Source organism: Poromitra crassiceps, assembly GCF_964638095.1.
Source record: "Poromitra crassiceps genome assembly, chromosome: 1".
NCBI lineage: Eukaryota > Metazoa > Chordata > Actinopteri > Beryciformes > Melamphaidae > Poromitra > Poromitra crassiceps.
In genome coordinates, this window is record NC_139623.1 from 40379345 (window position 1) to 40451433 (window position 72089).

At 44.3% G+C, this 72089-nt stretch overlaps 2 pseudogenes across 2 annotated transcripts; one reads left to right on the forward strand and one right to left on the reverse strand.

The window, feature by feature from the left end:
- Positions 1-36468: 36468 nt before the first annotated feature.
- Positions 36469-37473, reverse strand: LOC310783010 (L-lactate dehydrogenase B chain pseudogene; annotated as a pseudogene). Its single transcript has one exon. The product of its transcript is annotated as an L-lactate dehydrogenase B chain pseudogene (transcript).
- A 9129-nt stretch (positions 37474-46602) lies between these two features.
- On the forward strand, positions 46603-47607 carry LOC310787153 (L-lactate dehydrogenase B chain pseudogene; annotated as a pseudogene). Its single transcript has one exon. The product of its transcript is annotated as an L-lactate dehydrogenase B chain pseudogene (transcript).
- Positions 47608-72089: the final 24482 nt, after the last annotated feature.

The following is a 72089-nucleotide window of genomic DNA, read 5'->3' on the forward strand; positions in this document are numbered from 1 at the left end:
CGGTCGTAACCGGCCAGCGTAGCCTCACAGCTAACACAGCACCTAGCTGTTCCCCCCTCTCTCTGCTAACAGGAATAACGGGGTTACCGTGTAAGCAATAGCCTGCGACGGTAAGAAGCTGGAGTGCTACAACACTAGATACTGGCTGCACGGGTAGCAAGCTAGCTATCTAGCTAACTGAAGAGCATGGCTTCTAGCTACTACTCTCGCTTACCGCGCGCCCTACACAGAGGTAGTCGTTACCCTGTCTGGGGAGCCAAATAGCTGGAGTGCTACAAGCTAGTCCAAGCTAGCTGCACTGAGCAACTCGCTAACTATCTATTTAACGTTACTCCTGGAGTAACGTGCGCGCTCTGACAATATAGCCGGCGCCTAAAACAAGCAAACGGACGCTAACGACACGGGTGCACGCTAGCTTATCCGCAAAAACCAGGCTGGCTAGCCTATTGCTCTAGTGCTACACTGTAAGCTAACAGCACGTATGCAACCTAGCTTAACAGTTTTGAGCGCGGACCTAAATCGGCCCTCAAACGAAAACGCTGCCCCAGCCAGGGGAGCGAAGCAAAGCTACACAGCGGCAGCAATAACCACTACACGGCGGTAGCAGCAGAACTACACGGCGGTAGCAATAAACAGTTAACTAAGGAAGATACTCTTAGCTTTTTAGATGACTTGTTCCGACGCCGCAGGGTGAAGGGTACAGGGTCGGGTCCCCGAAGCCTGCTTTATCCCGTCCACGCAAACCTCTTGAGGTGGGCAAATCAGCCGGAACGAGCCTAGTATCTAAAGCTATGTAAGAGAGCTAACTCAAAGTTAACCGCGGAGCTTTTAGAAAACACGTCTTCTCAGCGGCTGGAAGAAAGCGTAAGTGATTATCCCTGGGCTGACAGGATGTGACGTAGTCACGTGGATCCGTGTCAGCCCCAGGGGGTACCACGCCACCTACGGGTGGCTGGTCGGTTTTAATGAAAAGTAATTTTGGTGCAAAATGACAGTCTTCCATAGGGCTGCGTCGCAGCGTTGTAGGCACTAGTGAGAGCTTGAGTTCGAAACGAAGTAAAACTGATTGGTGGGGAGAACTCAGGTAATGGGGCAGACTAATGAGACACATAGGCAACAGGTGGGAGGAAAGGCAGACTAACAAGCGAACATGGGCAACAGGTGGGAGGAAAACGGAGAACACAAGGAACAAAGAATAAACATAACACAGGCCTTTCTTTATAATATGACTAATAGTCCACTGACAACATAGCAGGCCACACCATGGCCTGGGCGTTACATTTCCTTAATAAGTTTACAGTTACAAACTGACTTTAAACTAAACATCAAATCTGATTACTACAGCTATTAGCCACAGTCTGCTATGTATCTAAAGTAGACAGAACGCACACTTTAAAGCAGGTGTAATTACAGGTGTAATTGTCCTTTTTAATTTGCCGATGCAACAGGGTCGATGCGTTGTCATGGCTGCACCAATGCATCCTGTAATGACACCAGTGTGGCTGTAAACAAGCATTTTATTTAACTTGTTGAAAAGTACCTATACTAAGCAAAATTAATTTGCCCATTTACATTTAATATGTAACCTTTGACCCATATTTACACCTTAAAGTGGAGAAACAACGCAAATTGACAACTACACAGATTGCAGGAATCGCGCATACTTTCAGGAATTCCATATATATATATACTATATATATAATAATACATTCATTTTATATAGCGCTTTTCAAGAACTCAAAGTCGCTTTACAGAATACATGGGTCAAACATAAAACATAACAGAGACAGACATAAAACACAGACAAACAACAAAAGGAAAGGAAGGGGGGGGGGGGGGGGTTGGCCATAGCAACCAGAGAGCAGCGGCAGCCAAACGCGCCAGCGTTCACTCAACCGGAGCAGGGCCAACCTCTGAACATAAAACATAACAGAGACAGACATAAAACACGGACAAACAACAAAAAGTAAGGAAGGGGGGGGAGGGTTGCGGGGGGGCGGTTGGCCACAGCATATATATATATATTAGGGGTGGGGGAAAAAATCGATTCAAGTATCGCGATTTTTAATGTCACGATTTTTTGAATCGATCTTTTATTCCAGAATCGATAATCGCATTTTTACCCTGCTGCCATGTCACGCTACATGTTTTCACCCTGCTGCCATGTCACACTACATGTTTTTACCCTGCCGCCATGTCACGCTACATGTTTTTACCCTGCCGTAATAATCGGCCTTGTGAGCAGAGGCAGTGGCCGATGCCAATTAATAAAAAATGCCAATAATCGGCGCCGATTGGCCGATTAATCAGCCGGCTGATTAATCGGTCTACCTGTAGTGTTTACCAACACCGTCGCAGAGTAAACTGTTTCAAAGCCTTCCGTAATGTAGATGTCCCAGGGAAGGGAATAGGCGATGAAATATCCACTTTTCATCATCCTAAGAAATTGGAAAACGTTCCTCGGTGGCTGTCTCTTTATAAGTAACATGCCGTTTTTACATGACGTGCATGTCCCCGGCCGGTGTCAACAAAGCAATCAATGGCTAACACCACCTCCTGTTATAACTTTCAAAAGAAAACACATTTGACGTGTCCTTGAATTATAAAGAAGTATCAACATGAAAATAAATGAAAAATAATAATTTTATGGTGAAAGGCTAAGCGGATGGGCTAGACCTAACAAAACGGCTTCCCAAAACACAAACGAATGAGATTGTAGCATAGATTTAGGTGTATCAGATCAGACATTGGTGACGCCACCAGCTAGCTAGCCACAAAATGGCAGTGGTGTAATGTAACTAAGTATAAATACTTAAGTACTGTACTTAAGTATTTTTTCTGAGTATCTGTACTTTACTTGAGTATTTATATTTCTGTCAACTTTCACTTTTACTCCACTACATTTCCCAAATAAAATGGATACTTTTACTCCACTACATTTCCCCCAAGCATCTTAGTTACAAAGTAAAATCAGAAGAAATTGCGTAGCCTGCAAGCAATCAGGTTTGCCGAATCAGTGCTCCTAGTTTGCAAGTTAATCACGATCCACACGCCATTCCATTTGGTGGCTGTAATGCAACATAACGTTGTTTGCCAGCAGCTATAAAAGTCAAGAAGAAGAAATAGACTTCCACTCAAGCCCAGGCATGTCTTTTGCTTGATTTTTTTTGCAGCATTTACTTGTACTTTTTACTTTCAATACTTAAGTACATTTAATATCAGAAAATTACTTTTGATACTTAAGTACAGAAAATATCAAGTACTTTAAGACTTTTACTCAAGTAATATTCTATTGAGTGACTTTGACTTTTACCAAAGTCTTTTTCTGCGAAGATATCTTTACTTTTACTTAAGTATGGTTTTCGAGTACTTTATACACCATGGCAGCGCCCTAGGGGTGAAGCAGTGGAATTTCATTATTGAACGCATTGCTCTGTCTTGTCTATGGTAAAATGCAAATGAACTAGACATGATCAACTGTTTAATTTTCACTTTAAGTCCCCAAAACTAGCTGCTGGGTCTGCTTCACCATTATGATACATGATACATCTTATACACCTCCTTAAAGTGCTAGAACATAATCATATATTATACAGTATATTCGTTGTTCAGGTTTGTTCAAATTACCTTATACTTTTTAATCTATAGTTGAATTATATTCTATCTGTATTAACATTATAATGAATATTCAACACCATAAAACTGTGTAATCATCTAGATTTTTAGTCCCTGCAGACTGAATAAAGCTGTTAAACTGCCTCTCTCTCCTCTTGAGTTTTCGTCCACATTCTTAAAAAAATATTATACAAACTGTTACACAGTTGACATAGTTGATTACCGAACGGTATTCAAACTCTTGTCTTTAGTTGGATTTCTTCTTGTCTTTAGTTCTTCTTCTTCTTCAAACTCTTGTCTTTAGTTGGATTTCTTCTTCTTCTTCTTCTTCTTCTTCTTCTTCTTCTTCTTCTTCTTCTTCTTCTTCTTCTTCTTCTTCTTCTTCTTCTTCTTCTTCACCTCTGTCCACCACAACCAGCTGTGGCTGGCATATTGAGCTCAGGCCAAAATAATCCAACAGGAGCGGGGACTCTGTAAAAGACAGCCTGGTGCCGCAAGGTTACGCTAGTTTAGCAAAAGTGATGAATTATGAGCCTGCTGGGACGTTGTTATAAAATTGTCTAACTTTTTCCCTTAGTGTTTGGGCGTCACATAACTCGCTTCAGTACATTCGTGTCAGTTTCAGCTGAGAATAAAGTCATATAGCCATTTGATGTTTATATAAGGGAATTAATATTTTGGGGATAGTTTTATCAGTCTTCTTTGGCTTTTTTTTTTTACATAATGCACAAAGGGCAAAGATTGGATTGATCAGACCAGATAGTTAACTAAACCCTAAAATCACCCCCGCCCCCAGCTGAAAACCAATGTGCATATGGGTGTTGGGTACAGTTTTGTTGATGGATTCAGGTACAAATCTTAATATTTTAGTGCAAGATATTTTAACTGTACATGTTTAATTATTTTTATGCATACTGCACTCTACTTGTTGAAACCTGCTTTTTAATCCAATCCTCTTGGTAAACAAGATATATTTAATCATATTGGTAAATCAGTGTGCGTGCGTGTGCATGTGTGTGTGTTTGTGAATAGCACTCCTGAAAAAGAGAGCATTGCTCTCAGTGAGACTCCCCTGTACATAAAAGGTTAAGAAAAGACTTAACTGAAGTGTGGTCTATTGTGAACTTTGGCTGAGAAGATAAGTGCTCAAACAACCAATGGCCCTTCACCGCTTCTCTGGCCATAATCAGAGAGGTTAGGAGATATACACACATCCAGTATATGCGGCGGGAGCCGGGTCGAGTGCGAATCAGAAAATATCTAATCCAGCAGACTATTAGATTACCTTTCCCGTGTTTATTGTGACAAACACACAAACAGCCTTTCGTTCCGAGCTGGATCGATGTCAGATCGGGCCTGGTGAAGATCGAGCTGGAATCGAAATTTCTTGTTTCTTCTTTGTCTTCTTTTTTAAGGGGGGTTCTGCAATGAATCATGGACAAGACAGCAAATAATGCTGAAATAATGCTAAAGTGGGCAGTGTGCGGAAACTGCTTGGTGCTATACAGTGTTGGCCCCTGAAAATTATAATGACAATCTTCAATGAGTTAAAATTGATTATTGGCTTTTTTATGTAAATCCCGCTTCCTTAAATTAATCTAATTGAAAGTGAGATGGGTGTGTAGACTAAAGTGTCACTGCTCAAAGCAAAAGGCAAACATTCAGCTTGGAGAAAGGTAGGCCCTCCATCACTGATTAGGCCAATCAAGGTAATGCACTTAACTTCATACTGTAGGCACAGGGAAAGCTTCATACTTGCAGTTAGTTATTGACTGTCAGGGCTGGTAAATATGTAGTGCTGCATCTGCTGCCCTCTCAATTTAGAATAATAATAATAATAATTAATTTATTTTATATAGCGCTTTTCAATGACTCAAAGCTGCTTACACTAAGAGTCGACAGAAAACAAGAAAAATAGAAACAAGCAACAGGCAACAGATACGAGCAGCAGGAAAACAGATACAAAATAACAATTAAGATGACTAGTCAGGGATAAATGGAAAACAGAGGGGAGAGAGGGAGCGTGAGGGAGGGACAGGGGAGAGAGGGAAGGAGAGATGGAGGTGGCGAGGATGGAGGAGGTGGGTATGGGTAGGGCAGGTTGTAAGCTTGGGAGAACAGGTAGTTTTTTAGTCGGGATTTGAAAGTGGAGAGTGAGGGTGAGTCTCTGACAGTCTGGGGGAGGGAGTTCCAAAGTCAGGGTGCTGCTCTGGAGAATGCTTTTCACCAAAGCTTTTGAGTTTGGATGGTGGGATGGTGAGGGTAGCAGTGGAAGAGGAGTGGAGTGTTTAGGAGGGGCGATAGGGGAGGAGGAGGTCAGTCAGATAAGGGGGGACCAGGCTGTGGAGGGCTTTAAAGGTGAGGAGGAGTAATTTGAAGTTGATGCGTTATTTGACGGGGAGCCAGTGGAGAGAGTGGAGGACAGGAGTGATTTGGTCGCGCGACTGGGTATGGGTGAGCAGGCGGGCGGCTGAGTTCTGAACCATCTGGACTCTATGGAGGGAGCGGGAGGTGATGCCGGTGAGGAGGGAGTTGTAGTAGTCAAGGCGAGAGGAGATGAAGGCATGGATGAGGGATTCAGCAGCAGGGGGGAGAGGCAGTGTCTGATTTTAGGAATATTGCGGAGGTGGAAGTATGAGGTCTTGATGATAGAGCTGAAATGGGGATCGAATGAGAAGGTGAGGTTCAGGATGAAACCAAGGTTGCAAGCCAGGGGAAGGGGGTGATGGTTGAGTCATCGATGGTGAGAGTGACGGGTCCGGTTTTCTGATTGTAGATTTGGTGCCAATGAGAAGAAGTTCGGTTTTGTCACTGTTGAGTTTGAGGAAGTTGTGGCTCAGCCAGGTTTCTATTGCAGATATGCAGGTTTCGATGTGGGCGAGGGGTGGGTTCTGAAGGGATTTGGTGCTGATATAGATCTGGGTATCGTCGGCGTAACAGTGGAAATCCACGTCGAATTTGCGGATGATGTGACCAAGAAGTATGTAGCAGATGAAGAGCAGGGGGCCAAGGACTGAGCCCTGGGGGACCCCCTGTGACAGAAGAGAGGGTGGAGGTGTGACCGGAGAAGGAGATGAACTGTTGTCTGTCGGTGAGGTAAGAGGAGTCAGTCCAGTGCGGTGCCCTCAACACCCAGTTGGCGCAGCCTTTGAAGGAGGATGGAATGGTTCACTATGTCAAAGGCTGCGCTGAGGTCTAGTAGTATCAGCATGTTGAGGGCACCTGAGTCTGCACAGGTGAGAAGATGATTGATGACTTTTACGAGGGCGGTTTCGGTGCTGTGAGATGGGCGGAAGCCAGACTGAAGGCGTTCATAGAGGTTGTTGGGTTGAAGATGGGAGTGAAGTTGGGTGGCGACGATGCGTTCAAGGGTTTTGTAAAGGAAAGGTAGGTTGGAGATGGGACAGTAGCTGGAGATGTTGGCTGGGTCGAGAGTGGGCTTTTTAAGGATGGGGGTGACAGCGGCAAGTTTGTAAACATGATGGTGATAGTGGCTGATTTGAAGATGGCGGTGAGGTGGGGGATGAGGGCGGGGAGGCAGGCCTTGGTTAGAGTGCTGTGGAGGAGGTCGAAGGAGCAGGTGGTTGTCTTGGAGGTGGCGATGATGTCAGTGATGAGGGAGGAGTCAACAGAGGAGAAGGCAGTCAGAGAGGGGGGAGGGGTGTGGTCAGGCGTGCGGGAGAGGAAAGTGGGCGGTGCAGGGGTGGAGGAGTTAGTGATGGAAGCAGTCAGTGAGCTGTTGATTTGGAAGATTTTGTTATTGAAAGAGTCGAGAAAGGAGTTGCAGAGATCAGGGCAGGAAAGTGTGTTATTGTCCGGCGGTTGGAGTAGTTTCTTGACGGTGGAGAACAGGGTGCAGGGGTTTCTGTTGGTGGTGTTGATGAGGGTGGAGAAGTGGGCAGATTTTGCGGCTTGGAGACTTATAACCTTAACTATGGAGATAGACACTCTGGGAACAGAGAGGACCTGTGACTACCATGCTACCCCATATAAAATGACAAAACCCTGATTTCTTATCTCACGTCGTCACTGAATTCACCATTAACTATTCACCTGAACAGTTTATAATTTTTTATGGTATCATTGCAATCCTTGATCATGAAAACATGAATTCCCATATAGTCGAGGACCTGTCTTAGAGTCATACATAGTGCACTTAATTTAGGAGAGAATAACTCAACTGTTAGGCTTATATGACCCCAGCAAACAACTTGGGATAAGTGTCAAAATCTCTATCCGGGGTGAAAAACCCGAAAAATACATGAATAATTCTGATAGCAAAAATACGACCGTATATAGTAATTTATAATATTATTGTATGTTGTAGTATATAGTATAGTACTACATACTGCATGGTGTCCACTAAGATACCATCACCTCGGAATGAGATGTTTGGAGCGGGGGAGTCTGGTGCAGCGCACAGGTCGTAGACCTGGTGAGACGAGGGAGGAACCCGGCCGGGTGGCAACCCACAGAGCCCGGTCCCTCTACGCACCAGAGCCTCTCCCTCCCCCGGTCCCGGCAGAGTAGTTCCGGAGCAGCGGATTGAGTGGCCCTGACCGCGTGACCACCTTCGACCCTCCCTATAGGGCTGACCGTGGGTAGCTACTGGGACGTAAGTTGGGGCTTGGCCAGCCCCGGCTGGGTCACCTGGGCGAGGGTGTATGATGTTGCGAGACCCGAAACATCCTATGACCCCAGGGTACATCACTGAGGATACATCCCAGTTATGCATCCATGCAATGTTTTTTTTCTTTATTAGTTAGCCTGGCCTAGCCAGTGACTCATAGGAATAGACTACGTGACAACCAGGAAAGACTAGTGACTACTGGAGAGTCAGTTGACAGCCGGAACAGGGACGGCACCCGGGTAGCAGTATGGGTTAGCTCCCCAGCCTGCGTCTTCCGTGAGGAAGACGCCCAACAACCCACGAGAGGCCTTTTAGGAGGGCCATTCAAGCCGCAAGTGGAGACTGCAGTGCCACCAAGTACTGGTACTGCATGGTGTCCACTAAGATACCATCACCTTGGAATGAGATGTTTGGAGCGGGGGAGTCTGGTGCAGCGCACAGGTCGTAGACCTGGTGAGACGAGGGAGGAACCCGGCCGGGTGGCAACCCACAGAGCCCGGTCCCTCTACGCACCAGAGCCTCTCCCTCCCCCGGTCCCGGCAGAGTAGTTCCGGAGCAGCGGATTGAGTGGCCCTGACCGCGTGACCACCTTCGACCCTCCCTATAGGGCTGACCGTGGGTAGCTACTGGGACGTAAGTTGGGGCTTGGCCAGCCCCGGCTGGGTCACCTGGGTGAGGGTGTATGATGTTGCGAGACCCGAAACATCCTATGACCCCAGGGTACATCACTGAGGATACGTCCCAGTTATGCATCCATGCAATGTTTTTTTTCTTTACTCTACACTATAGTCATGACTCTTACTTGATACATAATTAGTAAAAGTGTTTTTGATTTGATTTGATTTATTATGGATATACAAGACATTCAATCCAAGGGATAAAAACATGCTAAAGTGCGAACACTTATTTCCAGCACGGTCCCTGGTTTTATAAAAAGGAGACATATGAAAACATACAACATTAAGGGAGCAATACAAATCAAACAATGGTAAGTATTAGATAGAAAATAGACAGATAAAAGTCAATTAGAAAGCAATACAAATCAATCAATAGTAAGAATTAGAAAAAATAGCAATAAAAGTCAATTATATATAAAAACATATATAAAACAGTGTGGAGGCTCTGGCTCAGGATGTACTGTAGAGCAGGTCGTCCACTAATCAGAAGGTCGGTGGTTCGATCCCTGCAGCTCCTCCAGTCTGCATGTCGAAGTGTCCTTGGGCAAGACACTGAACCCCAAATTGCTCCCGATGGCTGTGCCAGCACCCTGCATAGCAGCTTGCCGTCTGTGTGAATGGGTGAATGTACGTACGCACATTATAAAGCGCTTTGGGTAAAAGCGCTATATAAATGCAGTTTATTTACCATATTAATTACTTGGCAAATTTACTTCAGTAAAAGTGCAACATACAGCATTTTAACATCAACAACTCATTGCTATTATTTTTTGCAAAGATTGGAAACAGAAGCCGAGGGCAGCCATGGCTGCACGTTTTTATTTTACTCCCATTATGTCAAGATCATAACTTTAATGTCTCGTTTGTTATCTGGAGCTATCAGACTTTGTTTTCTCGTGGTCGTAATTTTGTCATCATGAATTCCTGTTTGATGTCAAATCTGATGCATTGATCAATCAGGATGTCTCCTTCTCACATTGTTAATTCAATTGTAGTCTGTCTACAACCTCTCCAGAGATATTCAATCAGGTTAAAGTCTGGGCTGTGGCTGGGCCACTCAAGAACATTCACAGACGAGTCCTGAAGCCACTCCTTTGTTATCAATGCTGTGTGCTTAGGGTCGTTGTCCTGTTGGAAGATGAACCTTCACCCCAGTTTGAGGTCCAGAGCATTCTGGAGCAGCTTTTCATCAAGGATCTCTCTGTACATTGCTGCATTCATCTTTCCCTCGATTCTGACTCGTCTCCCAGTTCCTGCCGCTGAAAAACATCCCCACAGCAGGATGCTGCCACCACCATGCTTCACTGTAGGGATGGTATTGGCCAGGTGATGAGCGGTGCCTGGTTTCCTCCAGACATAACGCTTGGCATTCAGGCCAAAGAGTTCAATCTTGGTTTCATCAGACCAGAGAATTTTGTTTCTCTTGGTCTGAGAGTCCTTTAGGTGCCTTTTGGCAAACTCCAAGCGGGCTGTCATGTGCCTTTTACTGAGGAGTGGCTTCCGTCTGGCCAGTCTACCATAAAGGCCTGATTGGTGGAGTGCTGCAGAGACGGTTGTCCTCCTGGAAGGTTCTCCCATCTCCACAGAGGAATGCTGGAGCTCTGTCAGAGTGACCATCGGGTTCTTGGTCACCTCCCTGACCAAGGCCCTTCTCCCCCGATTGCTCAGTTTGGCCGGGCGGCCAGCTCTAGGAAGAGTCCTGGTGGTTCCAAACTTCTTCCATTTACGAAAGATGGAGACCACTGTGCTCATCGGGACCTTCAATGCTGCAGAAATGTTTCTGTACCCAGATCTGAGCCTTGATACAATCCTGTCTCAGAGGTCTACAGACAATGGGCTCTATCGTCCCACTGGCCTTAAATTAGCGCTTAGCGCCAGGCGCAGCGCATATTAGTGGGCGTGGACCGGCACACTGCCTATTCTCGTGTCCACGCTACACGCGGCCTTAAGCATTATAACCACGCCTTTTAAGCGTAGAATTATTCACACCGTGCTCATTGGATAAGTGCAGTAAACGAATCACAATGTCCCTTTCATGTTCCATTCCACGGAGTGATCCAATCCGGTGAGAAAAGCCCGACCAAAGCGCTCTGATCTCACCCCCTCTTTCATCCCTGTCTGTCTCCATATATATTATTCCACATTATTATGCTTCTCAAACCAATCTCACTGCAGTTTAAATACAGCAAGCATGTAAATATGCTGCACTATAGCAAGATCAAAGTGAAAAGGATGTTCTAAACGCATCGACTAGAAAAATATAGCCTATCCCTGGCTGGATGTCATGATGAGATTAGATTGGTGAAAGTTTGGGCAGAATGATATCGTTTTCTCTCCCTACCTTTTCTTATCCCCCACTGCACAGGTAGGATGATGCAACAGCCTCTGAATGACAGGGGCTCAAAACTACGGTATAACAACTTTTTTTCATCGGTCATTGTGCCTGTTTGATGCACGAGTGAGAGGGAGTGAGAGAGAGAGATAGGGGGAGAGAGAGTGAGATGGCAGAGGAGAGGTGCGCGCAATTACGCACAGTAATATCTTCGGCGCACTGAATAAGGCCTGGTTTTGAAAAGCGCTAAATCCTAAATTAACGCCAGGGGGGAAGATAGCGTTAGGCCGGTATTTAAGGCCGAAACGCCCATTCTGGCACTGCGCCACGCCTCTTCGGCGTAAAGCGCATTTCAGGGCCTAAAACCCTGATGCTATCTTCCCGAGGCAGGCGCAAGGCGTGTTTTTTTGCGTTTAATGCCAGTTTTAGCGCCTAAGGCCAGTGGGAAGATAGGGGCCAATTCCTTTGACTTCATGGCTTGGTTTGTGCTTTGACATGCACTGTCAAATGTGGGACCTTATATACAGGTGTGTGCCTTTCCAAATCATGTCCAATCAATTGAATTTACCACAGGTGGACACCAATCAAGTTGTAGAAACATCTCAAGGATGTGATGGATCTCACTGGAAACAGGATGCAGCTGAGCTCAATTTTGAGTGTCATACATGTAGCAAAGGCTGTGAATACTTATGTACATGTGATTATTTTCGTTGTTGTTTTTTATAAATTTGCAAAAATTTCAAGAAAAACTTTTTTCACTTTGTCATTATGGGGTATTGTGTGTAGAATTTTGAGATAAAATAAATAAATAATCCATTTTGGAATGAGGCTGTAACATAACAAAATGTGGAAAAAGTGAAGCGCTATGAATACTTTCCGGATGCACTGGAGCCGAAATGCCATCTGAACCTAAAACATCTACAATTGATCAACTGCAACTGCATTCTCTGTCAATTGGCCTGTAAACACAACCCATTCTCACCCTGACGGTGTAAAACACTGTCGCTTTGTCACGCACCTTGTGCATGGGATGTTAACACGCACGGTACCTTTGATGATATGCTCACTAGAAGGTAACACGGTACAGGGTTTTTACGCCTGTCCCATCCCACTCCCACAAAAATACTCCCATCCCACGCACACACGATCAGGTGTCTGCCTGCAACCAACCAGCCACCAGAGCAACCAGGGAAAAAAAAAAGATACTTGTGTTTCTTCATATTAGAACTGTTTATATATAAAAACTGGTCTATTGTTGTTATCATTCCCGCTCCCGTTGACTTTTTTTTCCTGATCCGTCCCAATCACGTGATGAATCACATGAATGACTCCCTGAATCCAGGGACTCCTGAGAAAAATGTCAGCCTTTAATGCACACGGACGCACCGTTAAACAAGAACTGCACTGCCTGGTTGGAGGCTGGTTGGTCTCCAGGGGGGGTCACAACAACTGGTGTGGGGCATTAAGGGTCCTGGCCATTGGCAAAAAATCTTTTCTCTTATGTCGGACTCTTTCCCCCCCAATGAGATGAAAAAGAGTACTTGGCAGGGCTGATAATGAAAGTTTAATAATCTCACCTCTATAGGAGACACAGCAGTGAACATTAAATGCCATATCCGACGCTGGCCAATGAGTTCAGCACTTTAAACACTCTGTATCAAATATAAATAATAGTATGCTGTCATTAAGCCACATAATATTATTTAGATGGATAGGCCTATTAAACGGTAGCTTAATGAAGTGTCTTTTTGTTCTCCGAAGGTTTAGCAATAAAATTGAATGAAGAACCATTTAATTTCATATATTACATTTGTTACATTACATGATTCACTCCATTTCTCATCTCTTCTTCCTGGAGAATCAAATGAGCTATCGGTGGATCGTTAAGACAATGATGAGACTGTGTTGAGTGTGGGCCACATCACATCCAGAGACGGGAGAGTGTTCGTTGGGTTAGTTATTTTGACTGTTGTTGGCTTGTTTCTACCAGGCTTGGCAACAATGATGACTCTTAGGATTGTTTCTGCTGTTTCTAGCTCTGTCAAACCCGCTTCTGCCACCAATTTATCATCTGAGGATGTTTTCATATTTACACTACCGTTCAAAAAGTTTTAGAACGGCCCCATTTTCCAGTGTTTATTGAAATGTAAGCAGCAATATTGTCCAAATCAGGCGCAGCTCCAGACTCAAATTACAGAGGGGCATTTAATTAGCTTGGGGGGGCCAAGCTACCCAAACCCAAAGAATGGGGTTTTTGCAAACCCCCCCCCCCCCCATTACATTTTTAAATGTTTCATTCATAAGAACAAAAACAAGCTCAGACACAGGAAGAAGAAGAAAAAACATTCATATATTATCAACATTCCAACACCAAAATGTGGTGCTGCTGAACCAGCCACATAAGGTGTTTATGTTATGTGCCAAGGTGTTGCGCATGGTATACCACGCAAGCGGTCCATGAGAGAACAGCTGGGCAAGTTACTTGTCGCTTTTAACCTTGTCAAAGTAAGCCAGGAACGGGTTCCATGATAGTTGAAAACGTATTCGGTTAGTTGGTCCTCAGGAACCTAGCTGAGTCTCTCTCCATACATCTAACTGAGACCATCAGCCAGAGCTGAAAGGAAGGTGGAGATGGGAATATCTCATTTTAAATTACTAGCTCACTCACTCAGCATTGTAATCTGGGTTTGCTAAACCCTGAAGTCATCTGCTATTAATTTATGTGTTTACTTTTGCTACTAGGACATCCAAGCAAGTTCTGAGAGGGAGCAATGCCATTGGAGCATTGGACAAACACATTTGCATATTTGCATATTATATAAGTGGTGGATGGAAATAATCATTAGCTTATTCTTAGTTAAACATGCAGCTTTGGAACATTCAATAAAGACAAATAAAAAAGAGACTATGACTTGACACCCTAAGTCAGGGATGTCAGAGATATGGCCCGCGGGCCGAATCCGGCCCGCGGGCAGGTTTCATCCGGCCCGCGAGATGTTTTGGAATATTAAAAATATATATATATATTTTTTTTTAATTATTATTATTATTAAATTTGCACCCCATTATCATGAACTACGTGTGGCTAATAAGCAAGCTAAGAGTTCATTCATAAGTTAATTAACCTGCACTACAAGGAAGTATGTCAGTAGGTCATCAGGTGTAAACCATCGGTGTAAACAAAGCCGCCATGATGCCACGCTGGAATTGAATCGCGCATTCGGCTACCTACCAAAAAACAAAGGAATCAACAAGATGCTGTCGAAAAAGAGAAAGGTTGACACTGAATGCAGGCAGTTTCAAGAGAAATGGAAAGAGCAGTATTTATTTTGTGAAGTAAATGGGTAAATGAGTCGAATTGATTTTAGTAAAAAAAAAAATCCGGCCCTCATGAGGTCTCAGTTGAACAAATCCGGCCCTCGACCTAATATGAGTCTGACACCCCTGCCCTAAGTGATACACACATGTTATGAGAGTGGAATATATACCACATCATATATCACATCAATATCCATTTCAGTGTAAATGGTTAGTTCCTTGCTTGAGTACCGTAAATTCCGGACTATAAGGCGCACCGGTATATAAGCCGCAGCAGCAAAATTTACTGTTTTTTACATATATAAGCCGCACCGGACTATAAGCCGCGGGTGTTTTGATGTTTAATTACCATATGTAAGGGTTCGTGCACAGAGGGGATTGTCGGGAAAGAGATGGCTGTTTGGGGAAGCTCCCATTTATTAACATTTCAACAAAACAAAACAAAACAAAAGTCAGGTCACTAATCCCCAGACAAAATCACACAACAATAGGCTATATCACACAGGATAAGGTGCAGTCATGGCTGTAAACAAAATAACTGTAAAACAATAATAAAACAATCAGTCAACAGTAGTGAGCCTACCAGAAAAGTCATTAATCCTTGTCTTCATCTTTTAGGTGAAGGTGCAGCAAACGGCTGTAACCAGAGAAGTCAAGTCACTAATCCTCGTCTTCCTCTTCTTCCTGCGTACTGAAACCACCAAAGTCCTCATCTTCAGTGTCGGAAACGAACAGGTTCAGGGTGGCTTCGTCAACCACTCTCCTCTCTCCTTAATTGTCACTCTCAAAACCAACGAACTCCTCTTCGTCACTGTCGGTGTCGGCATCGAACAGCCTCTGAAGCCTCTGACGGCCCTCAGCGCCAGCTGTGGCGGCGTCATCCTCTTCATCCCGCAGCAGTCCAGCCTTTCGGAACCCGTTGGTGATTGTGGATGTTTTCACACTCCTATAATATTCCGTGATCTTCCTTTGTGTGAATTCGCCGAAGTTTGTGATTTTCTCCTGGTAGTCGGGAGGGAGTTGCTGGCACACTGCAGTAGTCCTCGCCCTCACGGACAGTCCCTTTCGTCTCATGAATCGGAAGCACCAAGATGAGCCACCTCTGAAATGTTCAATTTTCATTTCGGTGGCGACTGTTTTGGCCTTCAGTCGGATCTGCACCGTGGAAACGCCTCGGCCGTCTGCTCTCTGCGTCAACACCCAATCTTCAAGGGAATCTTCAAGTTCGGGCCATCTGCTTTTATGACCTCTGAAGGACTTTTTGGTCTTCCAACGCCTCACCATTGACTCATTGATGCCCAGGGTACGCGCTGCTGCTCTATTTCCCTCTTTTAATGCGAGATAGACAGCTTTCAACTTGAAAGCTGCGTCGTGTGAATTTCTGCGTACCTTCCCCATGGTAAGTGAGAGAGAGTTGCTTCTACTGCTCGTCTTGTTGTGATTCCGGGCTGCTGATGAACTTTGAACCGGTAGGAGTAACCGGTTGATTTCCGCCAATGATGTCAAGTCTTTCATACACAAAGGCAATTCAAGGTGCTTTACAAAAAAATAATCGAAAAAACAAGCAGCAAAGCAATGCACATAAAATGTGCTGATGAAGCTGTGTAACCTGTAAAATCCATCGATTTTGGAGGTCACCGAGTGGCTGTTTGCTTACCGTAATTACCATATGTAAGGGTTCACGCACAGAGGGGATTGTCGGGAAAGAGATGGCTGTTTGAGGAAGCTCCCATTTACCGTATTACCGTAACATTTCAACAAAACAACATAACACAACACCACCTTTGTTTATTTTTACAGTGCACACAGTGTCCGCGGTGTGGTGAAAAGAGGGCAAGAGAGGAAATTAAAACAGAAGTGGATTTATAGTTAGAAAGAGTGCTAAAAAAGAGAGATTTTATTTGTATTTTTTTTTTTTTTTTCTGAAAAAATCCATAGATAAGCCGCACCGTTATATAAGCCGCAGGGCCAAAAAACGGGGAAAAAGCCGCGGCTTATAGTCCGGAATTTACGGTAAATTAAATCTTGTTTGGGACCCCCCAACGCCAGGCCTGCTCCAAATATTGCTTCAGAAGGTGTAATGACAGTCTGTTCTAATACTGCTTTAATACAGACATACAGCAGGGTTTGCAAGTAATCATTGATTAACACAATTTGGGACCCTTGCTTGCACCAACTGTCAAAGCACCATGTCAGGTTATTGGGGGGGTGCTCTAAAACGTCTGAACTGTATAACATCTTCATTTGTGCTTTTCTTTTGGTCTGACTGATCTAAAACTATGGTGGGGCAGTGGTAACCCTGTCTCTAGGGTTTTGTTTACCGAAATCGGTACTTTAAGGGTACCGACTGAATTACATCGGTACTACTGAGTACCGATTCAAGTCTATTGGTACCAAATTCTGGTACCTGCTGAGAGTGCATCTGTGTGTAAAATGTTCTAAATAAATAACAATGTTGAAATTGACAAGTTTGGACTTTTTACAACTGAACTGGCATGTTTGTTTGTTGTTGTTTTACTGTATCGAGAGAGTAAAGTACCGAAAAAAGGTACGGTTGGGTACCGGTAGTGAATTCCAGGTACTGGAACAGGTACCGGTATCGGTTCAAATGTGAACTGTACCCAACCCTAGCTGTTGCCTCACAACAAGAAGGTCCTGGGTTGGACTCCGGCTTGGGTCGCTGATGGAATGTTCTCCCTATGCCAGGCAGGCTAGCTCCTGAAAAGGGGCCTTTCTGTGTGGAGTTTGCATGTTCCCCATGCTCACTTGGGGTTTCCTCCAGATAAGAACCCCACTAAAAACACACAAGAAGACATCGTCTGACCAGCGATGGATGAAAAAATAAGTTGCCCCGACCGGATGCTGTACTGAAAGCTGCCCCCTGCTGCTGGCTGTCCTCTGGAGGAAGAACAGCCTTGATTGAGTGAGAAGCAGAGAATTAATTTTGCACTTTGTGTGTGGCTGCTGCATGGACATATGGGTGCGACAACAGAAGACAAGCATGTCCCTGTCCGAATACAGACGAGCATGTCCTCCTTATCCGGTTTACGTTCTAGCCTCCGCCTGCTTCAGCCTTAGATTTGAGAACAATTAAATCATGAGATGGAATTGGAAGGCGGGTGATTACGTACGCTTGGGCTTTCCTCCGTACAAGAAAACTGTAAATGAGTTCCCTCAAAAAGAATATTCATCTACAAACGCCCCAACAAGCGTTAACCCAAAGCGGTCTCATTTTGACACATAATAGAGGACATGAAACAGGTCTCATCAAGTGCTATGACACGGTGGGCTAATCTCACTGACATGGATTAAGGCTAATCCTCGACTAGGGCATCACTTTAAACAGAGATCTCCTTTGACTTAATCCATGTGTGACATTGTCTATGTGCTTCGCTCTCAGTGTGTGAAGACACCAGTGAATAAAGTGACTTTTCTTTACATCAGCTCACTGCACTGCTTCTCGCATGTTTAGGGAGGGAATTATTTCTGTTTGAAATTTCTAACAAGACTCTTCATATTCTTAAAATCAGTTGAATTCCCCTTGCTGAGGCACCATAGTTGATTTGTCACTTTTGAGATGTTATAACACAGTGGTTCTAATGTCAGAAACCCCTAAACTGACACAAAATAAGAAGTTGACACACAAACACCACAAGCTGGTAATTTACAGAGGCTTATGTTAATATTATTTTTTCTTTTATATGAAAAAAGACTAACATAAAAGATTTTTCCTTACATACGTATTTTTAAAATCATTATATTAATAAAAAATACAAATCCCTCTCTAAATTACCAACTATTTAGATGTTTATCAAAATCAAACTGTGTGAAATAACCTAATAGCAAAATTGTTAATAACAAAATAAATAAAATTCACAACACAAATGTTTTGTTTTTGTGCAATATTCATTTCCCCCTCATTTGTTTGTGGAACCCCCCACCCTCTCTCTCACTGACTCACTCACTCTGTCTGTCTGTCTCTCCCTCTCTCACTCTTTGAATAGAGGGAATGATTCTCAGTGTGGGATGAGCAGCGCTTCGTGTTAGGCTGTTCCTGCAGACACCAGTGAAGAAGAAGCCGGCTGGTTAACTACATCTGTCAGGAACATAAGACCCGGGGGGCTCGATATCAGGCTAACATGGAGAAGCGTATTCTGCCTGATGAAAGGGAATGCTTTAATACCTGATGGTGCTAACAATCTGTAAGTGACCTCTCAGCCCTCGATAAGAGGATGATCTGAGGATACGATCTGCAGAATGATCAAGAGAGCAAAACATGTATAATATAATAGCTTTAAGCATGTCAGTGGGCAGTAGCATAAATTGTGTGTGTGTGTGTGTGTGTGTGTGTGTGTGTGTGTGTGTGCGCGCGCGTGTGTGTGTGTGTGTGTGTGTGTATGTGTGCGTGTTTCCCTTTGTCTCCTGTGCTCTTTCAACATCCTTTTCTCTCTCTCTCTCTCTCTGCAATCAACTTTACATTCTTTCTGTTCATTTCTCTCTCCATCCTCGTTCTCTCTCACTCTCTGTGTTGCCTGTCCTTTTCTCTGCCTCACTTGTCTCTCCTGCCAAAGTCTACAGAAAATAATTAAATAATTTAAGTACAATTATATACACACCTTTATTTCATCTTTTGTGTTTGAGTTTTCATTATTTTGGATTTGAATTAAAACAGTAGGCCTACATAAACAAAAGCAAAATGTATATTATAATAATATATTTATACAATAATACAATATTATTACACTATAAATATGCTAGGTGTGTGTGTGTGTGTGTGTGTGTGTGTGTGTGTGTGTATATATGTATGGGTGTTGTTAAATTGAGCCTATAGGTTCCACTCTAATGACCATATCTGTGGTAATTACATTGTTTGAATTGGATCTGATCTGTTTGTGTTGAATAGCACATGGACATCCTGTGAACAGTGGGCAGTATCTGCTCTTCCTCTCCATCACCTCTCCTTATTTTTCTCTCCCTCTCCTCCTCATCTTGTCCTCCAGTTCCCTTCACAACGCTGAACTTTGTTTGTCAAAATCTCTTCATTTTCATCTTCGTCAGTGAAGAAAGTAAGCACATGGCCAATTGATATGTATGTGAATGTTACCGGCATCTGCTAAAAGGGGGACCTCATTTTTAACATGAATGTCAACCAGGGTGGGAATTACATGGAGGCTAGTCTGGGCATCCTTTACACCACTTTTGGCCATGCGTAAACCAAGGAAACAGGAAACAATACTGGAAATAAGCGCGCAAAGAAACGTCTTTGTTGCCGTTAGCTTGACGCGGCGAGGTTACGTTAGCTAGAGCCTGATAAAAAGAACAACACAAGTTGTATAGTAGCGTTAGCACATTTCTCCAGTAGTCACTGCCGAGGAAGGTTTCTGGAGAGCCAATGGAGTACTCGCCATGTGAAATCTTATGATCAATGTCCATGTCTTTCCCAGCACTGGGTGTCATGCCGAGTTTTGCACCCCCGCCGAGAATTGCATCCCCACCTCACGGGAGCATATTAATAATAATAATAATAATTCATTTATTTTATATAGCGCTTTTCAAAACCCAAAGACGCTTAACAGTGAAACAAAAGACAAGCAACAGGCAACAGAAACAGGCAACAGATACAGGTAACAGGCAACAGATACAGGGAACAGGTAAAAATAACAGTGGCGGTTCAGGGCAAGGTTGTATGGAGAAGCAGAGGAGAGGAAGATAACAGGAGGGAGGGGCAGGGGGGGCGGAGGGTGATGGTTTGGAGGAGGTGGTCAGGGGTAGGGGAGGTTGTAAGCTTGGGAGAACAGATAGGTTTTAAGTGGGGAGTGAGGGAGAGTCTCGGACGGTCTGGGGGAGGGAGTTCCAAAGTCGGGGTGCGGCACGGGAGAAAGCACGGTCACCAAAGGTTTTGAGTCTGGATGGGGGGATGATGAGGGTGGCAGTAGAAGAGGATCGGAGTGTACGGGAGGGGCGATGGGGGATGAGGAGGTCAGTCAGGTAGGGGGGGGCTAGGCTGTGGAGGGCTTTGAAGGTGAGGAGGAGTAGTTTGAAGTCGATGCGTTGCTTGACGGGGAGCCAGTGGAGAGAGTGGAGGACAGGGGTGATGTGATCGCGGGACCGGGTGTGAGTGAGCAGGAGGGCGACTGAGTTTTGGACCATCTGGAGTCTATGGAGGGAACGGGAGGTGATGCCGGTGAGGAGGGAGTTGCAATAGTCGAGGCGGGAGGAGATGAAGGCATGGATGAGGGATTGAGCAGCAGGGGGGGAGAGGCAGTGTCTGACTTTGGCGATATTGCGGAGATGGAAATATGAAGTTTTGACAACGGAGCTGATGTGGGGATCGAAGGAGAGGGTGGGGTCAAGGATGAAACCAAGGTTGTGAGCCAGGGGGGAGGGGGTGATGGTGGAGTCGTCAATATTGTAATGATTTATACAGAAACTTAACTGTTTCAAAATTGTCTGGGTAGACGTGACTTCCAAGCCAGGGGGGTCTGTCCTGCCTCATGGAGACTGACTTTGATGCATTAGATCCACGTGGAGGTTGACTTCCATCCTTGGGGCTCTCTTCTGGCTCATGGAAGCCGACTTTGGTGCTTAAAATCCGGGTACAGGTGACCTCGAGACCTGGGGGTCTCTCCTGGCTTCATGGAAGGGGGTGCAAGTCTCGGCGGGTTTTGTACCTGCCGCCGAGATTTGCATCCCTGTTTTTAAGTTAAAACAGCCCCAAAATATGGTGGGGGTGCAATTCTCGGCGGGGGTGCAAAACTCGGCATGACGGCAGGCAGCAGAGCAGAGATGCCTTTGGATTTCAACTGTTGTACTTGATTATTATCATTATCCATTATCGATAACAGTTGACAGACAACTATAACTATTCCATCAACTGGCCATTAGTTTAAAAAGTAAAGCTTCTGTATTGGCTTAAAATAATGTGATATTGTGAATCCGCAATGCTTCTACAAGAACTTGTAATAAAAAACTTTGTTCGGTACGTCCATCTTTTGTTAATGACTGATGAGTCTCGTGTTGAGGCTAGTTGTTTGCCGTTTTATTTTCTTATTCATTGTGTCTGATTCTCAAGTGAACGAGCTATTTCCGCTGCTCGTTTCCTGTCTAGGGCGGGCTCTAGGCCGGAAACAGGCCGAGTGACAAAATCCCTTGTAAACGGAGGCCAGGCTCTTTCTCGCCGAGAAAAGCCTGGTGACGCGAGGTTACATGGAGGCCATCATCAGGCCACTGCCTCCGTTGCCCCTCCCTCTGGCCGTCACGGCCGTCACCGTGATGCCCTGAGATCCCTAAGGCCACCTTGGCAGTGCCCTGCTACCAGCCTGCTACTGTCAGTAACTTTAAAAGCATCAGCGGTCTCAGTTTAATGTAGCCTGCTCTATGCAAAGGACTTGTAATTGGCTCATTTTAAGACACATTTCAGAAAAATCTCTCTTCATGATGTCAAGAGCAATGGCCTTTGTGCCCTGGCATGTGACCTTGTGCCCTAAAAAAAACTGTGATGCTGAAGGCCAGATGGCCTTTCCCCTAAAATGATGAAATTCCCTCCCTGATGTCAACACAAATTGAATTGAAAGGAATGCATTTCAATTAAGGTTTGCACATGCACACAAAGAACTGAAGAAATTACTGAGTGCAATTGAACCTTTGACACTCTTATTCTCAATAGTATCCATTGACGCCGATACTGAAATTGATACCCACTTTAATAAGTGTCAGATAACCTCTTATTTATGCAGTTACACATCCTTAATGTCAGCTCAGTGTCTCCTGGTTGCCGCTCCGCCCGGAGTTGAAAGCGAGCTGAGAGGTTGATCAGTGGTCATCAAAAACCATATAGGGACAGAAATAGACCAACATGTAAATGAGTCACCTGGTTTGCCTCTTACCTCTCTAACCGCTCATACCAGGTCTCATGGAGAGGGTCCCTCTCCAGATCCTGTCCTCTTACCACCGGTGTCCCCCAGGGCTCAGTCCTGGGCCCCTTACTTTTCCTTCTCTATATCAGATCTCTTGCCTATGTGATCTCTTCTCATGGCTTTTCTTATCACTGCTATGCTGATGACACCCAGCTTTTCCTTTCTTTCCCCCCCTCTGACACTCAAATCGAGGCTCGCATCTCTGCATGCCTCAAAGACATTGGCGACTGGATGTCTGCCCACCACCTCAAGCTCAACCTTGGTAAGACCGAGCTACTCTTCCTCCCAGGAAAAGACTGCCCTCTTGCAGATCTCTCCATCTCCATTGACAACACCACTGTACTCCCCTCCCAAACAGCCAAGAACCTCGGGGTGATCCTTGACAACCAGCTGTCTTGCTCTGCCAACATAGCTGCTACAGCGCGCTCCTGTAGGTTCTCTCTCTACAACATCCGCAAAATCCGTCCCTTTCTCACAAGAGAAGCGACTCAACTCCTGGTCCAGTCTCTTGTCTCCTCCCGCCTGGACTACTGCAACGTGCTTCTGGCCGGCCTACCTGCCACCGACATCCGACCGCTTCAGCTCATTCAGAACGCTGCAGCCCGTCTGATATTCAACCAACCCAAATTCTCTCACGTCACTCCCCTCTTCCAGGAGCTCCACTGGCTTCCCATCTCGGCCCGCATCAAATTCAAGACACTGGTACTGGCCTACTAGTAGGGTCATCTGTGGCACTTCCGTGACCGTGGAGAGTGAAGGTCCGTTTCTCAATGGATTTGTCATCTAGGAGGGTTAATAAACAAATTTAGCCGGGGTGTATTTTTAAAAAAGGCGGGGAAAATATTTGAGAGACCAAAATCCAAAATGGCTGCTGTGGAAATGAACTTTTTAATGGTTTGACCTACAATGATGCACAATACATGGTTTCAGAGCTTATTCTGGTCAAGGAATACATATTTGGTGTTTATATAATGATTTGACCTATTTTTGACCTTCAAATCCAAGATGGCTGCCAATTTTGAGGCAGTTTTTTCAAAATCGTCATAGAGCCTTCATATTAGGCTTGAATGACAGGTCTTCTCATGATGAGTTGAATAATATACAGTATAAGTACACAGAAGTAATCTCTGAGGTCAATAAAGTCAATGTTTGTGTGTAAACAACAGTTGCTGATTTGCGGTTTCCCATTAAATAGGGTAGGCTACTGAGAATATGGTGTCCAGTTCATCCCATCACATTTTCATAATGAACCAAAAACAAATTTGCACTATAGCCTAACATAAAATAGTATTCTGTATGCAAAGCTAGCAAGGTTAGTTGCTTGAGCTGAATTTAAAGGTCAACTCAAAACAAACAATGAAATTAACTTTGAAATTAAAACTGAATCCTAGGCTACTAAATTTCATCAGCACACAGTAAAGGAAACTTGTCTTTGAACTCAGCTGACTGTCTAGTCCTAATCCCTGTTGTGCAATGTCCCTTTTCAGTGAAGTTTTAGTTTTTGTTAAGAGTATGGACTTTTAATCTTGACCTTGTTGGTAGGCAACGGCCCTTTTTCAGTCAAGCATTTTCAGATTAGCTCAGTCAGTCTGTGAAGCAGTCAGTGTCAGCACTTGCGCGAGCTCGCTTTTTCTCTAACTAATGTTAAAATTACACACTTTAAGACACTTTGTTTGAGGATATCAACGTTATTCACTAGTCTAAAGATAGTTCTACCATCAAGAACATATAAAACAAAAGCAAAAACAATTTTTATTTGCAGAAGTCATCATTGATATTTGGTGTTAGCTAACGTTAGGTAACGTTATTATTTTTAGCTAAAGTTAATGTTATCTGTCTCCACACTTCTGTCAACTGACATATGCATTTGCTTTTGAAAATAAACAGCCTGGCTTGCTTAAGCATAACTGAAGATTAAATAGAAATATAACATGATGAATGCATGTACCGATTGGTTGCCCCATCTTCCCATGAGGTGGTGGTGTAAACATCATCAAATTTATCAAGTCCTGACCAGTCTTGGGCTTTTAATTGTAAGCTGTCGCATTTGCCTTGATTTATTGTATCGGTGGGCTTGCAAGGCTTGTCACATTTTAGGACACATTCATAGGACATTGTGTGCTTTGTCTTTCATTGGGAGGGAAAGCAACTCGCTATTATATTACTGTTATATTATATTGCTGTTATACGCTGTTTATTTTCAAAAGCAAATGCATATGTCAGTTGACAGAATTGTGGAGACAGATAACATTAACTTTAGCTAAAAATAATAACGTTACCTAACGTTAGCTAACACCAAATATCAATGATGACTTCTGCAAATAAAAATTGTTTTTGCTTTTGTTTTATATGTTCTTGATGGTAGAACTATCTTTAGACTAGTGAATAACGTTGATAACCTCAAACAAAGTTTTCTTTTTCTTTTATATTTTATATTATATATATTTTTATATTTTTTATCCCATTTTTATCCCCCATTAGTGCTAACATAATTTCTTTATCCTGGTTGCTACTCCACCCTCTGCCGATCTGGGGAGAGCCGAAACTGGCTCCATGCTTCCTCCGAGACATGGGCAGTTAGCCAGCCGCTTCTTTTCACCTGACAGGGGAAGCTTCACCGGTAGGACATAGCACGTGGGAGGTTCACACTATTCCAACCAGTTCCCCTCCCTCTGAACAGGCGCCCTTAACGACCAGAGGAGGAACCACATTAGCAACCAGGATATTGCATGTTTTTGGTGAAGGGGGTTCCTATATGAAGGAAACCCCCGGGAGGCACGGGGAGAACATGCAAACTCCACACAGAAAGGCCCTTTTGACGACCCCACCCGGGCGGTGGGCACTCGAGGACATGCGGACGGGCACGCATTCCTTCAGCGTTCACATCGTCCCAGGTGGGAATCGAACCCACGACCTTCGAGCTGTGAGGCGATAGTGCTTACCACTACACCACCGTACCTCCTTTTATATCCTCAAACAAAGTGTCTTAAAGTGTGTAATGTTAACATTAGTTAGAGAAAAATCGAGCTCGCGCAAGTGCTGACACTGACTGCTTCACAGACTGACTGAGCTAATCTGAAAATGCTTGACTGAAAAAGGGCCGTTGCCTACCAACAAGGTCAAGATTAAAAGTCCATACTCTTAACAAAAACTAAAACTTCACTGAGAAGGGACATTGCACAACAGGGATTAGGACTAGACAGTCAGCTGAGTTCAAAGACAAGTTTCCTTTACTGTGTGCTGATGAAATTTAGTAGCCTAGGATTCAGTTTTAATTTCAAAGTTAATTTCATTGTTTGTTTTGAGTTGACCTTTAAATTCAGCTCAAGCAAATAACCTTCCTAGCTTTGCATACAGAATATTATTTTATGTTAGGCTATAGTGCAAAATTGTTTTTGGTTCATTATGAAAATGTGATGGGATGAACTGGACACCATATTCTCAGTAGCCTACCCTATTTAATGGGAAACCGCAAATCAGCAACTGTTGTTTACACACAAACATTGACTTTAATGACCTCAGAGATTACTTCTGTGTACTTATACTGTATATTATTCAACTCATCATGAGAAGACCTGTCATTCAAGCCTAATATGAAGGCTCTATGACGATTTTGAAAAAACTGCCTTTTAGAGCTCAAAATTGGCAGCCATCTTGGATTTGAAGGTAAAAAATAAGTCAAATCATTAGATAAACACCAAATATGTATTCCTTGACCAGAATAAGCTCTGAAACCATGTATTGTGCATCATTGTAGGTCAAACCATTAAAAAGTTAATTTCCACGGCAGACATTTTGGATTTTGGTCTCTCAAATATTTTCCCCGCCTTTTTTAAAAATACACCCCGGCTAAATTTGTTTATTAACCCTCCTAGATGACAAATCCATTGAGAAACGGACCTTCGCTCTCCACGGTCACGGAAGCGCCACAGATGACCCTACTATACAGGGCAGTACACCAGACAGCTCCCCGGTACCTGCAATCCATGGTCAGGTTCCAAACCTCTCACCGCTCCCTTCGCTCCTCCACCAGTGCAGGTCGCCTCGCCCCTCCTTCGCTACGGGGGCTCAAAAGTCGCTCATCCCGATCTCGACTCTTCTCGTCCCTGGCACCTCAATGGTGGAACGAGCTTCCACCTTCGGTCAGGACTGCTGAATCACTGCCGATCTTTCGGAAAAGACTAAAGACACACCTTTTCAGGCTCCATCTGGGCCCTTCTTGATCTAACCTCGTCTCTCTCTTTCCTTATATTAAAAAAAAAAAAAAAAAAAAAAACTAACCAACCTTGTACCACTAACCTAAACTTGTACCACTGTTCCTTCAGAAGCTGTAGTTGTCATAGACTGTGCTCCATAGTGGATTGTTCTATTGCAGACAAAAAATGTGTTATTGTAAGTCGCTTTGGATAAAAGCGTCTGCCAAATGACGTAATGTAATGTAAATGTAATGTCACCTCATTATTAAAGCAAGAAAATCGCCAATTAACATGCTCATTCTTAATCATCAGAGGCTTCTGTTCGTTCACCATTGTCGGGGGAATTCTGCGTCAGTTACGTGCAATTATTTATTTGGCATTCAATAAAGCAGTGAAGCAATAAACAGGCTTTGCGTTAATCCAGGATTAGATCTCATTAATATTAGATCAAGGGGGGGGATTTCAAACCGGGTAGAAATACTCACTTGAGATTTCTGGCAGTGTATAAATCACGGGAGGAAGCTCTGTCAGTCCAATTCAATTTCTTTGGTGGTATTGCCACATATACTGAGGATGTATTGATTACTGTTACGCTCACCTGTCGCTTCTCATTCACAAATATTATTGACGCTGACAGAGAGTGTGACAGAGTAATTCATCCATGTGGAATCCAATAGACGTAAACAAAGTAGAAGGCTATTGTCTCTTAATACAATGCTGTGATGAAGCTAGTTCGGTGGCCACAGCAGCAGTTCCATCGGCCGCCGTGTTGGGTTAGTGTGGGGGTGTTGGTCTTCGATGGTTTCGACTTCCCCTGCGTGACGACAGCTCCCCCCATGGTTCCAGCCCCGGCAGCGACTGACCACTGCAGCTCCAGCGACTTCCACGCCACGCCATATGCCGACCCTCCATTTGGGCGGCTGCCTCTGTCTTCCAGTACCTGCGCCTGAACACCCGTGCTGCGCCTGTCGAGCAGAGCCTGCCCTGCCCACCTCCCACCCTATGGACTCATGTTTGGCACTGGCCACCCCTGAAATCTAATTGGCCACGCCAGGTGCCACCCCAAAATCCTGAGGATGCTGGCATCTGTGGCCGACATTACTGTCTTTCAGAGGCTGCAGCGGGCTCATTTTTAAAGGTACAGTGAACATACTGATATCATATTAAACTAGAAGACCTAAGGCATTCATTGCTACCAACCGTCTTATTCTAGCCAGTTGGGAAGGGGGGTAAATCATGCTCCAAATTTAGGCTAAAGGGACAAGGGAAAACATTTCTATATCCCAGTCAAAATGGTCTGGTCTGGTCTCAAGTCACTTGCGAGCGATGTAATAAGAGTTCACACAAATCTAGAAACATTGATATGCGACATATTTTGGTTCAGAAACGTTGACAATCTCCGTGTCCGTGGATTCAAGAAACGTACAATGCCAGAAGAGAGGAAGACACGGCAATGAAACAAACCAGGAAGAGCGCTCCAGCTCTCTCTGACACGTTGGGTGATTTATCCCGTCGACCCCGCTCCTCTCTCGACCACATTACGATTACACCCACAGCCCCCTCTCCTGTGCTAGATCATCATCACATAATTGGTTTTAAATCAAGAGGAAGCGCCCGCCGCCCAACGGGGGCCGGGGTCAATCACAGGAATCAATGACAAAACGCGGGGACCATGCCTTCCAAATCGGGGGTTTCGGCCCGGGAGTGGGCAGGAAGAGCCGACCCCAGGACGGCGAAGGGTGTTTTCTCTGTTACTCGCCTTAATTGGTTTCCTCCACTTCAGGACATGTGTGATTTATAGAGGCGGGTGTTTATTTGTGGTGTTCAGTCTCAATATAAATATACAGTATAAGCGAATTAAATGTGTGTTACAGTACATAAAACATCTGTGTCATGGCGATTTTATGAGCGTTGACAGGAGCGCCGTTACCGGATGTATTAAAGACAGAGAAGAGGTACAAGTCCAAAGACAAGTATGTTTGCTGTATTGCCAATGCTGAGCTGTTGCTGCAGTTACAGAGGAGTTACAGTACTCATTATAGACGTCCCCACACACGCTAATAGTGCCAGTGTTATATTAGTACCCAGCATGCATTTATTTCACTAACAGCCTCATGCAGTTCAACATCAGGACGGACAAACACAACATTTTCTCAATACAAAATGGATCAGTAACAGTTTATTTTAAATGGCAATGTTCTGCGTTTGAATCCGGCCAAGGACCTTTGTTGTTGATAAATTTTCGTTTTGATAATACATTTTGATAATTCGTTTGTTTATCCATACATACACACACACACACAAGCAAACAATAAGAACATAATCTGTTTACAGAACTGACCCACCTTAATATTGCTCCTGACAAACCTGGTTTGCTGGGAGTAATGTCAGAGGATAATGGTTTTGTTAATATGACTTGTACATTAAACTGTGATGGAAAGTGAGTTGTCGATGGGGATGGTTGTGATGGACATGAAGTTGTTTCCAACAATTGTTCAGCCATAAAACATGGAAGGGTGCTGCATTTCCTGTGTGTCTATATATATATATATATATATATATATATATATATATATATATATATATATATATATATATATATATATATAATATATTTAAGCAATATAGCATGAGAGCCAGTGTGTTGTGGCGAATATATCCCGCTGATCAGCTGTTATCCCACGAGGCCGCAGGCTGAGTGGGATAACTGCTGAGCAGCGGGATATATGCCACAACACCACGCAGCTCGAGTGCTATATTTCTTTTATAAAACGGTTTCCAAGTATGATAATATAATAATAATAATAATACTATAAGTCCGACTGGCATGGTATTCTGATAGAGTCAGTTGAAACACTACTGTAAGGCGGGACCGCAAGAACGTGCGGGTGATTTGATTGGATCGTTCTGGAGACTGAAGTTGACATTGGCCAATCCTGGCGCTTGCTGAGAAGCTGAGAGCTTTCTGGAAAGCCCGACAGGCAGCTCGAGCGCAGCGCTGCATTCTCAGCGCTTGCTGAGAAGCTGAGTGCTTTCTGCAAAGCCCGACACCAACTAACGTTACGGGGTTAAATGCGGGGTTAACAGCCTTTTTTTTGCAAAGAAGACATTAGCCCGCGTCTATTCTTGTACAAAACATAATTTTCTGCGAAGTATTAGTAAAGTTATAAGCGAAGATCGATTCACAAGGATCTGACAGCTGTCTCCGCCATTTTTTTTTTACATTGTCATTTGAAGTAACCAAAGGCTTTTAGTAAGAGAGTTGCCATGGCGGTTATTGGATTTATACAATGGCTGTGAACCAATCAGATTGCTTGATTTGAGAGAGCCGTTTTATAAATATATATACTGTATACACATATATATTAGGGCTGTCAAATGATTCATTTTCTTAATCGCGATTAATGCGATTAATCGCATCTTTGTATCGCATGTTTAAAATGCTATTATTTTCCATTGCAAATCATTTTTAATTAGATATTAATAATTCTTACCAGTGTGTCGTGATTGGGAATTAAATGAATGCAAATATGTACTTTGTGATCTTGAATTTTAGATTTATTTTCAATTCAATAGAAGTGCAATGTAGACAGGAGGTCACAAAATGTCTACAAAATGCATCTTGAATAGAAAATAAATGCACAATAATTGTAAACACTCCAGAACGCTCCAGAACCGATACTTCCGGCGGCGGTGCTGTGGAGCAGTCGAAACCCAAAATGACACAGCCGAAGAAGGCTGTATCTGAGCTAAAAACTTTGGCACTTCCATGTGAATAATGGTTCGGTATTGGAAACTGTGTATTGATAACGTGTATATCGCGTGAAGCCATTGGAGCCGACTTCCCAGTGGTTAGAGGACCCGCGCATCCGAGACTCTGAAGGAAGAATGAGTGATGAGTCTCGCGCTAGCTAGCTGGCTGCTAGCTGGCCGCTAGCTACATTTAGGTGATTGCTTGCCTCAAACTCGATGTACTTCGGTGATATTTTAATTCCGTTTTACACAAGGTGCAAACTACGGCTCTTGACTTATCCACTGTGCCATTTGGGGAGTTTTTTTTAAGTAAAACGAGCCATTTAAAAGCGTATTGCTGTCGTTCTCTTCCATGCCTGCCTGCACAAGCAGGAGACAGGAAACCAAACGGCTTGACTACAAGTACGGGTCAGAAACGCGATTAAAAAAAAAAGAAACGCGATAAAAAAAAAAGAAACGCGTTATGATCGGCCCGCATTAACGCACGATTAATGCGTTAACGCTGACAGTCCTAATATATATATATATATGTTGCTGATTGTTTTGTCTATAACTATGAAATGTCACAAATTAAAAGTAAAAAAAACAAATGGCAAAGTATGAGGAGCTTTCCATCTCTGAGCTACCATTTTTTTTGCGGCAGTAAGGCCCAACAACAACCAATGCCTCTGCCTCAGTGTTAAATTCAACCCAGTAAAATCATTCAACAGCAAAACAACAGGAGTTCAAGGAACAAAGACTCCCACCATCTCCCTGGCAACTTTTCTCCAAAATAAACAAACAGCCGAGCATTCCCAGACCATGTGTATAAAGGTACCAGGGTTTGCAGGGGACATAATGTGCAGTTAGGGCTTTGAGATAGTTGCATCTGAAATAATTTGCGAGGGGTACAATATAGCATATGGGTGTAGTTATAGTGAATCAATTGGTGATTGGGGTTCGTGGAAGATAAAATTATATTAATCCACACCATATGACATGACTAATGATGTCACAATGTCTATGACATCATTGACCATATGATCCGCTGCAGTCTGCTTCTGTCCCTAGGGGTGGAGGCAGCGAACCACATGGTGATCGATGAGGTGAGGATGGACTCAACGATGGCTGTGTAGAACTGGACCATTGTTTTCTGTGGCAGTTTGTGTTTCCGCAACTGCTGCAGGAAGTACATCCTCTACTGGGCCTTCTTGGTGGTGGCAGTGATGTTCTTTTGCCACCTTTTGTCATTACATGACTGACAATGATATAGAATGCAAAAACATGACACATAAGAAGAAAAGAAGAAAAATGAAACAAGAAGAAAGAGTAAAAAGCATATGTAGAATCATCAGATAAAACAATAAAGCATGGTCCGCTAGCCATCGAAATTTTAACTTAAAATCTGAACATTTTTGTAATCTATAAAACAGACATAGCTATAGCTGTTCCCCACTCTAGGCTTAAAACTAAAGGTGACAGAGCATTTCAATCTGTAGCTCCAAAGTTATGGAACGCCCTTCCTCTGATCATACGATCTGCTGCATCTATTGACATTTTTAAAAAGCAGCTAAAGACTCATCTGTTCAGCCTGGCTTTTGTTTAACCTCCTGTGTATCATTGTTTTATTTGTGTCTTGTTGATGTGTGTTAATATTCAATTCTTGTACCTGTTTTAACGTGCAGCGCACAGGCCTTCTTGAGGCATCTTTTCCACTGGATGCCTGACAACCAGGCATAGCCCGATGCCTGTGTTGCTGGGAGGGCCTGGTAAGACGAAGGAGGAGAGCGGCTGGGAGACAACCCATAATGCCTTAGCCTCCAATGCACCGAAGGGTCTTTCAATGCTGTGGCGTAGCACTAGCTTTATTGCAGCGGATTGGGCATGATCAACCCTTCCGCGGGCAACGTTGCAGATAGAGTAGGAGGGCTGATCCGTGTGCGGCTGCTTCTGGGATGCGGGTCGGGGTCTTAATCGGCCTCGGCTGGGTCAACTGGGCGAGGGTGTATGATGTTGAACTGACCCGAAACACCTTACGACCCCAGTCAACATCACTGATGACGCGTCCCAGCGCATGCTGAAGTATGTTTAATGTAACTAACTTTTGATCTTGTGAAGCACTTTGTGACTCTGGTCTGTGAAAGGTGCTATATAAATAAACTTTACTTATACATCACAAGCAGACAAGAGATATGATAAAAAATATGATACAAATCACGGTGGTTTGTGTGAAAATTGGTAAAAATCTAAGTTTCCTTTTAAAACATGCCTTTCCTTTGATGGAACGGGCTTCACCCGGAAGACTGTTCCACGACACTATAGCCCTGTAGGCCTATATTACAGCCTTCTTCATGTAGTTAGACTTTGGTCGGGGTAAGGTAATCTGTCCTCCAATTGCCCCTCTGGTGGAGTGTGTATGAATATTTGAACTATAAATTAATTAGTCTGTACAAGTAGGTTACTTGTACATGCAACGAACATACATCTCTCTAGAATTCTGTCCATTTTCTGATGGATCAGTGTGGCCACGGGCTTCTCACTCCTATAGCGGGGGGGAAATGCACTGTTATCGTTACAACCATCGACCCAAAGTACTAAGCAGGCCTGGTTATTGCACACACTAAGGGCTCTATTGTTGCATCGGCCTATGAACTGCGCCCAATGCCAGACGCAGCCCAGAGTATTGGGCGTGGACCAGCGCACTCGATATTTTGGTATCGGCGCTACAGGCGGCGTTAAGCATTATAACCACGCCTTTTAAGCGTAAAATTATGCACAATCTGGTCATTGGAGAAGTGCAGTAAACGAATCACAACCTCCAATTCCATGGAGCGATCCAGTAAAGCCAGAAAAGCCAAGCGCTCTGCTCCCCCCCTCCCTTTCATCCCGTTTGTCTGTCTCCATATATAGGCTATTATTCAATATTATTATGCTTCTCAAACCAATCTAACTGTAGTTTAAATACTGCAAGCATGTAAATACGCTACACTATAGCAAGATCAAAGTGAAAAGAATGTTCTAAACGCATTGGCTAGAAAAAAATAGCCTATCCCTATGTCATGATGAGATTAGATTGGTGAAATTTTGTCCAGAATGATATCGTTTTCTCTCCCCTGCTGCACAGGTAGGATGATGCACATAAATATAGCCTACATTATGTAAAGTCATTGCAGAAATGTGTTTTTATTGTAAAACTATATATGTGAAGTAGGGCCAATTTATTGGAGCGGGCATCACAGTCACTTATCTAAATCACGTTAAATCTGCGAGGGATATATATAGCCCCAGGATGACATATATGTTTCACATAGGGTTGTGTTTTGATTTCGTGATTTTATTTGGTCCAATATTGAAATGTTCTACAGATAGATAGATATAGATAATTTTTTATTTCTGTGTCATGCACCATATTCAAGGTGCCCAGCCCGTCTGGGCTTACAAGACACAAATCATTCAAGTTCAACAATACAAACAAATAAACAAACAAGCTACAAAACGCTCAAACATAAACAAGACAGAGTTACGTATATATTCAGATGAACAGCTTTTCCATTCTGAGTTTCCAAGCCCTCCCAATAAACCTGGCCAAACTGAAGACTTCATCTCTGAACAACCATTCCAACTTCGCATCATCTCCTGACCAAAATAGTTCCGGTTTCTTATTTTGCATTAACTGAAATAGAGATAATCTTGGTTCCTCATATAGCGTACAATGAAACAAAAAATGAAATTCATCTTCCACAACACCTAATTCACATACAGTACAAACATACACTACAATTGCATGTTGTGTGTTAACATTACACATTATTTCTATCTACCTTTCTATCTATTTAGGCTCATTTGGATGCTATTTATTATCGAAATGTATTAGCCCAATGCATGCTGGGAGATTTGTGGCTTTGGTAGGGAAGCCAGGCAGTGAACATTTGTTTGGGCAGAATGATCTTGTTTTCTCTCGCCTTTTCTTCTCCCCCACTGCACAGGTAGGATGATGCAACAGCCTCTGAATGTCACGGGCTCAAAACTGTCATGTTATAAAAAACTGTCATGTTGTCATCTTGTTATACTACGTACGGTATAACAACTTTTTTTTTCCATCGGACTTTGTGCCTGTCTGAGCACACGAGAGAGGGAGTGAGAGAGAGAGAGGGTGACAAACTGTGAGATCAGCAGAGGAGAAGCTGTGCGTGGAATATCCGCGGCACACTGAATAAGGCCTGGTTTTCAAAAGCGCAAAATGCTAAATTAACGCCAGGGGGGAAGATATCGTTATTTAAGGCCGAAACGCCCATTCTGGCACTGCGCCACGCCTGTTTGGCCTAAAGCGCATTTCGGGGCCTAAAGCCATGTTGCTATCTTCCCGAGGCAGGCACAAGGCACGTTTTTTTTGCGTTTAAGGCCAGTTTTTGCGCCTAAGGCCTGTGGGAGAATAGGGCCCTAAATCTTTGTCAAAACCTGCCATTTTCAGCGCATGGGTTGCTAGCTTGCTAGCTAGCGTTGTTTGACAGCGACGGAGACATTTGAGAGCGGACACGCAGGGAGTCCGACTGAAATGGTCGCAGCCAATGGCTGACCTTGCAGGGAGCCGCTGTTGGCGCCAATGGCAGAGCATACCCTGGTTCCGGTGACTACTGATGAGATAGTCTATGACATCACTGATGATGTCACAATGTATATGAGATCACTGATAATGTGACAATGTCTATGACATCATCAGTCAGCATGAGATTATCAGTCACTATTGGCCCACTTGAGGATTGTGGGGCATGACATCACCACTGGCTTCCGTGCACTCGATGATGATAACGATGACATCGCACTGGCCACCATCGATGATTGTGGGGCCTGACATCATCAGTTGGTGGCGTTTGCATACTCAGTTAATGGATTGTGTTCATTTAATAGTCCCCTCCATTATATTAAGATATTTTTAAGCATGCAGCTGCTTCTATAACTGACTTTGTGCGTCCATCTTTCCGTCAATCCGTTCATTATGGTCTGTCCTGTCGGCACCAGCCCCACAATCGTTGATTGGTGGCCAGGCACCGTCTTTATGTATGTCTGACTGTGGGGTATGACTGATGTCATGCCCCAGCCCCAAGCGTTGATTGGTGTACAGAGCGATGACGTCATTGTCATCATTGTCGAGTGGTGGCCAGTGGTGACTGATGTCATATTAAACAAACACAATCCATCAACTGAGAATGCAAACGTCCACGACTGATGTCACGGACGGATGGACAGACACGCAAAGTCAATTATAAAAGCGGCTTCACCATTCTTATTCAACACGAATACGAACGGATGAATTTCCCCATGGGGATAAATAAAGGATAACTTAACACAATCCATCAACTGAGAATGCAAGCGACCCCGACTGATGATGTCATACCCATTGATGTCATCCTCCACAATCATCGAGTGATGTGACTGATGATGTCATGTGCCACAATCATCAAGTGGTGGCAGGTGGTGACTGCTGATGTCCCACTGATCTGGGTGCTTTTACTCTAAACTTTCCACACCCACTAGCCAAAAGGGGGCGTGACAATGGCCGTGGTCAATCTCAAAAAGGCGCTTAACTTCCACACGGGTTCACGTAAGACCATGAAACTTTGTAGATAAGTAGGCCATGGGCCAACTTAGAACTCATTAACTGTCCACACCAACTGGACAAAAGGAGGCATGGCAATGGCAGTCAATCGCTTAAGTTCCATACGGATTCACATAACACCACGCCGTGGCGGAGGTATGCACTCTACAGAGTGTCCTCTAGTTTTGCATGTAATTAGAATTGTTTAATACCTTTTCCAGAAAACAAGCACTCTGCAACTATGCTGATAAAGGAGACGGGGGAAACTAGACAATTTGGCACACATTTATAAACACCGGTATTATCCTTTAAAATGGGAGCCACAGTTGGCTGAGAGGGACTTTTAAAAATGTGTGTACGTAAGTCATTACTACAAGTTTGTGCACGGACTTGTCTTGTATGTTTGTCGACATGCATGTAGGCTGTGCATGTGTGTCGGTGTGCCGGCCGGGTCCCTCAGATGTCCTTCAGGTCCTTCTGGATGCCCCACAGCGTGTCAGCGCTCTTCTTCAGCTGGTCCACCTCTCCATCCGTCAGCTTCATGTTGATCACGCTGGTCACGCCTCCGCTGTTCAGCACACACGGCAGGGACAGGAACACCTCCTCACCGATGCCGTACATGCCCTTGACCATGGTGGAGACGGGGTGCACGCGGCTCATGTTTTTGATGATGCTCTCGGTCAGGTCAGCCACGCTCAGGCCGATGGCCCAGTTGGTGTAGCCCTTCAGCTTGATCACCTCGTAGGCACTCTCCACCACGGCCTTGTGCGTTTCCTTCCACTGTTCCTTATCGCCATCAGTTCCGATCTCAGGGTTCAGCTGCTGCAGGTTCACTCCCGCCACGTTGGCACCACTCCACACAGCCACGCTGGTGTCCCCGTGCTCCCCTAGCACCCAGCCGTTGAAGGAGGTGGCGTGGATGCCGAGGCGTTCGGCCATCAGGTAGCGGAAGCGGGCAGAGTCCAGGTTGGTCCCGCTGCCGATGACGCGGTGCTTGGGCAGACCGCTCAGCTTCCAGGTCACATAGGTCAGCACATCAACCGGGTTGGAGACCACGACGAGGGTGCACTGAGGACTGTACTTGACGATCTGGGGGATGATCATCTTGAAGACATCGACGTTCCTTTGCACCAGGTTGAGGCGGCTCTCGCCCTCCTGCTGCCGAACGCCTGCCGTCACCACCACCAGGCGAGAGTTGGCCGTCACCGCGTAATCTTTGTCTCCGACTATCTTGGAGGTCTTGAGGAAGAGGCTGCCGTGCTGCAAGTCCATACACTCTCCTTTGACACGATCCTCCATAACATCCACCAGAGCCAGCTCATCAGCCAGGTCACGGAGCAGGATGCTGAAAGCGCATGCCATGCCCACCTGGCCCACCCCCACCACCGTCACCTTGTTCCTAGGAGGCTCGGCCGGAACACTGTCCATAGGCGTGATTAGCTTCTCCATCACAGATGACATGATCAGAGATTTTTGGAAGTACTGTACTGCGTCGCCCTATTATAGTAGTAAGGTTGTAATGTTCGAGTGACATCACTGGTGACATCATCACTGATGACATCACAATTTATTGAGTGACATCGCTGATTGTCATCACCAATTCTATACATAGTGATACATGAGTGATTTATGACAGACACTGATGATGTCATAGATGTTGTGACATCATCATCAGTGATGTCATAACATCCGGCCCTGCAGAGGCTAGGAGCAGTATTTACATGGGCTACACTATAGCAAGATCAAAGTGAAAAGAATGTTCTAAATGCATCGGCTAGAAAAATATAGCCTATTAGATTGGTGAAAGTTTGTCCAGAAAGTTATCATGTTCTCTCGCCTGCTGCAGGTAGAATGATGCACATAAATATACCCTACATTATGTAAAGTCATTGCATAAATGTGTTTTTATTGTAAAACTAAATGTGAAGTAGGGCCAAGTTATTGGAGCAGACATCACAGTATAGCAGATGACAGTAGAAGCGCGTTCCGCTGTCACTTATCTAAATCACGTTAAATCGACAAGGGATATCTATAGGCCCAGGAGGACATATATGTTTCACATAGGGTGGTGTTTTAATTTCGATGTTTTATTTGGTCCAATATTGAAATGTTCTACAATTGCAGGTTGTGTTACCATTACACATTATTTAGATCTACCTTTATATAGGTTTTCGGCTCATTTGGTTGCTATTTAGTAGCGAAATGGAGTACCACAATGCATGCTGGGACATGCCAGGCAGTGAACTTATTTTTCCTATGGGAAGTGTGTTGTGTCTGTCTGAGCGAGGGAGTCAGAGAGAGAGAGTCGTATTGTGCCTGTCAGACTGAGGAGAGAGGGAGAGAGTGACACAGAGAAGGGTGACAGAGAGGAGAGCCAGAGGGGAGCGCTCCACGCAACCAGCGCACTGAATAGGCCTGGTTTTCAAAAGCGCAAAGCGCTAAATTTACGCCAGGTGGGAAGATATCATTAGGCCGATATTTAACGCCGAAACGCCCATTCTCGCCCATTCAGGGAGTGCGCCACGCCCATTCGGCCTAAAGCGCATTTGGCAGCGTAAAGCCATATTGATATATTCCCGAGGCAGGCGCAAGGCACGTTTTTTCGCGTCGAAGGCCCGTTTTAGCGCCGAAGGCCTGTGGGAGAATAGGGGCCACTGTCTGTCTGGGGCGGCTGTGGCTCAGGAGGTAGATCGGGTCGTCCACCAATCAGAAGGTTGGCGGTTCGATCCCCGGCTCCTCCAGTCCGCATGTCGAAGACAGTCCTTGGGCAAGACACCGAACCCCAAATTGCTCCCGATGGCTGTGCCAGCACCCTGCGTGGCAGCTTGCCGCCTTCGGTGTGTGAATGGGTGAATGTAGGCACATTGTAAAGCGCTTTGCATAAAAGCTCTATATAAATGCAGTCCATTTACCATTTACCACATTGATTGTCATAGACATTGTGTGACACACGTCACTTATAACATTCCGTGCCAGAACGATGCATCCACTTCAAGTGAGCAACAACATTTTTTGTGGACCGACCGACTGACCAACCAACCTATTCACCTTATTATTTGCCCGTATAAGGAGGCTTCCGCATAATGTCATTTTGTAATTGTCCGTTTTAGACCCGGAAGTCTACCGTAATCATTTTTAGACTTGCCAAAAAGCTGTTTTCAAGCAAAAAAAAAATGTTTTAAAGTTTTAATATTTTTTCGGATGAGAACGTAACATTCCAAATATGTGACCAGTTTATCAGAATAACGCCTATTTGGAAATATTTAACGAGCAGCGACTGAGAGTGCTGCCTGTGTGCCCAGTCGGACTAGCTAGTATCTGTCAACCCAGCTACTATTGGCAGTGAGAAAACACTGTCGACGTGCTTTTGTAACTAACGTTAAATGTATTGTAAAATGGTAACGTTCTGAGATTTTAGGGATAGGGTTAGGGTAGGGGGAGGGGTTAGAAACGGAAAATCTCCGTAAACCACGCCCACCCCTGTAGAAACGTATGTTACCATTTTACAATTTCGGAGCCGAAATTGTAACATAGCAACGTTGGTCCAAAAACGTTGCTATTTTACCTCTTTTTTTTTGATCGGATTGGAATTCCAGTCACAACAACACAACAGTCAAGTGAGTTTTTGGACAACACTAAAAGCATGCTCCCTGAGAGGGGCAGCTCGCGACCAGCTCTCTACTCTAAGTAAGTAGGCTATGGCTATGCCTTCTCTGTCCTACACACGTCTACTTCAGTCTCACACGAAAACATACGTCTGCTCGCTGGAAATCAGAAGAGCAAGGGCGCCGCACCTGAGCGTAGATTATATAGCCGAGTCCGGCCAATCAGCGTGCAGACGCAATTGCACCCAGGTGGTGCTAGTTAGTGTCTTAAAGAGTAATCCACGACAGCTGCGCTGGATCAGATAATCTCATCATGAAAGGAATTCATGAGGGAGAGAAGTCGACTGATAGGAAACCATATTTTAACTGGGCTAAAAAAGATCTTTAGATATCACCCAGAAAAGAGCGAAAAGAGTTCAGGGCGTGCTCATCCTGGACCCATAGTAGGAAAAAAAATCTCGCAGTCGTGGTGGTTAGCTCTCACAGCAGGTACTGCAAAAAGTCATTAAATTGCAGTAACTAAGTAATTCCCAAAACTATGAGTGTCTCGCGCCTTCAGTTTCAAGATAACATTTTCTGCAGGCTCTCTCTAATCTGACCCATATTTGTATGTGGTTTGTGTGTGCGTGCGTGCTTGCGCGCGTGCGTGCGTGCGCGCGCGTGTGCGTGTTGTGTTGTGTTGTGTTGTGTGTGCTGAAAAATACGTGCCTGGGTATTAAACAATGTTGGGGTAACTCATTACAAAAGTAACATATTACATGTAATATATTACTTGTAGCAGTAACTCAGTAATATAACTCATTACAATAATTCCACTAATATTATACCAGTTACTCTGTCAAGTAACACAAGTAACAAATTGAGTTACTTTTTTTTTTTAAATCAAAGCACATATTTAAATAAAGATACAATAATTTCCTAATCAAATTCTGTGTTTTTATGCAAATAACCACTATAGATGACAATAACAAAGGAAAAGGACAACATTTTATAATTTTGGATGGTTTACACTGACTTGAAGATGGTATAAATTGTTTTTCGGGATAGTTCTGGTGCGGCGATGTCATTCTACTACTGCAGTTATTTTGGTGAAAGTAATGCAAAAGTAGTGTTATAAGTAATGAGTTACTACATCAGACAGGAATACAGAATATTGTAAAGTAACTTATTACTTTCAAATGAAAGTAACTAGTAATATGTTTTTGTCCTACAATTACACTTCGGAGGGAGTATGTATGGCTGGGTATCTGAACTAGGTTAAAGTGCTTGTGTGTGTCTGCAGTGTCAGCAGCACATCTGGCACAACGGGAGATGACATGCCACCTCCGTTTCCTCAGCTCACAGTCAGGGGCTAATGACCTGGAAGGATACACAGTCCCACGACATATGGACCTGTCTGTCTGCCTGTGTGTGTGTGTGTGTGTGTATATTCAAGTTCATGTTCAAGTATATTTATTGTCATTGTTAAATTACTCAAACAACGAGAATTGATTTACAGCAGGCAGTAGTGGTTTTAAAAAATACACTCAGAACATTATTACTAGTTTGAAAGTAATAAAGGCACACTTCAATATTATACAATACATATACATTTGTTCTAATATGTACAGGATTACCAAAAAGACCGTCTACTCCTTGCTGCCGGTTGCAGCGTGCGCATGCGCCCTGTGCAACTAGCTCATCACAAACGCAAAAGGCTGCCATACATACAGCGCCAATTTGGTCGTGTCAGAGGAAAGGGGGGGGGGGTGCGAAAGCGGGGGGATGTGTGAAGGCGGGGGGATGGGGTGGGGGGAGAGTGTGGGGGGATGGGGTGGGGCGTGCTTGCGTGTTTGTGTATGTGTATATCTATGAGTCCTTGGAGAGAGTGCATGTATGTGTGTGTGTAAGCCTGAAGTTCCTTTCTGGGTGTCGACACAATCTCGGTGGCTCATTTCGCAGAGTGTACAGCGCGATAACACAGCAGGTTGCTATGGAGGCGACCTCGATCATGCCCAGACCAGAGTCAACAGGTGTCCATGAGGGACGGGGGGGGGGGGGGTGCCACACTTTGCAGTGAGTCTTCTGGGGGAGTTTTCTGCAAGCGGCCTTGCCGGGCCGACAAGCGAGTGGGGGCGCCGGAATGGAGATTGGATGTTTGGGTTACAGCGAGGGAAACAGCATTCCAATTGATTATTCCTCTCTAGAGTCTGTCATGGTCTTCAACTTGAACACTTCGCCTTGCAGAACAGTGAGTTTCTCCAAAATGTGATCCATCTTGCGATTCAGATCAGAAGTCATAACATCCATCTTGCGATTCAGATCAGAAGTCACAACAGTCTGAGTACTCACCGCTCTGCCCATCTCGTTTAACAGGTTTAACATGACGGGCAGCTTTTGGACTGCTTGAATGGCTGCCGTCTTTCCAATTTTCCGATAGACCAGGGCAACGCTCAATCCGAGAAGCAAATGTCCTGTTATCATAAATCCGAGAAGCAAATGTCCTGTTATCATAAATCCAAATAGGTAGACATCTTCGATGTCCTCCACGGAGAGAACCGCCAGGCAGACAACCCGCCACTTCTCCCACGCGTCCATCATGTAGCCCGCAGCGAAAGTCCCGTCTGGGCAAATAGGTTCCCCCGAACCCGCGCTTCTCGTGGATTTTTTTTTGTCAATTGCGTTGAGAGACCAGCTTATCAATTCCATAATTACTTCAGATAGTTTCGAAGAGACAGTGCAAGAGTGGCTCCGGTCAGGACGAGTGAGCAAGCAGTGGGAGGGGAGAGAGAGGGAGAAAAATGCGACCGCCTTCGTTGAGAGCAAGAGCAAGAGCAAGTATATATCTATCTATCTATGTGTGTGTGTGTGTGTGTGTGTGTGTGTGTGTGTGTGTGTGTGTGTGTGTGTGTGTGTGTGTGTGTGTGTGTGTGTGTGTGTATCTATCTATCTAAAGTATCTATACCTATCTATCTGTGTGGATTGTGGCATGTGACCTTTTCTCCAGCAGATCCCAGTGCATCTGGGCCTGTGCTCTTCTCTGCTAGCAGAGTATTAGAGTAATTAGGACATACTGACCAGTAACACCTTCAGCTGGCCACTGACAGAACAAGGACAGATGAAAAGTATACACCTGGATGCTTCGCCGAGATTTTTTTCTTTCTCTGTAGTTTGCCGATCTAAGATCTAAAGTTGTTGTTTGACCCATTTAAAGGACAGAATGTTGTTGCCATCGTGTTCTTTGCTAATTGCCTTGCCGCTGATCCTTTTTCTTTTATTTTTGCCTTTACTGTTCAGGTGGAATGCCTTGTTTTCCACAGTGGCCATGACAAAAGAGTTCAGAACTATAACTCAAAACAAAAGTTTGCATAGACTCTGCAGGACAGGCTTGTGTTGTTTGTATTGTGCAATGACAACATGTCAACAGTTTGTACAGTAACTGCAAGAGTGTATTTCTGCTGCCACACCAGTAGTTCATCTGTGAAATGTCACTCCAGAGCAGAGTTTCACCTCCAAATAAATACAGCAAGATCATTTGGAGGCTACTATAGACAATGTACAGTGTATTCTCTCACACATGTAATTGTGCAGGCAGTCATACCCTGTTTCTTAGTTTGTGATGTACAACCTACTTGTTCGATCTGTCATTTTTATTCCTTGTTTGGATCTTTTTTCTGTTTTTGGTAAAGCACTTTGTGACAATCCAGTTTTTTTTTTTTTTTTTTAATAAGTAGTAGAGTAGTCTTTCTCTTCTTGCGGTCACTGCACTACTGTTTCACATCAACTCGAATCATCTACAAATTTCTAACCTCATATCCATGCTGTTGTATGCCAAGTTAACACAAACACACACACACACACACACACACACACACACACACACACACACACACAGATGATGGCCAGTCAGAGTTGTCATGTTATCACAATGGCTCTGTGCATAAGCATAGGTGTAGTGCTGGTAGAACGCGGGGGGACGGCGTTCCCACACTTCTCCAAGGGGTGTTTTGTGTGTGTGTGCCTGCGCGGGCGTGTGGAGCCAATAAAATGAGTGAAACTGGTCAAAGTTGTCGTTCCTATATTTAAGGTGGGCTGAATTATTCACATGGCATCAACTCAACTTGAAGGAAGAGGGAAACATTCCACCTTAACTAGCCAATGGATTTTTCACCATCAAAATATGTATTTTTTCTCCCAGTACCTCACTATAACAAGTAAAGATGAAAAAGGTAGCCAAACATCCTTTCATTTTTCGGACCAGCTCCTAAAAAGGTATGTTTACAATCATGAAGAAACAATGTTAACACATTCAGTGCCAGCGACGCCATATGGCGTCATTAGAAATTTACCGTACAGTGCCAGCGACGCCAAATGGCGTCATAACTCGATTTTTTTTTTTTGACGGGGGGGTGTCGATCTATGCCTCTTACATCGCCTCTTACAATATTCAGAGGTATTGAATGTGTCTAACCTATTTTACAGAACCCTTAGGTGGCGACAGCGCTCTCCAGATGAGAGAACGTGGAGTGAAACACACAGAAGAAGTCATTGGGGGGAAGGAAATCGCATCGCATCCGTCCGTATGCAGCGGCTTCATTGAAGCAACGTTTAGCTGTGCCCCTGCAGCAGCCAATCTGCTATCACAATTGAGCACCTCGATGTCCGCTGCAACAGCCTCCGTGTCCGCTGCAACACATGATCAGCCGTGGATTTGTTATTATTCTCAACTCGAAGCATGGGAGCTGGTACACGCGGCTGTAAAAAAGCAGGATCTGGCGGACTTTTTCAGTGCTGAGCACAGGCAGAGAAAACGAGAAAACAGCAGAGCAGAGAGACACTCCTCCCACAACGGGGGGGGGGGAGGAGGAGGGGGGGAGGTGGGCACGCAGAGCCAAGTACACAACACAGACCCAGACAGCAGGACAGGGTTGGCAAACGCAAGCCAGAATATCCGATGCCCACCAGCAGCAAAAGATCAGCAAGAAGCTGCAACCAGCAGCGCATGCAGGCGCCAGCGCTGCTGGTTTCAGCTAAAAATATTATTCTTCCAAACAAAATTCCCTTGCCTTCACTGTTTTATTGAAGGAAATTATTTTTGAGGTGTGACTACATCAGAAAATTAGCTTCAGAGTCAGTGATGTGCTTGAAATGTTTAATTTCACAAAAGGCTCATTATCTCAGCTCGTAGAAAAAAAGCTCTGTTTTTCGTTTAATCAAGCTATCTTCTCCGGCTCATAACTAAAGAACGGAAAATGGGATCAATAAACTTTTTTTTGCAGGTGATAGAAGAGAGTCTCATCGTTATTTGTGCGTGTTCAGTGTTTACATAGTAATTATTAAAGAAATTATATGACTGTTTTAAAATGCATTGCGGCCTATGTGGCACAGCAAGCAACCTTTTGCCCAAGGGCCGTGGCACTGAAAGTGTTAAAAGCTGACAAAAGTTCAATGGACAAACCAAAGAGGATCCTGGAGCACACGATTCACTGGAAAATTGCTTTATTCAATGACGCCTGCTGCGTCTTCATTGACTCTGATGAAGACGCAGCAGGCGTCGAAACGTTAGTCATTGAATAAAGCAATTTTCCAGTGAATCGTGTGCTCCAGGATCCTCTTTGGTTTGTCCATTGAACTTTTGTCATAATACTGTCCTGTCCTGAGAGCACCGACCTCCTTTTGTGGAGGGGCTGACGCGCAAGAGACTCCTTTTGTAATGTTAAAAGCTGTTTGGCACCAGGCAGGCACACGCCCCCTTAATTTATTTTCAACGCGGTTGAATCAAAAGTTTGCGTTAATCAGCCCATTGTAATTTGCATCGGCAGAATTCGCCACAAAATGGTAAGTTACTCACTAAAAATACCGGCTGCCGTGCCAAATGATGATCAATTATGCGTTGTGCAACTTAAAACGATTAAACGATTAAAAACGATTTTCAAAACGATTTAAAACGATTTAAACGATTTTCAGACGGCAGCCCGTCTTTATTGTCACACAACACACTACAACACATGCATGCGGCCACTACACACACTCATGCTGATGGTGGCCGGTGAAATATGTCCTCTGCATTTGACCCATCCAGGCCTGTCCTTTCCTCCTAGGGGCAGGCCAGGAGCAGTGGTCGCTTTCTCGTACAGCGCCCGGGGACCAACTTCGGATGTTGTCGTCACTGGTCGGATGACGATGACGATCTGATCTTCTGCATGTTTTTAGTGGGGGGGTTATATACGGAGGAATTCCCTGGGGGAGCACGGGGAGAACATGCAAACTCCACACAGACAGAAAGGCCCTTACGACGAGATACCCCACCTGGGCAGTAGGCACTGAAGATATGGGGGGGGACACAACCACAGCGCCCAGTGTCCCAGGCGAGAATCAAACTCAGGACCTTCTGACTGTGAGGCGACAGCTCTACCACTGAGCCACCGTGCCCCCATCACTTGTGTGATGCTTGAGACTCATTGAGATTGTTTAGCTGTTTGTGATAACTGACTCTGCTGTGCCTAATTGCTTGCTTCATTGCTGTCAGCTGAGGCTGGACTACTCTTTTTTTAGTTTCAGAGCTGGAAGTGTCATCATGGGCTACTTCTGCAGTGTGCAAGCTAAGTCGTGTGTGTCAGTGTGTGTGTGTGTGTGTGTGTGTGTGTGTGTGTAGGTGCATTCGGAGGGGGGGGGGGGGGGACCTGTGCGTGTCCCGGGGGAGGGGGTGTTTGTTCCCCATATAGGTGCGTTCCCCCACTTCTCCAGATAGCACTACACCTCAACACCACACCACATCGTCAGTGTCTGTCATAGATCACTCATGTTATGTATCACTTTATCTATAGAATTGGTGATGTGACCAGTGATGTCACTCGAGCACTTGACAATGATGCCATCAGTGATGTCACTCAAGAAATCGTGGTGTCATCAGTGAGTGATGTCATCAGTGATGATGTCACCAGTGATGTCACTCAAGCAACCTTACTATAATAGGGCGACGCAATACCTCCACAAATATCTGATCATGTCGTCTGTGATGGAGAAGCTAATCACGCCTATGGACAGCGGACCGGCCGAGCCTCCCAGGAACAAGGTGACGGTGGTGGGGGTGGGCCAGGTGGGCATGGCATGCGCCTTCAGCATCCTGCTCCGTGACCTGGCTGATGAGCTGGCTCTGGTGGATGTTATGGAGGATCGTGTCAAAGGAGAGTGTATGGACTTGCAGCACGGCAGCCTCTTCCTCAAGACCTCCAAGATAGTCGGAGACAAAGATTACGCGGTGACGGCCAACTCTCGCCTGGTGGTGGTGACGGCAGGCGTTCGGCAGCAGGAGGGCGAGAGCCGCCTCAACCTGGTGCAGAGGAACGTCGACGTCTTCAAGATGATCATCCCCCAGATCGTCAAGTACAGTCCTCAGTGCACCCTCGTCGTGGTCTCCAACCCGGTTGACGTGCTGACCTACGTGACCTGGAAGCTGAGCGGTCTGCCCAAGCACCGCGTCATCGGCAGCGGGACCAACCTGGACTCGGCCCGCTTCCGCTACCTGATGGCCGAACGCCTCGGCATCCACGCCACCTCCTTCAACGGCTGGGTGCTGGGGGAGCACGGGGACACCAGCGTGGCTGTGTGGAGTGGTGCCAACGTGGCGGGAGTGAACCTGCAGCAGCTGAACCCTGAGATCGGAACTGATGGCGATAAGGAACAGTGGAAGGAAACGCACAAGGCCGTGGTGGAAAGTGCCTACGAGGTGATCAAGCTGAAGGGCTACACCAACTGGGCCATCGGCCTGAGCGTGGCTGACCTGACCGAGAGCATCATCAAAAACATGAGCCGCGTGCACCCCGTCTCCACCATGGTCAAGGGCATGTACGGCATCGGTGAGGAGGTGTTCCTCTCCCTGCCTTGTGTACTGAACAGCGGAGGCGTGACCAGCGTGATCAACATGAAGCTGACGGATGGAGAGGTGGACCAGCTGAAGAAGAGCGCTGACACGCTGTGGGGCATCCAGAAGGACCTGAAGGACATCTGAGGGACCGGCCTGGCGCAGCCACACACATGTACAGCCTACATGCATGTCGACAAACATACAAGACAAGTCCGTGCGCAAACTTGCACTGCCTATAACATATGCACACACTCATTTTTAACGTCCCTCTCAGCCAACTGTGGCTCCCATTTTAAAGGATAATACCGGTGTTTATAAATGTGTGCCAAATTGTCTAGTTTCCCCGTCTCCTTTATCAGTATAGTTGCAGAGCTTGTTTTCTGGAAAAGGTATTAAACAATTCTAATTACATGCAAAACTAGAGGGCACTCTGTAGAGTGCATACCTCCGCCACGGCGTGGTGTTACGTGAATCCGTATGGAACTTAGGCACCTTTTTGTGATTGGCTACTGCCATTGCCATGCCTCCTTTTGTCCAGTGGGTGTGGAAAGTGAATCAGTTCTAAGTTGGCCCATGGCCTACTTGCCTACAAAGTTTCATGGTCTTACGTGAACCCGTGTGGAAGTTAAGCACCTTTTTAAAATTGGCCATGGCCATTGTCACACCCCGTTTTGGCTAGTGGGCGTGCTTTTAGAGTAAGAGGAGCCAGAATCCTGCGCTGGTTCAGCGCAAAACTGATAGTCTGGTAAGCGAGACTACAATGTCTATGACATCATCAGTGGGACATCATCAGTGGGTATGACATCAGTCACCACTCGATGATTGTGGGACATGATATAATCAGTCACATCACTCTGCGATTGTGGAGCATTACATCCCATCATCACTCGGCGTCATTTGCATGCTCAGTTGACAGATTGTGTTCGCGTTAGTCATACCCACTGATGATGTCATGCCCCACAATCGGACAGTGATGTCATGCCCCACAATCATGGAAAGGGGGCCAGAGCGATGACGTCATCGTCGTCATCGTCAAGTGGTGGCCAGTGGTGACTCATGATGTCATACCCACTGAGGGGCAAAGGTGACTGATGATCTCATGCTGACTGTCATAGACATCTGTCTCCGACATCCGACCATTTAAGTCGGACCCCCTGCGTGTCCATGCCCCCGCTGTTGTGAAACAACGGTGGCTAGCAAGCTAGCAACCTATGTGCAATAAAGCAGGCCTGCTTGGTACTTTCGGTGGATGTTTGTAACGATAACGGTGCATTTCTCCCCCGCTATACCAGAGTGAGAGTAAGGCCGTGGCCACACTGATCCATCAGAAAATGGACAGAATGGAAAGAAGCAGGTGTCAGTATATAAGCACCTTGAAGGTGTCAGCGACCCGCCTATAACCCGAGAGAAGCTGGCATTGGCTGTTAACTCTGTGCGCTATGTTATTTATGTGACAATAAAACGCCACTGAATGACCAGTTTGATATAACGGTCAACCAGTTCGAGTCATAAATTTTTGTTTTTCTCCTCCTTCCTTTTATTTGCTGTTATCTACATTTTTTCCATGACCTTTACTTGGTGAGTAAACGAACAATATGTCATACTTGAACACTCAGTATTGGAACAAAAGAAGATCTAGCTTGGCTAATGTTATTTGGGGGAGATAAATTACTTATTATAAAAACAAAACAAAAAAACAAAACAAAAACTTATTTACTATGATTGATAACCACAGTTTAAAAATGTCACTTGTATCTAAAGTTTACAATGGTCATCTCTGTTTTATATTTGCATTCAAGGATGTATAAAGCATAAAAACCTTCATGCCTAAATGGTGCTGGGCTACTGCTTAATGGGCGTCATCTTTTTTATTTTTTATAACGGAATTATTTGTTAAAATTCAGTCAAAAGCAGAGCAAACTTCCTTTTTGTTTTGCACCAGAGCTCCCTTTTGATTAAAATGGGACACATCGTGTCAAGTTCTATAGGGGGCAGGAGGGGGGGGTGGGGGTTATTGTGTATTGTTTTGTGTTCAGCTCAGGCAGGTCTACTATGTTTTGTTTTTGTCTTTTTTTATCGCTATAATACTACCAGTCGCTCTAGTTTGTTACATGGATGTATCTGTGCTTACTTATGGAAATCTAATTTTTATTTACACATGACTGGATCACAGGGTAGGATTCAGCTGGGAGGCCAGGATCTTTTGTTTCATGGAATGTCAAAGGGCTAGGCCAAATAGTAAAAAGAGAACAACTTTAGACGTCTTAAATATTTGTCGGCAGACGTGGTTTTTCCACAAGAAATCCACGTAAAAGCAACTCAGCAACGTAGCTTGACGAGTAATTGGATTTCACAAGTTTATGTCTCGCCATTCTCCTTCCATGCCCGCAGCGGGGCTATTCTTTTCAAGAAAAGTATCCCATTTCAATGTACTTCCATAACTGCATAATAACCCTTTAGGCAGATATATTTTAGTTTCTGGTACTATTTATTCATTCCCACTAACCTTACTTAACATTTACGGGCCGAATACAGATGATCCCAATTTTTTAAAGAACATTTTTAACTTACTCCCCAACTAAACACTAGTAATTCGAATATAATAGTTGGTGGCGACCTGAACTGTTACCTAGACCCATATTTAGACAGATTATCTTCACGCCAGCCGACAAACATTTCATCGGTGCAGGTCCTAAACAATTTGATAAAATCTAGGAATTTAGTGAACATTTGGAGGGTTCAGCACCCTACTGATAAAGAGTATTCATTCTACTCCCATGCCCACAGATCCTACAGCAGAATAGACTATTTTCTGATAGACTCTAAATTAATCCCCCACGTCACGAATACGAAATACCACAACATATTGATTTCTGATCACAGCCCTTTGACAATGTCCTTAAATCTCTCTCTTCCCAAACAAACATACTCTTGGCGTTTCAACCCCTCCTTACTCGCTGAAGGGAAATTCATAGAATATATTACCAGCAAATTGAAATATTTTATAGAATTCAATGACAACGGTGAAGTATCAGACTCCACACTATGGGAAACATTAAAGGTTGTCATCCGTGGGGATATAATCTTATACGAGTCCGCTGCCAAAAAAGTAAGAGAGAGGCGACTATTGGAGATTGAAAATGCTCTTCCCGCCCTTGAAGTGGCATACCAGGCTTCAAAATCCCCAGAGGATTATAATAAGATATTGAAGCTAAAATATGAATAGAACTGCATCTTGGGTGGTCAGATAAACACTCTCCTTTTAAAACTGAGACAAAAGCAATTTGACCTGGGAGATAAACCAGAGGGGCTCCTGGCGCGGCAGCTCAAGGGCGCCCAGGCCTCCAGCCTCCTCTCCATTAAATCGAAGAGGGGTGCCCTGCTAACTGATCCCAAGGAGATAAACAATCGTTTTAGGGGATTTTACAGTGAACTCTACTCATCTAAATGTGATGCTGCTCAACCCGATTTGAACAACTTTTTCTACCCTCTTGAAACACGCAAACTTAGTGACGCTGCCAGAGAGGACTTAGACTCTGATTTTACATGGGAAGAAATAACTTCTGCCATTAAATCATTCCTATCAGGCAAAGCAGCTGGGCCGGATAGATTCGGTGCTGAATTTTACAAGAAATACTGCGACATTCTCGCCCCACTCCTCCTCAGAATGACATATACAGTAGCTCTAAGAAGGACAAAGGGCCAGTCCCAATACACCCCCTCGCCCTACTTTTTAGCCCTACCCCTCCATTTTGCGTGTTCCCGCGAGGGTAGTGGTGTCCCAATTACTTTTTGCAGGGGTAGTGGGCATAACGAGGGGTAGGGGTTATGAATCTAGCCCTTCAGAGCGAGGGATTTCAGATGCTGACTTGCCGAGCGAGGGCTTGAGGAAATTTCCCAGAATGCTTTACGTCATCAAATTTGCATACTGAATCAAACAACAATGGCGGACGAAGAGCGAGAAGATGTGGACGAAACACAGAAGTCGGGTCGGGGAAGAAAAATCACAAATGTACGTATAATTTCGCATGGAAAATTTGTAAAAACGTTTTGTAATAACAGTGTTTTTGTATAGAGAACGGTTTAACATAATGCAATATGTGACCACAACAATTGCTGTTCACGATGCGAGTCGGCTAGGTAACGTTGCCATGTCCTGTTAACGTTACTCGTTAGCTCGCATCTCTCCTGCAAATTTGTTGGATATTTCACATTATTATGATAACAAGCCAGCGTTAGCTATGTTGCCTCGTAATGTTCTCTGGCTAGCTAACGTTAGCTGGCTAGCCAGCAGAAGCCTGGCAGAAGCCTTGGCTGCTCCCAAGTCCCAGTCGCTAACGTTAGCTATGACAACGTTATGGTAGCAAGCTAACAACGTTATGCCTTCTAGTAATCACACATTTCGATTCCAGGGACTCCGGATCAAGTCAGATACCTGATAATGTTTAGGACATCAAACGAGGACAACTTCACCAAGAAAAAATATGCTGCTAAACAACTGTGGAAGTGAGTGAGCTGGCTATCTACTTGCCATATCTATGATGGGGTCCTTAACCATAGCTAGCATAACTAATCTTTATCACTGTTATCTGTTACAGGAAACTAATCAAAGAAATGGACCTGGAGGGCAAGGTGACCACAGCACAGATTTCCAAAAAATGGGAAAACCTGAAAAAGAAGTACAAGGTAGGTAATCAATGGTAATATTATCTTCTGAAGAGATGATGCTTAGAAAAAAACTTTCCATGTAAAACATTAATCTTCGGTAAATAATGTGAATGTGTGTGTGTGTGTGTGTGTGTGTGTGTGTGTGTGTGTGTGTGTGTGCGCGCGTGTGTGTGTGTGTTTTATTTATGCAGGATCTCAAAACTCCCAAGACAGGGTCAGGGACTGACAGTGGGGAGGTCTCAGCAGCCTACGAAGACATGCACGCGGTTTTGGGGGCCAGACCTTCAGTTCAGCCTCCAGTTTTGGTGGCATCATATGAGGATCCCACACAAATTCTCATGGTAAGTTTCGCAGGAAAGCACAATCTCATTCCCCAGTCCTTCATCTGTGCTACGACCAGTGGTTTCCTGCTGATGACCCAGTCTGGCCTACAAAGGTTTTAAACACCTGAACACCTTTGTAGACTAGACTGGGTAATCAGCAGGGAACCACCGGTCGTAGGTTTTGCGCCCCTTTAATCCCTGAACACCGACCAGTGGCGGGGCAGCAGCTGGGAACTCTCCTGCCACCCCCACTGACACCCTATGTGTTACTCGGCCCCCAGTCAGTGGACCTAGAGGTCCTGGGCTAGAGATGTGATAAGACACTCCTGTACCTCATGATCTGTACCTGACCAGTCATCTTCTTTCAGAAAATGGTCGACCCTCCATTGACACCAGTGTCTTCCTCTTCATCAACTCAAGATGAAAGTACACAGGTAATTTATATTTATATGGGGATTTGCATAAATGGTGATGTACCTGGTAGGATGATGGTGATGTGGGTGTGTATGAGACTAGTGATGTGTGTAATCAACATGTGTATCCATCTTCTATCTCTCTATCTATCTATCTATCTCAGAACACTTCTGAAGTGCCCAGCACATCAACTGCCTCAAACCCCGCCACTTCAAGTGCCTCGAACACCACGGCATCAGCTGGAAGTGCCTCCGACCCACCCCCAAGTGGAGCTCTTTCCAAGCGGGCATCAGGTCCACTTCCATCCCCATCTCCCAAAAAAAAGGAAAAAAACCCTGTGCTGGACTACCTCAAGGAGGAGTCTGAGAAGGAACAGCAACGACATGTGGAGAGTGAGGCAAAAACAGACCGGTTCTTAAGCTTATTTGAGAAACTTGTCGACAAAATGCCTGACAAGCAGTAGTAGCACACAGACACGCATGCCTATACGGGTACTAGGGGCGTAACGATTCATTTTTACAACGATTTGATTCATATCCATGTTCCATGGTTCCGATTCGATTCAAGAACGATATTAGCTCATCTAGAACGATACGATTAGATTCAATGGCTAGAAATCGATTCAGTAACTATTTTATGTTTTGCCAAAAACTGAATGATGCTCAAAAATAAAGTGCAACCTATATTTTATCAGGTTGAATGGACAGTTTCCCTGCTACCTCTCTCTTTTCACTCAGTAGAATAGTATTATTGAAGAGTGGTTTAAATTTATTTAGATTTTTCTAGACATAAAAAAAATATATCAAATTTTCTCCTCTTCTACTGAGTGAAAAGACAGAGAAGTAGCAGGGAAACCTGATTACATCGATGGATAAAATAGTTACTGAATCGATTTCTAGCCATTGAATCTAATCGTATCGTTCTAGATGAGCTAATATCGTTCTTGAATTGAATCGGAACCATGGAACATGGATATGAATCGAATTGTTGCAAAAATGAATCTTTACACCCCTAATGGGTACAGTCACAAATAGTTTGTGACTTTGTTGTTAACAAAGTGTTTTGTTAAATATGCAGGCTGTTTTTTTTTTTTTTTTTTTTTTAAGTTATTTATGTTCCATTCATTTCGGTCCATATGTAAATGTGCATATTTTTTTAAGTTCCTGGTTATAGTATTGGATTTCAGGAAATACTGTAGACTGAAAACAGCCATATATTTTATTATCTACTGTGCAATAACTAATCACCAACTGTGCAATATTGTGGACTGCACAATAACAATAACCACTGTGTGGACTTATGCTCTTTCAACAATTGAGCGTGCCCTCGACTGATAATAGTTGAAACGTCCCTGCACTGCACCATTGACGGGCTCCTTGTATGGTGTGATGAGACCGATTGGACTGTCCAAACATGGATACCCACCATCACCAAGTAGGAAGTATCCTGTAGGAGGGTACTGTCCAGCCAGGTAAAATGGACTGTTCTTCAGAATACGAGTGTCATGGACTGAGCCTGGGTAGCCCACAAAAATGTCCAGAGAACCGTCCTTCAGAGTCACAAATGGCCTGCATGTTGATGGAGTAGTAGTTGTTAACTCATTCTCTGCCAAAGACGTACCCGGACGTACTTTTAACAATGGCGTTCTGTGCCAAAGATGTACTCGGACGTACTTTCATGTTTTGGCTGTTTACATTACATCAGACACTTTCCCAGCCTGTGACATTGTTTCAGGTCAAACTGATAAAAGGAACCCGCTAGTTTAGTATTTATGGGTGGAGCCTGTGGTCGAAACAGAGTCCGACCCAGAGTTCTCGGATGGCGACGATGGCGAGGAAGACGCCGGCGTTTTTGTTGTTGCTCCACGACGGAGCGCCATGGCGACGAAGGCTCCCCTTCACAGCGTTCTGATGCGTCTGACACAGATGAATCGGAGGAGGAGAAATGGGTGCCACTTGGAGAGAGCGATGACGATGGTAAAAAGTAGCCTATTTTTTGTATCGCGTTTGAGATGAAATGATCACACACACAACATTCGAGTATAATTGTCACGCATTGTTTATAACTTATGCCGCCGGCATGACTCGCTTCACGTTTCCTCTTGCCAGCTCTCCCTCTCAAGGGAGAGCTCTGTCACACTCAAGGGAGGGGGAATCACATGGATACGTCAAACCGCGTCACACACCCGTCCCCAGCAACCAAGGCGAAACATGTGTCACATAAACATTTCAAAGTTTACAGCACTAACGTAGCTATTGTGTGATCTTCTGTGCTAACGTTAGTTATGAGAGGTAACGTGACAGCAGGTAACGTTACAGCACTCGTTATTCCTGTGTGTGTGTGTGTGTGTGTGTGTGTGTGTGTGTGTGTGTGTGTGTGTGAGTAAGAGAGAGAGAGAGAGTGTGTGAGTGTGACCACATAAGGGTTCGTTCCATTTGTTTATGCTTTTATCAAGCTAAGCTAAAAATCCACATGGCAACTGTAAAAGTAAATTATTTATTTGATTTTGTGCACATATTTATCATACTTTGATAAATACTGCGGCCAAGCCTCATCTGTCAAGAAACCCCAGGGGCCAGACTCTCTCTCTCTCTCTCTCTCTCTCTGTAGCCGCTCACTGGGCGGGATGGACCGACACAGCTCCCTCAAATACATTCTCTTATTTTTTATTTTTTATTTATTTATTTGGGAAAACAAATACTGTATAATGTGTCTGATGTGTCACTGAGGCAAAAAATAAAAGGCTCAAAAGAGAGTTCTGCTTGAAACGGTGTCCTTCACTAAAAACCTCTTTTTCTCCTATTTGAATGAATGAATGAATGAATGAATGAAACCTTTATTGCCCCTCAGGGAATTTGTTATGCACAGGGAGAGCCCAAAAAGAACACAGGCACACATAAAGCACAACATATAAAAATAAAAATATATAAGCATAAAATACATACATCATAAAAAAGCATAAAATTGCATGATCAATAAGGCACAAGGCGCAAGGTGCAAATTCAAAGTGCTAAGAAATCAAGCTATGAGCTAAAGCTTGTTAAGCAGCTGAATGCTGCGTGGGACGAAGGATGTAATGCCTCGTTTAGTTGTTCCAAGGAGGGCATTTTTAGTGAAAACAAGCTAAATTCCACTGCTTGTAACTAAACAAGGAAACATGGTAGAGTTTCAGTTTTTTACAAGGGGTAAGAAGAGAGTCTCTGCTTTATTGTGAGATATGTTGTGTAATTTTATTCCTAGCACAGAATATTCTGTGGGTCCTGGAAGATCAGGAAATATGCTCAAAATCCTGGCACTGGGAGCACACAGACCGAAATGACCCTGGCAGAGAATGAGTTAAGGTAGTCCAGTCTGTGAAGTTGGGGTGGTTTTATCCGTATGTGGCAGCCATCGATTGCACCCACGGCTTTGTTGAAGACAGGGCATCCTGCAAGCAGGCCAAAGCCTTGTCCTACTGCATCCAGATCTTCTGCACTTGGGAAGTGGATCGCTTTCTTCAGGTTGTTCCCTATGTGTCGTGCTATTTTGTGGATGACCCGATGGACAGTAGATCTGGGCACACTGAAGACAGAAGACACAACACGGTAGGAAAGTCCATGAGCAAGCCAATAGACGTAGATCAGGACCTCCAGTTGACTGCCCCAGCCATGATCTTCCACGTCCCTCTGTAGGAGCCTCTGCAGACCCTGCATTGCTATCCTACTCAGGCGGAAATCCTGCCTCAGTTCCGCCTCCACGTTGAACCATAAACGCAGGACAGGGACGTTGTAGTTCAGCCTGCAGTAGGCCACAGAACGGCCACTCTGGAAAACAAAATAAGTTGATAGGTTTATTGAACTGGACTTGGAATTTATTACAAAATAAAACGTTATGGGTCCAAATACACCAATTTTGTAATGCATGCACATGTGCTAATGTTACAATAAAATCTACACTCACCGGCCACGTCATTAGGTACACCTGTGCAATCTAATACAAACGCTCTGCTATATATTCTACTTTTAAGAAGCTTCTACATTTTCATTTTTTGTTGACATTGTCAGAAAGGTAATAATAGATAATTCTACTAATGTTTATTTTTGAGGTTGTAGTGGTGGTGTACTGGAGTGTGTTATATTGAAAAGTGTACCTAATATTGTGCCCCCCTCATGTATGTTAATGGAGTGGACAAAATATTAGAAACTGTTTTCAATATAATGCAGCCCAGTACACCACCAGGTATGACTTCAATAATAAACATAAATGAGATGGGAAATGCATGGGTGTAGATTCTACACATGGGGTTAGTTTATTCAATACAAACATTTTCTCCCGTTTTCACAGTTCGCTGGCCCTCATATTATATATACTGTATATATATTGAAGATATCATAACATTTTAATCCCGTTCTCTGAGTTTGTTGGCCCTCATAGGACAATGGAAGGACAGCTAGCAAGCTAACGTTATCTGGATAGACACCGTGGCTGATTGTGTCCATAAAACTCGTAAGACGTGCCTTTTCAAAAGGTTTGATGTCGGATACCACATCCAGGACCTCCGGGGTTTAATACATTTTCAGGTGTGGTTAGATTCTACATAAGTTATATAACAGATTACACGTTAGTTTGTAGCTAGGAACGTTAGCAAGATGAATCCTTCTTCCCCTGGCTCTGGGGCTAACGGAAAGTTTGCGAATGTGAAAACGTTAATGTTACATACCTCAAAAAAATCCACAACAGTCAACAGTCGTCGATGGCGAATTCTTCTCCCTGTAGCCCTGCGTTGATTCATCAAACGAAGCATGATGAATACTAGAAAACCAATCGGTAGGAAGGCAGCCGTAGACTCCATTGTACAAGGTAGAAATGGCTGGTGTTTCCTGTATACCACTGGTTTAGCGTCGCTTGTGTGACATATGTGCGAACATAACCTACGCAGTGACAATTCAATTCAATTCAATTCAATTCAAAAAACTTTATTAGTCCCGCAAGGGGCAATTTAAGGCATGAATACTGCAAACAAGCTGTACTTTGTACACATCCAAAAACAATACAAAAAACAAGACAATAAATACAATAAATGGCACTGATAAAGCAAGATCCCTGACTACTGACGTAGCGAGTGCTGTCCCAATTCCTAGGGAAGATTACAAAGCCCTACCCCCTGTGGCTTCATTTCGAGGGTGAAGGGGTAGTGGGTGAGGGCTAGGGCTAGGGGTAGTGAGTGAGGGCTAGGGCTAGTGAGTAGGGCGAACATTGGGATTGGCCCTATGTGATACCAGACACTTGTAATTAGTTTGTATCAAATTTTGAACGCACTGACTTAAAAGAGCTCCAAGATACAGACAGAAATGTCTAAAATGTTACAACACTCCCCGGTCTCCCCTACTAAAGTGAAGCTGCAACATTGACACAATGGTGAAAAGTGCTCAGAAAGTTGGCATGTTGCTGTTGCAGGGCGTGAAAGGAGACGAGAGAAGGCTGCATGAGGGAAACTGAGCGGCTGGTGACGACATTTGGCAAAGTTCTACTCTGGGCTTCATGCTGCTGCCTCTGCTCTGGAGCGAAGTTGGCCGGCACAGACTGTACAACACTGCAAAAAATGTCTGTGCCAACAAGTGTTGTTTTTTATCTTGATTTGGCGTATACATATAGCTGAAGTGAAATGTTACGAGTTCACAGAAGATTTTCACAACTGCCAGCTATTTATAAAGTGTTACTGGATACAGGTTGCACGTTGCATCTTTTTTTTTAGAAGAACATTGTTTTAGAGATGCTTACAGTTGTCTATCAATATTTTATTTAATAAAAAAAAAAGTAAAAGGTGGGCGAATTTGTCATGGTAACTTTACTTATGCTATTTTAGCAATCAGTGGATGTTCACAAATCTAGAACTACGTAGGCTATAAATGTTAATAAAAAAAATGCCCTAGGGGACCAGCAACTTTGCTTTAAAATGAATTAGTTTGATTCCCCTCAACTATTGTGGTATCTTTAGTTCTACTGCTATTTCAAGAGGCTATTCATGATTTATTTGCACCTAAGGGTGTTAATTTAGCATGTGATTAAAAAAATGCCGCGCCCGTTTGCACTGAGCAGATGGGAAAGTTGACTCACAGAAGAAAGTTACCTTCAAATTATTGCATTGCCTCCACATTTTATAACATATGTTTTAGTTTTGTGTCACTGTGTTGTTGACGCTCATGATTTTCTGTCACCTCTTGAGGGGAAGGCGGGAAGCAACAAGTTTGCCATTACTTATGTGATACATTTATTTAACAGATGGGGCAAATTATTTATTTATTTATTTATTTATTATTTAATTATTAAAATTATTCATTCAAATGATCTCTTTTGATTATTCTTTCTCCGAGTGTCTGCGTCTGCTGCTCTTTTGGGATATTGTATTTTGTTGCACTTTTTGAAATTAAATCAACAGGTTTACAATTCATTAAACATCAGATGCACAACAATACAAGGTTGTGTCAAGTTTGTTACAGTGTAACAGTAGCCAGCGGGTAATGCTGTGCAGTGAGTCAAACCTCACGCAGTGGTACGCAACCTTGCCCTACTCAGGAGCCACATTGACGAAAGATTTTCTTTGCAAGAGCTACCATCCAAAAAAGGTCCCTTTCCTCCCTTTATTTTTTAATTATTTTTATTTATTTATTTATTAATTTATTGTAAGTAGGACTAAAAAGAGCCATAACTACCCATAAAGGAGCCACATGTGGCTCTAGAGCAGGTATACTCAACTTGCTTTGCCCGGGGGCCACTTTTGTGAAATGATAGGAGGCCAGGGGCCAGTTAATAAACAAACAATATACATTTTTCTGTAGCGGATTGTAGTTTTTTGGGGTGTCAGCCAGAGTTTAGTCTGACAATGTTGTGCACACCGGATAGTTAGGTTAAGTTAGTTAGGTTAAGTACATAAAGTGCCTGGGTAGCAAGCAGACGGCAGTATTTGACAATTTAACTGGAGCTCAGCCAAACTTTATTTCACATTAGTTATTATTGTGAATTAGATTCTAATTCACAATGAAAACTAATGTGAAATTATTAGGAAATGGTCAGGGGGCCACTCTGCACCCTGTCGCGGGCCGCATCTGGCCCCCCGGGCCGCAAGTTGAGTATCACTGCTCTAGAGCCTCGGGTTGAGCTACTAGTAGTAGCGACAGACTTGCCTGGGTCCAGACCTTCAAATCCGCCCAATCCACTCAACTAAGTTTGGTTGCTCTTGGTCTGGCATCGTCATGTGCAAATGCTTTCTCTCCGGTTTCAACAGTGATTCACCAATCAATGTGATGAGGGGGACTACAATTGGCCAATCAGCAGCAATAAACAGCCCAATGGGCAGGACTAAGCCATTGTGAAGCGGGTTGTCAAGACTGCGCTGATGAGTAAAAATGGCTGCACTCGTTGCTATCAAGTTTTTAATTGATTACAAGTACCAATTACTTTGAAATCCAAATGGCACACTGCTTGATGGGAATTTATTCAAAAGGGAGATGTTTTCTTTCTTTTTTTCTTTTGTTTTTTACGTTCGCCCAACTGGAGTAATGTAAGATTCAGGCTAGAGGTCTTCACGGGTCTACTCGGACCCTAGGACCCGGGACCCGACCCGAGACCCGTACGGGGTCGGGTCCATATTTATTATGGCCAATTAGGGTCCGGGTCTGGTCGGATTCTATCACCACGGGTCCCCACGGTTCCCGGGTCTATTTATCCTTATGTGTAATACCCGAGTGGATCCGAGAAGACCCGTGATCAGCGCTGATCACGAGAGAAACGCATCAAAACAGCACACGTGAGGCTTGTTGTCACAAACTGCAAGTAAATCCATAGAGAAAATAATAGCAAAGAGCGTTCCCATCTGCAACGAAAATTACTTCCTCGTTTACATGAGGCGCATGTGATCGCATGCGTACACATGCGCCTCAGGCAAACGAGGAAGTGATTTTCGTTGGAGAGTGGTAACCCTCTTGCTAGTTCCTCTCACTATGGATTTAATTGAAGATGACTGTTTCCCGTACTTTGGATTATTATTTGATGATCGCATGGTGAGTACACAAGTCACAACATGTATGTGATTGTTTCTAGCGCTGTTGTGTGTGTTTTTGGGTGAATGAACGGCGGTAGCATAGAGACTGCCACTGTACTATCTAACTAGCGTTAGCAGCCCTCATGTTTCACTGTGAAACGCACTTTCTAATGCACGCACAGTGAAGATGTTGGCGACGTATCGCTTGCCTTTAACATAGCCACATGGCTTTTCAATCAGCAAGAAGAATAACAGAAAACGTGGATTTATTTTTTTATTACAAATTTCTTGGCTGGATGAATGGATATGCATTACATCACGGTCAGGCAGTGTCCGCCGGCAGCAGCGAGCCAGCATCAACCAGGGGAGAATGCTATAACGTTAGTTAATAAATATGCACAAAGTTTAATTTGATATAGCCTACAACTTGTAGCAGTTAACAAGCAACTTTGACGTCGGCACCACTAGTGTCCGGGTCTCAGATTTCTAATAATAGACGGGTCCACTCCGGGTCCAGGTCTGACATTTATCTGTTCTGAACGGGGCCGGGTCTCAGATTTCTAATAATAGATGGGTCCATACGGGTCTGGGCACAAATTCATGGGGTCCATTAGGGTCCAGGTCCATGATTTTGGACCCGTGAAGACCTCTAATTCAGGCCGATATACGTTTCACTTGGTCTCTAGTGATTGGTTGGAATTCAGCCGGGGGGATCCCATCATAAAAATAACATAAACAGAGTGCAATCTCAGAGTATCAGTTTGAAATGAGTTGACAATTCAGTCTGAATATCAGGCTAGACGTTAGATTCTCTGCCCGAACCTGAGCACGGCCCAACCTTGGCCGTGGGCCGGAGCGGGGTCGGGATGGAATTTCCCCTCTATTCCTCGGGCCCGGGCCGGGCTGAGCTAGTGGTTAGATACCCTTTTTTTATATAATTGGTGTAATATTGGGTGTGATAAACAACAGAATGTTATAACATTGTAACCTTATGTGTGTACTGAATATGGTATTAACTATGATGTCAAATACAATGCCCAAAAGAGTGTAATCATGACCTGTAGAACAAGGAATGATAAGGATCTCTGCTTCCCTTCATTTTACTTGGCAGGACAAGAAATGTCTGTGTGTGGTAAATATAAGTTCCTGGGTCACTTCATTACAGAGCAAATGAATGATGATGATGACATGCTAAGGCAGCGCCGCACATTATATGCCCAAGCCAACATGTTGAGAAAGAAATTCCTTTGTTGCTCCAATGATGTGAAGATTAATCTCTTTAGGACATATTGCACTCCCCTCTACACTGCCCCCTTGTGGGTGAGGTTCAAGAAGGCAACCATGTATAAACTGCAGGTTGCCTACAATGACTGCATGAGAATATTGCTTAGGGAACCTAGGTGGTGCAGTGCTAGTGATTTGTTTTGTAGATCTCGGGTAAGCACTTTTCAGGCCCTATTAAGAAACATTATGTACAAATTTATATGCCGCTTGAATGTTTCCAAGAACTCTGGTGGACCCCAAGTCCAGTGACACACGATACCAGTCAGCCTTATGGAAACAATGGTATGCCAGCCTTTTGTAATGTGTGTTCCTTGTATGTATTGTGTGGTTTTATTGTTGTATGTGTTTTTAATGGACCTTGTGTCTACGAAATAAAGATTGATTGATTGATTGATTGATTGATTGATTGATTGATTGATTGATTGATAAGACTGAACAGACAGCATGGATATAGTTTACATAAACAGCCAACTTACTAAGAAAATTTTGGAATTTCAGAATTTCCCTTCTATTCCTCGCGCCCGGGTCCGGCCAGGCCGGGCTCGTGGGCAGATATTTATATAATTGGGGTAATTTTTGGTGTGATAAACAGAATGTTATAACATTGTACCCTTAAAACCGTATGTATTCATAAGACCGAACAGACAACAGGGTTATAGTTTAGATAAACAACTTACTAGGAAAATTGAGCAGCCAATGGGACAGGCCGGGCCGGGCTCAGACAGAATGGGCTCAGGTCGGGTCGGGCTTGTTTTTTCCAGCTAATCTAGCTCTCTAGGCTAGCGACAGATACTAGCCGTAGGTTCCGAGTTCAATCACCAGTATAGGTGACACACAACGCCGGTTAATTTGCATTAAATGTGTGATTTCCACAGACGTTACTCGTACACGCACCAGATGAACAGGCAGTACATACTAAACGGTGACAGACACACACAAAAGAGAGAACAAGACATTTTGTGTATGAATACACACACACACACACACACACACACACACACAAAGGCAGCCACTGCTCGTGGCCAGGGCCGTAGCCAGGGATTTCGGGCCCCATGAAAGGATATCACATCGGGCCCACGGATGCCGGCGTCCGAAGGGCGGCGGCGGAAAATTTTGGCCATTTGGGGCCCCTGTCAGTCAAGGGCCCTTGGAATCATCCACACTTCCCCCCCCCCGGCTACGGCCCTGCTCCTGGCTGTGCCTCGGAGGAAAGGCCTGGGATAAACAAGCAGAGACTGTATTTCACCAGCCACACCGTCAGCATGTGTGTGTGTGTGTGTGTGTGTGTGTGTGTGTGTGTGTGTGTCTGTGTGTGTGTGTGTGTGTGTGTGTTTGTGTGTGTGTGTGTGTGTGTGTGTGTGTGTGTGTGTGTGTGTGTGTGTGTGCGTGCGTGCGTGCGTGCGTGCGTGCGTGCGTGCGTGTGTGTGTGTGTGTGGCTGCAATGCATGCATGTGTTATGAGTGTATGCGTGTATCCGGTTGTTGTAAAAAAAAAAGACACTGGCATATACAGTACTTTTCCCACAAATACACCTTCCCAGACATACATGCATGCATCTGTGTTTCTCTGCCACCCCCCCCCCCCCACACACACACACACACACACACACACACACATACTGTAAAGCGGTGCAGTGTGTATCTCTCCCCTGTGTTCGTCACGTCTGATTAAAGAGCTAGCTGCTCACCAGAGGGGTTGACGACACATAAGGGTGTTTAATTAATATTGTAAAGCAGCTACAAAGCATGGCAGCCTTATGGGACAGGGCAGGCTGCTGGAGAAACAGGAGAGAGAGAGAGAGAGAGAGAGAGAGAGAGAGAGAGAGAGAGAGAGAGAGAGAGAGAGAGAGAGAGAGAGAGAGAGAGAGAGAGCAGCTACAGAGTGTGTCAGTTATGGGACAGGGCAGGCTGCTGGAGAAACAGGAGAGAGAGAGAGAGAGAGAGAGAGAGAGCAGCTACAGAGTGTGGCAGTTATGGGACAGGGCAGGCTGCTGGAGAAACAGGAGAGAGAGAGAGAGAGCAGCTACAGAGTGTGGCAGTTATGGGACAGGGCAGGCTGCTGGAGAAACAGGAGAGAGAGAGAGAGAGAGAGAGAGAGAGAGAGAGAGAGAGAGAGAGAGAGAGAGAGAGAGAGAGAGAGAGAGAGAGAGAGAGAGAGCAGCTACAGAGTGTGGCAGTTATGGGACAGGGCAGGCTGCTGGAGAAACAGGAGAGAGAGAGAGAGAGAGAGAGCAGCTACACAGCGTGGCAGCCTTATAGGTTGAGGCGATGTCTCGTCATCAGTGTTGGGCAAGTTACTTTCAAAATGTAATATACTTCATATTACTAGTTACTTTCATTTGAAAGTAATAAGTTACTTTACAATATTACCGTCTGTGTAGCAGGGGCGTTTCTAGGTCCTGAAGACATTGGGGGCTTTAGCCAGGTACCCCGACGGGGAGGGGGGGGTAAGGGGGGAGGGGGGTCAATCCGTAAATACCCATGTTGTGAGTCATTTGAGATGGATACAGAAGAACAAGATTAGTGGGTCTCGAGGTCCAGGGACCACCAGAGGTCCTTGATAGGGTTCTGGCGGGAGTCCACTTAGCAAATTTACATATTTTATTTTATTAAATATTATATCTCAATGGTACGAACCCCCCCAGTAACTCCTGTGAAGGTATTTTATTAAGGTACACGCTTCCTGTAAACCTAAATTCTGATGGTGCCGTTTTTGTATCATATGGTACTTTTATTTTGAAACTTAGAGCGGACGTAGTGATGTTATATCTACGCTACTTGACGTAAGGTGTGCTCACCGGCCGGTCGCAAAACACATGTCGCTCTTCAACCTACGGTTCTATCTAATCAAAAGCGCCTAGCTGGAATTGGGAACAACGTATTGTTTGTTGTAATGGTTTAATGAAGCAGTGATGTGTGGTTTTGTTTAATGTAACTGTGAAGTGAAGGCATTGTTATTGTGACAGTCATGCTAACGTTAGCTTCTATAGACATTGGAGTGGATGGCTGTGGCTTCATGCTGATGCTAGCGTTGTAGGTTGTATGGTTAATAATATTCTGTGTGAAGATATTTTCTGAGATAAATGGGCCTTGAGCATCAAGGCCCATTTATCTCAGAAAATATCTTCACAACTAAACAACTAAATAACATAAGATAATTTCATAGTTGTAGCTATTGTGATGCTGTGCATGTTGGCGCATGTCATTTGTTTGAATAATTTCATAGTGAGATGATGAGCTCGTGTGGAGAGGAGGTGGTGAGGAGTGAAGCAGAAACATTATGTAATGACACACTATGACAATAGTAACTGATAATTTGGTCCTGCATAGCCTACTGATATTTTCTGTTTTGTTTTTTTAGAAAACTGTTTAGAACTCTGACTTAATGATTTTGCTTTATTTATTTTATTTTGTTGTTTATTTGATTGTCTGTTCCAATTTTGTAAATGTTTAGTCTGATTTTTTTGTATAATGTACTGATTATTAATGCCAGACTTGGTTTATTGGAAAAAAAAAAAAAAAAAAAAAAAAAAAAACTAGGAAAAAAACATCCGGGGCTAGGAAAAAAACATCCGGGGCTCTAGCCCCGGAAGCCAGGGTCTAGCGACGCCCCTGCTGTGTAGAGTAACTCGTTACTTATTATATTACTTTTGCATTACTTTCACCAAAATAACAGCAGCAGCAAATGACATCGCCACCCCGGAACCATCCTGAAAAATTGCCTTGAAGTCAGTGTAAACCGTCCAAAATTCTAAATGTTATTCTTTTCCTTTGTTATTGTCATCTATAGTGGTTATTTGCATAAAGACACACAATTTGATTAGGAAACGATTGTATCTTTATTTAAATATGTGCTTTGATTTAAAAAAAAGTAACTCAATTTGTAACTTGAGTTACTTGACAAAGTAACTGGTATAATATTACTGAAATCCTATAAGTAATAAGTTATATTACTGAGTTACTGCTTAAAGTAATATATTACATGTAATATGTTACTTTTGTAATGAGTTACCCCCAACACTGCTCGTCATAGACGCTGGGTTAGCTGGCTCAGCCTGACTGGGGGCGTGGTCAGGGTGGGGTAAATCCCCCGTTCTATCCATTCAGCAAAGTTAAAATTTAGCTGGTAGCCCAGCCCAGGCAGACACGATCGGGGATTCGACCACCGCAGTAAATGCACATCTGAACAGACGTCTTATCTTCTGCTCTAGAATCCCCAATCAAACCTGTAGTGTAGAGCCGCAGCACCTTCCTTTGGTGAGTCAGCCCATTGAGATATATGGGCGGTTTTACCCCACTCGCATGCCAGCCGTATAACATTTTGTGGGCGTTCCCACACATGCTGACTGTCTCTATGGGACGGGGCAGGCTGCTGGAGAAACAGGAGAGAGAGAGCAGCTAGCTACACAGCATGGCAGCCTTATGGGATGGGGCAGACTGCTGGAGAAACAGGAGAGAGAGAGAGAGAGAGAGAGAGAGAGAGAGAGAGAGAGCAGCTACAGACTGTGGCAGTTATGGGATGGGGCAGGCTGCTGGAGAAACAGGAGAGAGAGAGGAAAAAATTGAATGAGGTAGAGAAAGAGAGAGATAGTGGAGAACAGGCTGCTAAACAGAAGAGGAGGTGGAAGCGTACGGAGGTGACTGAGATTCATGCTAAAGTTGGAAGTCGGAAATTTGTAATTGCAATTTCTGTGTGCTTCGGTGATCCAGCGGTATTTAAGGCCGAAATACCCATTCTGGCCTATTCTGGCACTGCGCCACGCCTCTTCGGCATAAAGCCCGTTTCGGGGCCTAAAAACATGATGCTGTAGCTGAGCGTTTTGGGGTTCTTTATATCTGATATTTAGGGTTGAAATAATGAGTCTGACACCGCTTCTTGCTGGGACATGCTGCCATCCATTTACTTGGTCCAGGGGGGAGAGCAAGACAGACAGAGTGAACCACACTCACTTCCGTTTCCGGACATCACAATAAAACCTTAATAGCTTACAATGCTATCTTCCCGAGGCAGGCGCAAAGCGTGTTTTTTTGCGTTTAACACCAGTTTAGCGCCTAAGGTAGGGCCCATACTGTTTTATTGTGATTGCTAACATGTATGTAGCGTATGGCCAGTTTAGCGGAGCCGGCTGCAACTCCCTATCAGGGAGCTCTTTCGAGACTCAGAATGAAGAATGAATGAGTCTCTCGTCGAGGCTTTTGAAGTCGGCGACTTAAGGTTTAAACATATAAGTTGAGACTTGATGGAAACATGAACATTTTATGAATACTTGTAAGCATGTCTCTAATTCGGCATACACATTGGTCTGCTGTGTTCTTTTACAATATGTACTGTTGTAGCTTTTTATTTCTTTTAATTGTGTAGTGCTGAGTGTCAAAACGACCACTTTGGCCTATAGCCTTGCAATTTGCACTGATCACTTTAAACCACACTGGCACTTTAAACTGCTACTTTGCACATATCGGCCCCTATCGTTGCATCGGCGCAGTTTCTAGGCCGAGCGGCAGGCGCAGATCAAAGCAGTGGGCGTGGAAAGGCGCACTTGATATCGTCGTGCTGGCGCTAGATGCAGCCCAAAGCATTACAACCACGCCTTTTAGGCGTAAAATTATGCACCGTCATGCTCATTGGATAAGTGCAATAAACGAATCGCACGCTTGCCTTTTTAGCTCCAATTCCAGTGATCCCGCAAAACCAGACGAAAGCCAAACGCTCTGCCCCCCCCCCCCCTCCCTTCATCCAGCCTGTCTGTCTGCATTATAGGCTATTATTCCATATTATTATGCTTCTCAAACCAATCTAACTGCAGTTTCAATACTGCAAGCATGTAAATACGCTACACTATAGCAAGATCAAAGTGAAAATAATGTTCTATGCATCAGCTAGAAAAATATAGCCTATTAGATTGGTGAAAGTTTGTCCAGAAAGATATCATTTTCTCTCGCCTGCTGCAGGAAGGATGATGCACATAAATATACCCTACATTATGTCAAGTCATTGCATAAATGTGTTTTTATTGTAAAACTAAATGTGAAATAGGGCCAAGTTATTGGAGGGACATCACAGTATAGCAGATGCCATTAGAAGCGCGTTCCGAAGCGCGTTCCGCTGTTACTTCTCTAAATCACGTTAACTCGACAAGGGGTATATATAGGCCCAGGAGGACATATATGTTTCACATAGGGTGGTGTTTTCATTTCGAGGTTTTATTTGGTCCAATATTGAAATGTTGACAATGGCAGGCTGTGTTACCATTACACATTAATTTAGAACTACCTTTTATATCTATTTTGGCTCATTTGGTGGCTATTTAGTAGCGAAATGAAGAAACACAATGCATGCTGGGAACTCAGAGAGAGAGAGAGAAGGGTGACAGAGAAGAAGCAGTGAAGGCACAGAATAGGCCTGCTTTACAAAAGCGCAAAGCGCTAAATGTAGGCCAGGTCCCAAGATATCACTAGGCTGGTATTTAGCGCCGACACGCCCACTTTGGGACTGCGCCACGCCCATTCGGCCTAAAGCGCATTTGGCAGCCTAAAGCCTATTGCTATCTTGCCGAAACAGGCGCAAGGCACGTTTTTTTGCGGTTAAGGCCCGTAATAGCGCCGATGGCCTGTGGGAGAATAGAGCCCATCGTGTTTAACTGTGTCTGCACTTTATGTTTTTATCCAGGATGTTGCGTGATGTTATGCCTGTTTTTATGTTTTGCTGCAACCCAAAGTGCCCTTCTGGGACATACGAATACATTTGAACAGTGCCCTCTACCCGCAAAATTCACAGTGGAAGGCGGTAGAACAGCAGCAGAGCGAACCACTTCCAAACATGAGATCTTACATTCACAAAGTGCTTCTTGGGAGATAATGCAGAATTGGTGAGTGGCAGAGCAATTTAGAGAGAGAGTGGCGTCAGCGGAGGACCAAAATGCATGGCTCATTAGCCAATGAACAGCCAGGAAGGGGTCTCGCACTACTTTTGAATGCAAAAGTAAAGCTGATAATGTACAATTTGGGGGGGGGGACTTTTCAAAGTACAACACAAACTGTCCATTTTGCTGCAACTCGACAGTACTGCTTAATCCAGGACCTTACTTCGTGGAACTCTTGAGAGTAAAAAACTGGTCCATTGGAGTGAATGGAGATGTTGCGACTCTTCTATATACATGGCTCTGGTGAGTGGCATCTAACAATTCGTAAGGTTTGCAAATTCTGTTCTGGCGGTATTCAATTTACCGATAGACAGGGCCACATTGGCACAGTGGCTCAGTGGTAGAGCCGTCGCCTCACAGCTAGAAGGTCCTGGTTTCGATTCTCACCTGGGACGCTGTGAGTGCTGAAGGAGTGCGTGCCCGTCCGCATGTCCTCGAGTGCCCACCGCCCGGGTGGGGTTGTCAAAAGGGCCTTTCTGTGTGGACTTTGCATGTTCTCCCCGTGCCCCCTGGGGGTTTCCTTCATATAGGAACTCCTCACCAAACATGCAATATCCTGGTCGCTGAAGTGGTGCTGTAATGGAAAATTATTGATTGAATGCTTATTGATTGATTGATTATTAATTATGGCCCTTCTATGATGTATTTTGTGAACTGTGTTCTTCAATATTGCTGAACAGAATATTCCTGTGAGAACGTGTGTAAGTGTCTGTGGGAATAGACTGGATTTGTTATGTATTCTAGTGAACATCAGATTAGCTGCATGGCTTAATGGAAACTTACTAGGGTGGATGGAACCTTTGGAGAGTAGTGGAAAACTACTGCCCTCCAAGGTGGAGGGCGGGCATCATGGTTTCAGTATATGAAGTGTTGTAAACAATGATTTGGGGCTCTTGCATTGACAAATGTAGTCAAGAGGAGACCTCTGTGCACAGAGATAATTGTGGAATAAAACCTCCTAAGAACATTTAAAACGGATATCTCATTATTGATGAATCAGCAGGGCATTGCAGGGATTTTTCCATCACAGTGCCTCCTCTGGTCGTTCGGGTCGCCTGTATGGAGGGAGGGGAACTCGTTGGAATAGCGTGATCCTACCACGTGCTATGTCCTACCGGTGAAGCTTCCCCTGTCAGGTGAAAAGAAGTGGCTGGCTACTGCCCATGTCTCGGAGGAAGCATGGAGCCAGTTTCAGCTCTCCCCAGATCGACAGAGCAGCAACCAGGATAAATAAAATAAAAATTAGCACTAATGGGGGATAAAAAATTAGATTAAAAAAACATCTGGAGAAAAAAAAAGAAAAAAAAGAGGTACATTTAGTATCCAGATGAATGGCATTTGGTGTGGCTGCTACTAGCCTAGCCGCGATTGTTGTACTGGACCACAATGCATTGCGCAGCAAGCATTCCTCACCCGCGCTTACATCACGCGCCCCAACCCTAGGCTATAGTCAATGTAGCCTACTGTACATTATTCCAACAAACTAATTAAATTAATTTCAATCCAATTCATTCAGAAATTGGTGACCATATAGTGAAGGTTTGTTTCTCAACAACCACAGACGTTTACTTTTCCCTCTGAGATGACAGCTGTGTTCTTGCATGTTGTTTTACTGTTTATAATTAAACTCAGCATGAGCAGCTGCCATTAGAGCCTCATATGAAGGCTCTACGACGCGTTATTATGGAACCCACCGCGGTTCCGGCAAACCCATGGCCGGTGCCCGCCTACACAGCAGTCAAGCGCTGGGATTGGCCAGGTGCCAATGAGGTCTAATGCTCGCCACTCGTCACTCAATAGGGAAATAAGGCTTGATGACTGAACTTCCCTTAAAATTCCAAGGAAGAAAAACAACAAACACCTGAATAATGTCATGGGCAAACTGGAGGAATGCAGAAACGCCCGTTGGATGACTGGAACAATCTGCAAAAAACACTGAAACTGGACAAATTGATTCCCAAATTAGCTTTTAAGCAATTGATTGTGGACATTCTTGATGATACATGCAGCTGTTTCCCGACCCACTAATATCCCAGATCCCTGGTTGTAGTTTGCTTGCATTTTTGTTCTTGCCTTGCTTTGCTGTGGCTGTTTTGCTTTTGCCTGTTTGTCTTGCTGCTTGCTGCGACTCTGTTGCCCGATGTTGGTCTGTTAGCTAGTTCTCTGTTGCGTGTGTGCTAGATTGTATAATGTTTCTTATGTAATGTCTCCTGTCACTAATACCTGTAAACGAATGGATGTGTTGGATATGTGCTGTTGTCCTTTTAAATGTTTTTTTTTGTTTCTTTTAGTCCCTACCCCTCTCCCTCAAGAGGCTTGCCTTTTGTCAGGTCGCCATTGTAAATAAGAATTTGTTCTTAATGACTTGCCTGGTTAAATAAAGGTTAAATAAAAAAATAAAAATAAAATGAGCCGTGGGTGGCGGCAGTACAAATCAATTGGCAACTTTGATGATATTTCATCTTTAACATGACAGTGGTTTTCAATTGTTTTGAGAGAGAAAAAGTCAGCTCCTCGGGAAGCCCTTGTAGTTGTGTGCTACGTTGGCTCTGCTAGGCCGGAGGCGGGGGTTTAGCGAAACCGCGGTCTTGCCTGGTGAGTTGCCGCCGGGGTAGTGGCTTCCCTTCTCCCAGTAGCATATCCCCTGTCCCCTGCGCAGCGCATGCATGTGAGTTTGAGTAACAACAAAGTGATATCCATTCTCCTGGCCGATTCTCACATTTGCCCATGTACACTGTAGGTCAATTAGAGGCACCAGTATTTCATAACCAGTTTAAAAGTTCCGTGTATGGATTTAATTTTAACATTATACGTTATAGCCTACTTCGGCTATGTGACAACTAGCCTGGCCAATCCCGGCGCTTGACTGCTGCAGGCGGGCACAAGGCGTGGTTTTGCCGGAACCGCGGTGGGTTCCATAATAATGCCTCTACGACGGCTTTGAAATATTGATGTTTCGGAGCTGAAAAACGGATTTGAAGGTCAAAAATAGGTT